We start from the raw sequence: 72089 nt of genomic DNA, 5'->3' as shown, positions 1-72089 counted from the left end.
GAAAATTACAAACTGCTTGAAATTAAGGTTCCCATCATTGTAGTTGAATGAAATGTCAGGTGAAATTAATTTAAGTAATATGATAAAACGGATAATATTTTATTTCTAGCATACCTGAATTTGTGGTTAGATAGCCATTTTTACTGCAGATACAGCCAAACACAGTGACTAGGAAAGTACTTGTGCATAGAATTGTGGATGGGTGGCATTAGGTGTCATCTTTCAATAAATATATCCATTTTTATTTTAATCTTTGCTATACTAGTTAGAAATATGTTTTGAGTCCCTTTCCACAAGTATTAATTTGAATATACAATTTTACATAGGTCAGAGATGGGGTTTGGATCCTGAGTTCTTCTCTTTCATAAAATTCAAAGCCTTAAAAACATGTCTTTTAAACCAAATAGTCCCAATCAGTGATCACCTGTAGAAAAGGACAATGTGGGCTTTTGAAGGGAATTTATTGAATAAAAGGGTTGGGTCTAGGCATCTTATGTGATCTTACCACAAATGCCAGTGTTATGGGAGGAACATATATGTACTATGTATACTTATTCTGAAGTTGCTCGTACCTCCTTAGCATTCATATTAATGCTAAAGTTTGCATTGAGGAAAAAATGCCTGTGGTTTGGTACAGAAATGAAAATTTTCTTCTTCTGCAGCCACCAAAGAGAATTGGAAATTTTCCATTGATAGCCACCTCTTTCTTTCTCTAATAAAGAAACGAGTCTTTCCAGCTGGTAAAGAGACTGAGCTAATTTTCATAAGAAAGTACAGAGACAAAAGTCTGGTGAGAAGGAAAACAAACTGTACAATTCAGTTGCTGGATACAAAATTCTTAAAGAGGTTTTGAGGAAGGATATATTAGAATAGCTGTAGAGAGAGAAGGAAATATATAGAAGAAGCAAGAACATTTTCATGAATGACAATGTGGATTCTTTATTTGGATACCTTTAATATTCTTTGTTTGAAACTGCATTTCAGTATTTATTTGGGTTATTGAATGCAATTCCCCTATGAGATAGAAATGTATGGATCTGAGGTGTATACTATTTATAGCTGCATACACCTGAATTCAGATTTGTAACATTTTAAGCCAGGGAAATTTGCTATGAGATTGGTATTACATGAAATAGCCTTCCTTTCTTCCTTGGTGGTCCACCAGTAATAGCAGCAGTGACAGTGGTGCTTCATCACCAAAAACAAGGTGCCGGTGGTAAAAGCAATCAAGGCCAGTAGAGAAGCTGTCAGTTAGAGGGTCTGGCTTTGAAGTGAGACCCTTTGTTCTTTCAGTGCCTTGGTAGTATCAGTGAATGATTCATGGACATGTATAAATGCCCAGGGGAATCCCAGTATTTGTAAGGAAACCTAAAAAATTGGAAATTATGCTTTCCAATGTGAGAAGAATTTTCAAAGTTATTGTAAATTGGGTATAAATATAAATGGGACCTTACCTGTAGATATAAGCCAGTGCCATGATCTGTTAGTGATGCCTTCTCTGGTTGCCAATGTTTATTCAGGTTTATTTCATATAAATTAGGTTTAAACCAAGATTGTAGAATATCTAGAGAACAAAATGCTCTGTCTTATAACATTTAAGCAAGTAAAATGTTGGAGGTTTGCTACTAACAATAACAATTTGACATTTGTAACAGTTTGTCTGGAGCCATTTCTTGGGGTAGCAATTAATTGTATAGCAGGGCTAGGCTAATGACATTACTATTTTATGACAATGAAATCATGTTTAGCTTTCTGTTTACTACAGCAAATGGAAACAGGACATTCACCCAACTCATATCCAAAATGATATCAAATATAAAGTTAAAAAGAATGAGGTAAAAATCTAGCCTTACTTTATTCCTCTGAAAACCACCACTAAACTTAGCAAATCCCCAGCTTCTCTGGCAAGTGTATTGGGTGATTAACCTGTGAATGGCTTGGGACACCACTGAGTTAGAAAATAGCTTCCTACTTAAAGATTGTGGAGATAAGATGGAATATTGAAGTGAAACATTGCAGGAACCTCTGGTGCAAAGTCATGCAGATCCAAAGTAGAATACCTGCTGTCTCTATTTATCTTTCTGAAACTGAAAAGCACCAAGTGTAATAATGGCAACCTGCCTGAATATAGTCTGAAGCTTGTTCATAATCATCAGTTAGGATCTGATTATGTGCTGCTCCCGCTAAAAGAAGGAGGATCAAGTCAGAATTCCATCTGGGTCTCTCCCAATTTTTTTTTCTCATCTGTTCAAGCCAAGTATCCAAGAAATTTGTCACCACTTGTAATTAGATGGTAACTTGACCATCAGTGGAGACTTCTTCCTATACCAACATTTTCTTACTCCTCCACGCTCCAAAGGCATAAACACGTAACATAAAAACTACTATTATTTTCACCATGGAAAAAATGTAGGGTGATATTTGTGACTTTGAACCATGAAGAAGATTCTTTAGGGAAAAAATATTCTTATCATGTTTCTTTTAACTTTAGGACTTACAAGTACGGCAGTGAGTGAATGAATTACAATGTTTTAAAAAGAGTACAGACTCCTTTGGGAAGAGGATGAAAGCACTAGAGCTGTCTCCAACCTGGCCCGGGGGGGGGGGGGGCATAAAAAGACTTCTTCTGCATTACATTTTGGGGATGTCATGGATTCCGTGAAACTGAGTTAAATATCTGAGTTTAGCAAGAATCCAAGCTTTAGGGGTTGATGAGAGAAGATTAGTTCATGAATGATTGCAAAAGTTATGGAGAAGAAAGCTTCTAAATGACCTTTCTTATATCAATATGTATTATGTGTGTGTATTGAGAATATATTGCATTTTGGCTCATTGATGAAACTCTTGTGTAGAGCAAAGGTGATGTCATTTAATTCTTACTTTTTGGAGCTCTGTATGACAGAATCTTGAAGAATGCATAATTAAGAGTCTAAGAGACTGCTCCGACTTTCTCTCTCAGATATCAAATGCCTTAAGCCAGACTTTGATAAGTGTCAGACAGCAATTGATTCACAGCTGATCAAAGAGGGCTTCATTGTCTTTAGATAAAAGAGCAGTAGATTGACTTGAGACTGAGTCACCAGCAAACGCTTGTTTCCTCATATCCCTTATGCACCCTTTTAATTACAAAGATGAATTCATATCATACTCCATGAGACGATGTTCACTCTACTTTTATTTCCTAGTGGCTCTGTCATATACCCGAGTAAGGTTTATACTAGAAGCCGTAGTACAGAACATTCTTGGTGGGATACTCAGTACCTGACCAATATTTAACCAACAGGAATGTCTTAATTTGAGTTGATAATTGATTACATAGTGGCCCTCTCTCTGATAACAGGACACTCCTCTCTTTGTTTCAACTCTTGCCTTATCCTTTTGATAATTTGGGGATCATTTTCTGATCAACTATTCCACCTCACAGTATTCAAAAGACAAATGAATTTTCCCAGTAATTTGGGAGCCGGAAAGAACAACTGTATCTTCTTTCCTCCTGTGTTGCTGATGTCCACTATCTAGGAGAGGCTCAATAAATATTTGTTATAATTGAATTTTACATGCAAAGAAATTGGAGAGAAGGCAGTTTGAATTCTTCAAGGTAATTTATCAAATTAGTAATAGATTGAAGATTATAAATTTGTCTATTGTCTTTAAAATAATCCCTTTTGATTATAGGTAACATTCCAAGGTATTTTGTGTGACCACCTGAAATCTACAGTACAGTTAGAAGCCTAGGAAACCTTCCCATAGAGAATTTCAAAGTCTCTGATTTTGCTGAAGTTCCTTCAGCAACCTGTACTATTATAACAGAAGGAAGCCTTAATAAAATCATCTTACTGATATTCATGGGCATACCTTTGACCAAGTTCAGGTGATGGGATGCTAAGATAAACCATTTTCCATTTTTATTGTCATTAACATCCAGGAATTTATCAAACTATACAAGCAGAAGCTGGCATTATCTTGATTTTTGGAAAAATAGCTTTGTCCGCTCTCTTCATCTCGTTATTTTGTCATTTGCTACATTAAAGAAAATTGCTTCATTGCTCCTTCATGGTAATATTTTCATTGTCAGTTTCATGCACCATACATCCACAAACCCTTCATTAATAAATCCAGCACATATACCATGCACCCCATTTAGCATGAAATAAGAGTGCTTTAAGAACCTGGGTAAAAATTAACATATAATTAATTTGACTATTATTTTATTGTTTTCACTTGTGAAAGGCAAAAACTCATTGTTTTATTCTATAAAAATTTCTTATATATATAAAAAATAAAATTATTTATCCACGTCATGAAATGTTTTCTTACCTATGGTCATTAATTATTATTAGTGATAATGGGTATTGTATGCATGGTGAGTCACATTTTTTGGTTGTGTTTCTCCTTTTCTTTTCTTCTTTAAAAGTCTTATTGATATAAATTTGAGGAAATTTCCTACTAATGAAACATATAATGGAAACAAATGACTCCTTTTTTGTTGAGCTACCAGAAGAAATAACACTTATTGTGAGAACAATATGTAACTCTGATAGGAAGATGAGCAATGGTAGTTACTCTGTGAGCTGTCACTTCATCAGAGAATACTTTTGGTTACAGGATGGAGCAGATGCTCAGTCTACATTTGTGTACTTCAAACACACTGAAAGCATAAAGGCAGGCTAAGAGCACTTGTCGATGAAAGAAAGAAGCAAGTATAGATGAAAAGGCTGTAAATACAGGAGGAACTACAGTGCAGTAGGTTCCAGAAAACATTTTGTTGGAATATATTTAAAGGATCCAAGTGGAAGTAGCAACAATGTCTTGCACAATATCCAGCACCGGGAAAGCAAGGAACTTCAAAACATGCTATGCAGTATCAACCATGATAACAAAAGTCATTTTGGAACTAAGTCCTTAGAGTAAAAGAAACTAAGGTGAAATTCACTGTGGTTTTAACCCCTTTATTTTATGGCATGATTTGCCTTGACTACAATAACATATTTCTGGACAAAATTTTAGGTGAAACTTTGTTATCATTGCCTCATAAATCTATTCTTGCCTTCATGCATAATGAACTAATTTTAAACTGACATCACATTACAACCTTTTACTCCCAGAGGAAGAATGTACTTCCTTTTGTTTGGTAGGTGACTAAAACAACCTTCAAAAAAATACACCTCATTCTAGATGAGGGTTTCGATACCTCAGCACTACTGCTATTTAGGCTGGATAATTCCATGGGGGGGAGGGGCTGTTCTGTACAATGTAAAATATTTAATGACGTATCAGTCTCTACCCAATAAATTCCAGTAGCATCTCTGCCACCCAGTTGTGACAATGAAATTGTCTCCAGATATTGCCAAATATCCTCTAAGGGGCAAAATTACCCTTAGTTGAGAATCACTGCTCTAGATTCCGGTCCTTTGACATTCTTCTGAAATCCTACCAGCATTAAAAGAGTGCTATTTATTGGTGAAATGCAGATTTCAATTAACCCAATTGCTCCAACCCTCAAAAATTTAGAAAGAAAAGATTTTTTTAAAAAATTAAAATGCACAACTTTATTGGCCATCAAGAATGGGAAAAATGCTTCCATCTGAATGACTTAATCTTGAGGCATGTGGTGTTCAACATGAATAATAGCTATAATCATAAAATCCATTAGCATGTTGCCTTCAATGCTTGGCGGTCATCTTTTATTCATTGGATAATTACCACTTGGCATGTTTTACCTGGTGCTTCTAAGGGGTAATGTGCTACAAAAGGCTTTCATATGTGTAACATAGTTTTTACTTTCTTTTTCACACAAAGGACCTGCATGAATCCTGAGATGTAAGAATTAACTTCCCTTTTCACACAGTAAATGTACTAACACCCCCTGTTGGTACAAATAAGCCTAGTTGGAATGAAACATAATTTGGCATCCTGGTAAGCACTACCAGTTCTAGGACAGGACAAATCCTAAATTTAGAAGGGCTTCAATCTCAGTGAGAAAGTGGCACAGATGTTTACCTTGTAGAAGGTATTTTCCCACATTCGTTGATTCAGGATTTACTGGTACTAGGCTCTGTAGTGCATATAGCGTCAACATACTACCTACCCTCAAATTATTTATATCAGACTAGAGAAATGACTTAATTTTGTGAGAAGGTAAATTAAAACCAGAGCATTGATATGAGAACTGCTGAGAAGTTACATGCAATATTTTTTAATAAAGCACTCTTTGGAGCAAATGATAAAATCCAGATGAAAGAGAGAACATTCCAGGATCTTTAAATAACTATGTCAGTTTTGATCTAGGTCATCTTGAAAGATGAAGAGGAAAAGGGAAGTCTTTTCAAAAGTGTGCAATGGTAGAGCAAAGCACAAAAGAGGCAGTTCAAATTGGGAGGACCATTCTGGTTTGAGTAGATGTTTTGTGCATGGAGAGAGATTAGTTGGAATCACGCTGGAGAAGGTTTTAGAGGCTGTATTTTATTTATTCTTCAGGGGAAGGGGAGTCGCTCTTGATGCTTTTAGAAGAGGATAACAAGTATGACCATGTTTGAGTAAGATGAATGTGACAGTAGTACACAGTGAGGAAATGAAAGGATGAAGCCATGGTAAAGATGGCATGAAACACAAAAGAGAAACTTGCAGGAATTAAATTAATTATCTAACATTTTCCCCCAAATTATCACAAGTGAGAAGTGAAAACAGGAGGACTTGGTCTTATAATTACTTTTCTTGAATTCTACCCTTTGGTGCTGGCTGAAATGAATGCTATATGGCACTGCCCAGAGTCCTCAGCTACAGGACATGCTGCTAACTGCCAGCTATCCTCAGCTGCCAGTTTTCTCTGGGAATTGCCCTCTGCTGAAGAAAACTACCTTGACTAAGGTTCCAAAAATTTCTAGAGGAAGTTGATGTGGGGTCTAACCACCCACCTGCTTATCCCAAATTGGGACAATTCCGAAGGGGTATCTCTGCTCCAGCACTGCCTAGGGAGATGGCTAGGTCCCAGTCGTGAGAGCACTGCTGCCCCACTTCATCCTCTGCCAAGTCCTACATTCGCTCCTTCTGCCAAAGTTGTTGATCCCAAAATACTCCCTATCAAATTTCTTGCACGCATCCTCATATCAGAGTCTGCTCACTGGGGAACCCAGCCTGCAGTGGTTGGTGCCAGGAGTGGTCTAAGAAAGCAGACACTGATAAGATCGAGGAGCTGTAATACCGTTGTCTCAGTGTTAATGAGGACCCTATTGTATTAGTAGTTGGGGACAGTTGTGGACCACAGACGACATCCTTGGCACAAGGAAACAGGGAAATTGTTAAAATTTTCACTGTTGGTAAACCAGGATGATGTATCAGCAGAACAAAACGTGTTAGGAAATGATTTAGCAAGATATGTATGTGTATATGCAAAATATACATGGGAGAAAGAACAAATATAAGGACAATGAAATTTGATGATGTTTGCTAGGGACAATTCGTATTTTGTAAACAGACAATGAAAAGCTGAGGACAATTAAATATCAGTTAAAAGCTTACTATGGAAGTCAGGAGGCCTCGTTGGCAGCACAGAAAGAGCAGTCAGAGGATTGAGAAAGCTGGAGACTAGGCACAGGACTTAATAAAAATATATCATAGTTCTGCATTAGATTAAATTTCCTAGACAAGGTCTTAGTAAGAATGGGAGAAAGATTGGGATCTGAGCAAAGGATGGGGATATATGAACATCTTATACCCCCTGCTTCCTCCGAACCTTTGAACTTGCAGATGCAGCCCACTCCTTTTTGTTATGAGCAACTGCTTTGCTTCCCCAGCCTTCCTTGAAGATAAGGCAGAAGGCAATTCTCCAAAGTTATTTTGTGCCATTTTAAGGATCTCCCCTACTTATCTTCTTGGCCACCAGGACAAATCACCACGGCTGAGTCACAATATCACCTGAGTGACAAAATGTTGGGTTTGCTGGGAGAGGAAAGGAACTATACTCCAGAGGAGCTTCAGACCCATTCATTACGTATTGGCAGGAAGCAGGAGAGTAAATTTGGGACTAGACTCTGGAGTGTTTAACCAAGGTGAGTGGAACATAAAGTTGCACAAGGAAAAGTTTATCAATAGAGGAACACTTTCTGGGACATAGGACTCAACAACCTGGGCAAGAGATGGCTCAACCATGCTTCTAGAATAGATCTTAGAAGCTTGCAAAAAGTGTTAGCTCATGCCAAATAAAGTAAAAATATGAGAATGACCATGGTAGACAGAAAATGGAGAGAATAAAAACCATCAGAAGACAGGCAAGAGCAATTCTTTTTTTTTTTTTTTTTCCTTTTTTGTGACCGCACTCAGCCAGTGAGCAAACTGGCCATCCCTATATAGGATCCGAACCCGCTGCGGGAGTGCCGCTGCGCTCCCAGCGCCGCACTCTCCCGAGTCAGCCACGGGGTCGGCCTGGCAAGAGCAATTCTGAGTAATGAGTGGTGAGATGTCAGTGGTGACCAGGAAGCCTGACCCACAGAGAGCCCTGGATGTAATTAGTAGTACCTGGCACTTCTAGGTATGCCGTTATAGATAGATATGCCAGAGAGATTATCCATCAGTCAACAAGGGTATTATTAAAACTATATGACCAGAAAAAATTGATGATGGATAATTAAGAGGTTGAGTGTAGGCATTCCAGTAAAAAATCATGATTCATTGCTCAATTTCTGAACCTGAGTCATTTTTCATACCCCAAACTTACTTGCTTCCTCCCAAATTTCTGTGAGGAAGAACTCACAACACCAGAACAAGTATACAAAGTAATGATTCCTCTCATCTTCCCCAAAGGGATGTCCATCCATTTACCTTCGAGGTCATATATTGGAGAAAAGGGAATACCTTAACATTGCTAGTATTACTGGCTAAAGGGTCTGAATTCCACTGATATCCAGAGACCAGAATTGTCATTTTGGGCTCTTTCTTATAGTGGGACCATATGAGGTTCTGCTTACGGTGGATTCACTGTTGCTTTATCCGTGGATCCATTTAGTGGTCATTTCCCCAGTTTCAAATTGTGTAATTGGAATGGGCATGTTTTGGAGCTGGCATAATGTCCTTACCATTGATTCCTTCATCGGAAATATAAGAGCATTTGTGTTAAAATATTCATTGAAGTTTCTAAAATTACCACATTCCCCTCGCCACCCCATACACATACAGCTAAGTCAGCATATCGAGACCAATGTCACATTCAGAGGGCAATGGCAGACATTAGTACCTTGAAGACCCAAAGGATGCAGGCGAGGTAGCCCCGTCATATCTTTAATTAATTCACTGGATTCTGGAAAGTGACACTGAGGTATTGCAAGCAAGTGATTATCCCACTCAGAGCTGCTGTGCCTGATGTGGTAATTTTGCTAGAGCTAATTAACACAGCCTAACACATGTCATATGCAGCCTTTGGTTGAGGGAATGCAGGGGTCCAGTGTCAGTTATATGCAGGGACTTTTTTCCAAAGCAGAAACAAGTTATTGCACTTTGCGCCTCTCATCATAATGAAGTAAAGTATCTAGTAGGCCACTTTGGGTTCTGGAAGTAGCATGTTCCACACCTAGGAGTATTGCTTCAACTCATACCAGGTGGCATGGAAGGCTGCCAACTTTGAGTGAGACTAGGGGAGGAAAGTGCTGTGCAATAAGTTCAGGCTACAATGTCAGTGGACCTACTGTTTGGATTATGCAACCTGGAAGAATTGGAGATGAATTGATAAATGTGTGACCGAAAGATCTACAGGTTCTATCACATATTACACCACCTAGAACCTTCTGGTAAAACAGAGCAATGGAATGGTCAATGGGAGGTGCAATGGAGGCCTGAGCTCCAATATGATGCACTGCAAGGATAAAGTGCCGTCCTCCAGGATGCAGTATTCACACTAAATCAAGGAATATTACATGGTGCTATGTCTTCCATAGGTAGAACACGTGGGTATGGGAACTAAGGGGTAAAAGTAGGCATTGGCCACTAATCATCATTTGTACTTTCTGTCTCCACAATCTTGGCTTCTGCAGAGTTAGAGTTCCTGGTTCTCAGAGAGGAAAACGATTCAATAAGGATTACATGAAAGTTTTCCAACTTTGAGTGGGATCCAGAGGAAGATAGATCCCATCAAACATTGACCTTTGGCTTCTACCTGGTTCCTTTGGGCTCTTATTGCCATAAAACCAGCAGGTGTGAATAGCAATCAGCATCCTGGCAGGGATAATGAACCCAGATTACCAAGAGGAAATGGTAGTGTCATTTCATAGTGGGGACAAGAAGAAATTTCTTTTGCACCCAGTTATCCATCTGAGTGTCCCTTGGTAATTCCTTGCCCAATTTTTATGGTCCATAGGTAGGTGAAATAGCCATTACCAGAGAAAGGATTGATGGCCAGAGGCTGAAAGGCCTCACAGATGAGGATCTGGATCATGCCCATCAGATCAAACACCTAGTCCACCAGTGGCAGCTAAAGGTGAGCTGGATCTAGACTGGATAGCCGGGGAAGGACACAATGAATATTAGTGTGGAGAGCAGCTGCAGCAGCGTGAGCCATGACTCATCCCGCAAACTCTTCCTTTCTACGTTTCTCCTTTAAAAAGAGGACTATCAGCTCCCGGAGGAGCTGTTTCTGGACTTATGTGAAGTGGATCTGAGTGGCTGAAGGACAGACAGTATTGGGTGCTGTGCGGCCCCATCCAGTTCCCATTTCAGAACTGAAGGACTCTCTCTGCTGCTAGGAATCATGCCTGCTGAGAATGCGCAATTCTTTGCCCTCTCCTGTCAACTTGCCACAGTAACTCCTTGCCTGGGGTAGCCAGCATCCAGCCTGTGGTGGATGTGGTGGTGGGGGCTGGGGAGTGGGTTATAAAAGCTTGTTGTTTTTGTTCAATTCAGGAAATCTCTGAGGGGCTTCCCAGTTTTTAACTTCAGGGTGTCCCTAGTTATGGATGCACTTTACCAGAGCTTCTCCCTCTGCAAATACTGTTTTCTTCACTTCCTTCCCCATCCCAAGAGTTGATGCTGAGAAACGTCGTAAGTTGTAATTCACTTGAACACTACTCTGTGTCTGAGAGTTTGCTTCCAGGGAACCGACCTGCCACGGTTGTGCATTGCTTCTCTACAACTTTATTTGCCTTTATTACAACCTGCATAAAACTTCACAACATCCTTTCATTTTCCCCTCCTACCCCCTCCATTTAGGTTTTAAAATAGGCTACATATCAAATAATGTCATACTGCTATCATGTTACATTCTTCCAATGACAGTCTCCTAGAAAACTGGAAAAAATTTCACTTTATACATTTAACTATGAAATCAAGTGATGATTTACATAACAGTAGGTTTTCCACTTTTAGAAACTTTGAAATTGCTTAGATAGTAATTTATCACTCAAGTTTTATCACAAGTTGTTATTAGTGACTAATGAAATAAAAACGTAGACCACTCCTTCACTGTTTTCTTTCTTTTATAATATTTGTTATTAAATTTCCCCTTAATTGTTGATCTAGAATTATATTCCCTCCCACAAACAAATCTATGTCCCCAAATTGCATAGGCTTATGTTTCTCCTCTCCTGAATTCCAAAGTAGCTATGTTTGAAAAAAGTCAGGATAATAAAAGGATTATTGAAGGCCTCAGCCATGCCCCCCCACCCCATGACTGCATCCGGCCCAGCAACAACCAAGCTGGCTGCTGGAAACCCTCTGGGCTCCCAAGCCAGAGTCAGGGGGTACCTGCAGGCCTCAGCCACACCCCACCACCCTCCTCAAGCAGATCAGCAAAGGAACTGGCTGTGGGCCACCCCGCCTCCCCACACCCCCAACTCCATCTCCCTCTTTCATCCTCCCCCCCCACTGCTCAGCAACAACATCTTAGAATATATATATTCATATAAAATCAATTAATTAATTAAAGAAAAATGTATTGTACTTAATATGTGCTGTGTGTGAACTCACAGTAACTGATGGAATACATAAAGAGAAAAGCATCCCAATAGTTTTCTTCCCAATGCAATTAATAATACAAATTAGGAAAAAAATGAGTTTTTTTATCATTTCTGTCTCATACTCTCATAGCCACAAAAAATTACACTGTAATTTTTGTAAATAAATATATTTTCTTAATTGCATTACTTTAAAAGCCCATTTTTCTAAAAAAATCTACTAGTTTGAAAGATCATAAGATACATTGGACTTTGTTTTATTTTCTCACTTCATCTTAAGCCATCTTCCGACGTGTCAGTTTGAATTTCTTATTTTAAGTGCACTCAGAAACAAGCTGAAGCTAATAACCTCATCTCAAAGCAAACAAACAGTCAAGATGAAATGTCTATGGCCAAAAGAACAAGAAATGTAAAATTAAATAGATGTTTAAAGTTTTTAGTAGTAATATTATATTTGGAGAAGTTGGAGGGGAGGTGGGGCATCTTATAATTGAAAAAAAAACCCTTATTTATCATATTAGAATGCTAATGTACAAAACTGAAAGTTTATTATCAAGAAATAGGGAGACTAGCTCAGAATTTTGGAGATGACCACTAGAAAAACTTAAACAGAAATGGCTAAAAGTACTTGCACATGGGGTGCAGGGTGGTAGTAGAGAGGTGTGGGAAGAGTGACTCTTCCTTTGTAATATTTAGTGTTTTGAAATATTTGCTTATATTGCATTGATTTAAAAAACTGAATTCAGGTTTTACATGCAAAAGTCATAAAATAGTTCTATATCTGTAGATTAGAATGCAGTTTAGTGACTTCTGTTAAGCATACTTTGTAGAGATCTGGAAAAACCTATAAATAATCTATATGTTTGTGTCTTCTTACCCTGTTTTTTATACCAGCAATCCCCATTGTTTTATACTTTATGTATGTCCTCTTCATTAAACATAAGATACAGAGGACTTTATCCCTAACACCTTAGATTTATATTCAGGTCCAGTTTATGTGGGAATCAAAACATCTCTTCTTCTCGGTCTTCTCCCCAGTTTAATGTCTTCTGATTCACAGTCCTCCACATGGAGAGATGAAGACTTAGAATTTACAACTCAGAAAAAAAAAAAAAAAAAAAAAAAAAAAAAAAAAAAAAAGAATTTACAACTCAGAAAACAAATGCTGGATTTGAATTGTAGAATTAGCAACTGCAAAGATTTATTCCTCTGAGATGTGGGTAGAATACAATTCTTGCCCCACACAGGTGTGATATACAGCAAGCTAGGTATATTCAATGGCTAAAATAACTATGTCACTGACAGCATCATTAACATAACTCAGTAATGTGGTCAGGAGGGTCTCCCAGGAAGCAGAGCATTTACAGAAAGACATGATGTGGATGTGGATGTGGTGGAAGAAGATGAGGGTGGTGCTAATGAGGTGAGCAGCACAGCCACAGGAATGTGAGAAATTATGGAGACAGGACTTATTATGATATATTCCTGTATGCCCAGCATGGTGGAGTGGATTCGGTGGGAAGTAGAAATAAAGTAGAGTTTGCAACCACTCAACGTTGAAAAGTGCTGGCAATATGAATTGAGATTATATACGATTTTGCATGTTAGAATAAAGAATATGGATTTTTCTCTGTGGGAAATTAGGAATTCATAAAAGTTTCGAATTAGAGGAGTCATATATATATGTATATATACGTATATATATATATATATAATTTTAACTTCTCAGTATACATCGTAGTTGATTTTTATGACCCTTTACAAATTTCCCATCCCCCCCCCTTCCCCACCACAACATCATATCTGTTCACTTGTCTTAACAAGTTCCAGGAATTGTTGTGATTATTGTGTCTTCTTCTCCCCTCACCCTTTATTTGTTTGTGTGTTTATTTTTTATTTATTTTAAGCTCCCACAAATAAGTGAGAACATGAGTTATTTCCTTTTCTGTACATGACTTGTTTCACTTAATATAATTTTCTCTAAGTCCATCCATGTTGTTGCGAATGGTAGTATTTCACTCTTTTTTTATAGCAGAGTAGTATTCCATTGTGTAGATATACCACAGTTTCCTTAACCACTCATCTGATGATGGACATTTGGGCTGGTTCTAACTCTTGGCTATTGTAAATAGTGCTGCAATAAACAGTGGAGCACAGGTACCCCTTCTGCATGATGATTTCCATTCCTCTGGGTATATTCCCAGCAGTGGAATAGCTGGTTCATATGGGAGATCTATCTGTAATTGTTTGAGGAACCTATTAGAGGAATAATATATTAAAATTAAAGTTTTTGGAAACCTGGTAGTGGTTCCAAAATGGATGAATTGACTGCACGAGTTATATCTAGGTCTTTACTTCTCAAGTTTTAGAACTACTTTTTTTAATGTTCCTTAGGCAGTTATTATGCCCTCACAGATCTTCAAATATTCTATTTTTCTGATATAAAAACAATTTTTATTTCCTTAAAATTATTTTTCTTTTTTAGTTAAAAATACCATATAGTTATTCTTGAAGATAACTATCTGCATTTCTTCCTCTTCCTGTTCCCATATTCCATTTAAATAAACATATGGGTCCATATTACTTATATGGACTAATTTTTAGTAATTTTTACAACATTGGCCAAGAGCAGTTTTATAAAAGTAAATATCTTACTATAATATATATAACATTTTATTAGCAGTGACATATTTTTAAAATATTGTTACACCTTTTACAACTTATATTTTAAAAAAATATTCTTATTCAAGTGAATTTAATTATTTGCCTTATAAAGCATCTTAAGAATTTTGAATTAATATTACTAGAATTCCCTAATTATTTGGGTGAATGTAATCAGCCATCAGTTGGCAGAAGAATATGTGGAAAATACTTTTTATTATAATGCTTCCTTATCATAATAACTTTACTGTTTATTTTCTATTAAGTTTTGTTAAGGTAAATAAAACCATCTGTTAATAATTTTGGTTTGCAGCATCATTATGAACTAAAGAAAATGTCTTAAGTATATAAGTAATATATATATAATTCAGCCTGTGATCATCCATTTATCCCAGTATGGAAAATGTGTAGGTGTAAAATAGAGAGTTAGAGTCTAGTTCCAAAATTCATGTTATAAAATGTTTAGGTGTCTAATTAAAAGCACTAGCTCTTTGAGCTTTCATTTGTGTTTTTCCCTATTGAAGGAGGTGAATTGGCCTAAATGCTTGGTAATGTCTGACTTGATTTAAAAACAGTTTTTAGTGTTATATTAAAGTTCTATGGAATCAAAGATCTATATTTGTAATATTATTATTTCTTTTTGATTTTGTACTTCTATAGATTTTTCACTGTGCTTTCATTCTTTGTATTGACATAGGAATCTACAAGTGAAAAAAAAGTGACTTTAGGAATGGACCCAGTTAGAGCAACATGGCTCTGTGTGATACCATACTCCTCTCCCGGATCCATGTCAATTTCATTCTTTCTCCCTATGTTCAGATGTTCCCTACCAACACTTAGGCGAAACTGTTTCTATCATCTACTTTATATTGATAACAGAATTCCTGTTGGTGGGTTTGCTCTTTCCATTCCTCTTAGACAACAGTGAACTCTAGTGACTAATTTCCAGAAAATAATGCAATCTACCCTCCTCTTTTCTAGTCCATAGAGTACAAACTCACATGTCAATCAAATTGTCAGAAGTTTTTCTTTTCATTGATTTATCTTTCACTGTCAATTCTGAGTCACACTTTTATATCTAGACTACAGGAAACAGAAACGTAAGCATTTTCTAGTGAAAATGGCAAAGCTTTTAGTAACCAATCAATTACTTTGCTGTTGTGATTTGTAGAATCGGCTTTCCTGATAATCTCCTAGTGAAATGAAATAAATGACCTTTTAAGTCCTGCTCAATGCCAGCTGCTGGGATTCTACTTGTATACCCCAAAAAGGTAAAATGGAAAACAATTTGTTCTCTCTTTTTTTTTTAATTTAAAGAAAAAATTTAAAATATCTGTGCCAGTTTTCAGTTCCAGAAAATTACCAGTATGCTACTATTTATGGCTAAAGAAGTCAAGTAGGTGGATATGAAACATTATTCCAAATAAAATGTTCTGTCTTAGTAATGTAAATGACTCTTTGCTGTACAGGGAAGGAAAAAAAAAAGAAATACATAGATCATGATGTATGACAGTTCAAAGAGCAAAGCTAAAGAGAGGAATAATATAATAAGTTATGTAGGGAATCTAAAAATCCTAAAACAACAACAGCAACAACAACAACAATAAAACCCCAAAACATCTCGAAGGCAAAAACTAAAAAGCTTCTGGTTGTTGCTTTGGATCTGGAACAGCAGAACAGGAGTAAATTACCCATTAAGTATATGAGTATAGTGCAAAAAGAATAGAAAAAAAGTTGATGAAAAGTAAGTGCTGCCATCACAAAATACTTCAGAAAGAGAGGATTTCATTTTCTCTTAAAGATACCTCAGAAACACATAAGCAATTTAAGAAAAAGAACACCTCATATCAGCTTGTCTATTTTTTCTAATACAGTTCTTGGCATGTCACATAATTATTATTTACCTGACTTTCTTCTCTGCTTCATGCATATTCTTTATGCTTGGTATAATAAGTATTAAAGAAATATTTTGGAATGAATGCCTTAGTAAGTGAATGATTAAGGAAAATAAATATGCTACATCACTGACAGTTTAGTTTCCTCAGTCTTCAATGAGCTCCAGAGAACTCTGATTTTCTTGCCCACTAAAAAACTGTGCGAGTTTAACTTAGCAACTGCATGTTGGAAAACTAGGTTATTGCCTAGGAGGCATTTAGCTACTGAAGAACTTTCTGTCATAATGTTCAAAGCATAAATCAGTAAGAAAATCCCCTCTGGCATCAACATATTATTTTCAGATGCCATAGAGAGAAGTATCTGTCTGATCTCCCTCCCTGGGATGGAGAAAGAGTGGAGGAAGAAAGTTGGCATATGAGGAGCTTATGCAGTATGTGGAGCTTGGAGGCAATTTTAGAAGTAGCAACTTATAGATTGCTAGGTTAGAACCAAGATCAACATTCCAAAAAGCATTCCTGATCCAAATGAGGCAATGTTAAAAAAAAAGAAGCCAGATGTGAGGTCACAGAGCTTGGGAACTGAAGGAAAGAGTGCTTGCACAAACACTGAAGGAAGGCAAGTTTAGAGAAATTCCCAAAAAAGGTCCCACGAGAGGTTTTTCACGGAGTGCCATGGACTCTGGAATTGTACTGGAACAGATAAAGGGCCGTGGATGAGAGGGCGCTTCTTATCTTGGCATCAATTTTGACTGAAGTATTAGGTGGTAAAAATACAGATTGCTATGCCCCATCTCGGACCCACTAAAATCAAAGTCTCTGGGGATAAGCGCCCAGGGGTATGTATGTGTGTCTTTCACAAGTTCCACACGTGAGGCCTATTCTTTCTAAAGTTACAAAATCAGGGATTTCAATGATAGAAACTGTTTATTTCACCATATACTCTTAGGATTATTCTTTTAATTTCAGCCTTCGAAGTTAAACATACACAAACATCAACACTTCGGAGTTGAACAAATAAGCAGTAAGCAGTCTCAGAGGGCCTACAGTTTTGAATTTTAACCTTGTGAATAAACAAATCAGTAGGTTTCACCTTCATAAACCATAAAAACTAAGGCACATGAAAAATATCATGCTCTATATTTTTCTAAAATTTATTTAATTTCTCTTTTGTTCTCCCATTCAATCTGAAGGCAGCTTCCTGGAAAACACTATTGTTTCAGGTTTAAACGTGTTTAATTCAGGGTGTACCCCTCAGGCTTCTCTTTGGTGGACCACTTGAGTTCTGGGAATAGGGGGCTTAACTGGCTTCTTAGCATGGGGTGAGGTGAGTCCTTGGTCAGAACTGTCCATTCTGGCCTCCCCTGAAAGGGACAATACGATTGCTGCCTCGTAGTTACTTTCCACACTGTTAATTGCCTAGGCCTTCTTGTTCCTGGCTTCTCTGGCTGTGTGATCTTCCGGAGCACAGGAAGGTCCAGCTGCTTTTCCAATAGGTCATGATCAGGTGACGAGTCCCTGCGGGGCTTCTCTTTCCTAGCGTTCCAGACAAAAACTTGAGTATAGATCTCCACTTCAGGAAACTCGAAAATCAAATAAGAGCTTCTTTTATGTCTCCTTCTTCAGAGCTTAACTTTCTACGGTAGGAGGTAGGGCATGGGGCAATTCTTAGAGTTTCCAGCATTTTGCATTTTGTTTTCTCTCCAACTCTCCTTTCCTCCTTTCTTAACCCCTGATATTTTTATACTTTTCGGGCATCCAGGAAAAACTCTGATTTATCATTTTTCTCTCATACCTTCTGATTAAGAACGAATCTTCGCTCTTGACACTCAAGAGATGCTGGTCCCTGCAAAATGCATCCAAATATTGTGTATCATAGCCACATTTATTTCCTGGTCATTTAAAATAAATGTTTCTTTTCTAAAACCCTATTTCCTTTTCATTTTTTAAAAATTATTATGGCTATATTCTTTTTATAAAAAGAAGATTCATCCACAACAACATAAAAGCAACATTTTGTATAAAAATGTATGAATAAAATAAATAAAAATAACAAAATAAAACACTAAATATTAAATAAGATCACCAACTGAGGTGTTAGACATATGAGAAAAGCCACCCTGGACATTTCAACTGCAGTCTAACTACATACTGAATGTAGTTCATGAATATCCCCATCCTACACCATGTACAGCAGAAAATTCCCTAAGTGGGCTTAGACACACAAAAGTGAAAACTATTTTTTGTTTTACACCTCTAAATTGGAGGTGGCTTGTTACACAGCAAGAGATAACTTACAATGTAGTAACAATGTATACAATTTTTCATAGGACTTGAGTTCTTAGTGCCTCCTATTATCCACACTCATATAATACACTCCCCTTCCTTTGAATATGGGTAGGATCTGGGACTTACTTCTAACCAATAGAATATGGCAAAAATAGTGGGATACCACATCTGTGATTACCTAAGATTGTAGCTTTTGTCTTGCTAGAGACTCTTCTTCCCTGATGGCTTTAAAGAAGTAAGTGACTACACTGGGTGACCCATGTTGCAAGATGAGTGTGGCCTCTACAAAATGAGGGAAGCCTTCTGTCAACAGCCAGCAAAAGCTGAGCCTCATTTACCTATTCCTTTTTATTTTTTATTACTATGGCTATATTTTTTTCTCAAGGAAGCAGGTTATACCAGCAATTTGGGTAAACTTGAAAGTGTAGTCTTCCCCATTTGAGTCTCCAGATGAGAACAGAGTGTCTGACTGAAACCTTGATTGCAGCCATAGGGAACCCTAAGCTCTGTTCACGTTCCTGACCTATAGAAACTGTGAGGTAATAAGTGTGTGCTGTGGTAAGCCACTGAGATTGTGGTAATCTGTTGTGCAGCAATAAATAACTAACAGGCTAATATTAAAATTTTTCAGTATGAACTCTGTTATCTATATGGGCTGCTATAACAAAAATTGGGTGGCTTATAAACAATAGAGATTTTTTTTTTCCTCATTATTCTGGAGGTTGGGAAGTCTAAGATCAAAGTTCCAGGAGATTTGGCGTCTTCTGAGAGTTCATTCCTCATAGGTGACACCTTCTTGCTGCATCCTCACATGGTGAAAGGGGTAAGGCAGCTCTCTGGGCCTTCTTTTAAAAGGACACTAATCCCATTAATGAGGGTGCTGCCCTCCTGACGTAATCACCTCCCAAAGGCCCTACTACTTAATACAATCACGTTGGGGGTTAGGTTTCAACATATGAATTGGGAGGGGGGACACAGACATTCAGAACATAGCAAACTCTCAATATTTATGTACTTACTGAATTTATAAATTATACATACACAATTCTTTAATAAAGTATATACATTACAACACATAAAATTTAAAATTATGAGAGAAAAATAAATACCTTTTAAACATCTTTGTGTTTTCATAAGCATAAAGCACTTTGCAATAAAATAATTATTAATACTTTTTAGTGAAAATGTGATTTATTTTTTTATTTTTAGAAATTATAATGTGGAAAATACAGCCAGTAATTCATCTTTTCCTTTTGGATCTGTGAATCCTTTTGAGATGTATTTTCAGCCATGAGAGCCATTAAACCCAGTATCTGCATAAACTAACCTTAGAAACTGACTTGCATATCACATATCACAAAATATTAAATCAATATTTTTAAAAAAGGAAGCATATTCAACCACATTGTCATCATCAAACACAGTAATAGCATAATGAATGTTAAATGTTTTATACAATTCATAATTAAAATTTAAAAGTATTAATCACTCACCTTAATTGAAGTCTTCTAAAATGTACATTTATGTAAGATTTATAATGTGTATAATATTGTGAATAGCACATAATGTATACCATTTATCCATAAATAAATATCAGAATTATATGCCATAATTTTTTTTTTTAACTCGTGGAATACAAATTACATCTTTTAATCTAAAAAAACCAAAAAGAGATACAGTGGGAAAGAATGTTTTCTTTAGCTTTTTACACACACGAACACAGTCTTTTGGATCCTGGTCGTCTTTCAGCTTTAAGACTTTAAATCTGGGGAATTTTGCTTTTAACCTGAGCTATTCTGTTGAGCCTCCAAAAATAGGCATTGTGAGGTTATTCCTGAATTTTGACATGACCTAGAACTGCCAACTACCAGTGAGAACATAGCAGAATGGCTCTCGTAACTGAATTCTATGCTTTATGTGGAAAGTGCTGCTTACACACCAATTGCTGCACATGTCATTACACAACTCTGCCACAAATTCAGCTTTTTTGGGGGGGAGGGGATATAACTTTATGGGAAGAAAGAAGCTGATTAGAGTTATCTTACCTAAATAATATAACATGACATATTACACTGAGTATTTGTATTATGAAGGATGGGTAAAAATTCTAAAATTTCTTGTCCACTTATGTGTCTACTTTTAACAATTACTCAGTTACTTATGATAGCTCAGTAGAGTCAGGATCACCCTAAGAGAACATACAAGGGAACTTCAAAAAGTTCATGGGAAAATAGAATTAAAAGATAATACAAATCTTTCAATGAGCTTTTTGAAATACCCTCTTAGTTTAGATTATCTAAGTAGCAAAAACATTTTTTAAAAAATCAAAAAATAATATGGAAACTCATATATTAGGATTTTTGCATGTGCAAGCAGCCTCATCCCTTACCTTCCATTTTCCATGATTCCTTTTTCATTTGATTCACAACCCTTTCTGGATCTTTCAGGATCTCCTTGGTGCTGTTCACAACCCTCGAAGGTGAAGATCCATGATGAAGAGGTGAGTTGTGCACTTCACTGCAGTCTCTAGCATCTGGAGCTCTATCCTATGGTTTTAGTTTTGCTCGCATTGATTCTCTTGGTCTCACGATCTTTGATAGTGTGCTGAAGCACATATTGATTTCCATTCTTAATTATATGACAGAGTATGGTGAATTTTATATCATACGTTCTGGCATTCAGTCATTCCAGTTTGTTGAGAAAGCAAAAAATTAGTACCAGAAGTATACTTCTACATACAACATCCGACAGATTTGATTTTATAAGAAAACAGTACAGTTTATGCAATTCTCCATCCCTATTGTTTCATCTTTCGTAGTATATTTGTAACAGATTTCCCTGATTAAAACTAGATTGTGAAATATCATATCGATTGTATTTTTTATTCAAAGGATGATTTTTTTGTCTCTATCAAAAATTACATTTCTATGCAACTAATCACACAAACCAAAAAAATATTCATTAAATACTACACAAAATAAAGATTGTCACAGAATAAAATATTCTACTAAATGAAATTTAAGTTCATTTCCTTTTTAAGAACAGTGAATACAATCAGTTGAAATGTATTATATCCTTTGTATGTGGCAGGTATAGAAAAATGATTTATTAAGTTGAGTGAAATTTAATAACACAGCTTCATGAAGCACCTGAACCCACTGTTAACTAAATCTACATGTTAGAGATACAGAGAGTATAACATGGTTTCTTAAACTTTGGTTCCAGCAGCAGACTGTCTGGCTTCGGATTTCAGGTGTGATGTGAGGTAATTTACTTAACTTCCCACTGCCGATTTCCTCATTACAGTGTCAAGCACAAAGTGCTGCTGTAAAGATTTAATGAGGTAGTGTAGAGAATGTAACTGGCACTTAGAAATACGCATTAAGTTAAAGCTATTATTATTATTTTTGGTGTTGGTATTGGTCGACAGTTCTCATCAAAAGCTGCCTACCTGCATTTTCCATCTTTCGTTCTTTGTTGATCCTTCTGTTGAGAGCCTATATAATGGGATTTCAGAGCCTTTCCAGGGAATTATCTCCTCCCCTCTCTCATTCTAATCTACCTCCTTTCCAGTCCTGCAGTAGGGTTTTCAATGCTTAGAGTTTATTTTCCTGAGATATATTACCTTCTATTAATGGCAAATGCACCTCAGAGACTTAACACAGTAAGTGCCCATAAGTCATTAATATCTCAGTGTTAGTTGATCTAATGACTTTTTACCAACAATAGGTCCCAGGACAGTAAGAGAAAAGGGTAAATCCATAGTTCGGGGCATCAACCCTGAAGGGCAGCCCTTCAGGTAACTAGATGTAGTCTCCAGGGTTTCATGTTTAGCCTAAGCCCCAGACGGCTGTCCCACTGCGCTTTTGATCTTGGCAGCATCTGGATAGGAGGGAGTTGGGCTGCGTAGTCAAATATTATATTGTTAATTCTTTTTCAACTTTGACAGGCTCTCAAATCCAATCATTAAAAGAATGTGTGGGATTACAATACCAGCCCTTTCTCCACTGCTATATTTATAGCAAAATTGGGGGGATGGGTTGGAGTTTAAAATTGTTAGGCTAAACAATTTGGTTTTGTATATGGGGATCTTTCAGATCTGTTTCTTCACCCCATGCTATCATCTGAGGCAAGACTGCCTCTTTATTCCCCTAAAGTCTCCACCTATGATAGCTCTGCTGTTCTGTTTATACTCAGAGAAGGTGGCTGCCTGGAGGAATGGACACTGCTGCAGCCCTGTACTCATCTTTGAGAGACTTAATTCTTTTAAAAAATTTGTTTTTTAAGTGTCCTGTATCCATTGCTTTTTATTTTGTCCAGCTTTCTCAGATTGTTGTCTTTTTACATTCTAACTGGAAGCAGAATCTCTTTCATACATGGAAACAATTTATCAGAGAAGTGGTATTATAGCTCTACTTTTTGTCCACTACATGCTGATGAGAAAGAAATAGTAAATCAGAATTGAATTCTCATTGAAAAAATATTAAGGCTCAATCAAATAATGTTTCTCCTCATTTAAACCAAGTTGCAAAGGTGACTTTGCAAACCCACTGATCTTTTCCCAAATATAAAAAGAATCATTAGGCACTAAAAATAGTCTAAAAATGACCTCATGCTTTCAGGTGGGCATGCATATTAGTCCGTTTCTGCAGCTTATGACAAAGTACCTGAAACTGGGTGATTTATAAGGAAACAAAAGTTATTTTCTTACAGTTTTTGAGGTTGAGAAGTCCAAAGTCCATCTGGTGGTGGCAACAGTGACCAAGGGGTCTCATACTGCAAGATGGTGGAAGCAGAGAGAGCAGAGAGGGAGAGACAGACTCTCCTTTTAAAGCCCTTAGAACCATGTCCCTGACCATCATTTTTAATCCATTCACTATTGCATGTTCCTACAATCCAGTCACCAATTCAAGACTCCACCTTTCAATTACCATAATAGGATTTCCCACCCTCTTAACAGTCATAGTGGGGGCTAAATTTCTAATACATAAAACTTGGGGACACAATTCAAGCTTCAACAAGTTTTGAAGAGATGTAATTCAATCTACTACATTCCACTCCTGGCCCCCCAAAACTCATGTCTTTTACATGCAGATACATTCATTTCATCCCCAGTTTTAACTTGTTTCAACTCAAAAGTCCAAAATTAAAAGTCTCATCTGTAAAATCAATCTAAGTTATCTACTTCCAAGATACAATGGTTGGACAAACATAGGGTACATATTATCATTCAAAAAGGGAGAAATAGACAAAAAGAAAGGTATAACACGTCCCAAACAAGTCCAAAACCCAGCAGGGCAGGCATTAAATCTCAAAGTTGGTGAATCATGTACCTTGGGTCCATGTTCCACATCCTCTGCATGCTGGTGTGGGGTTTGGGTCCCCAAGTCCTCAATCCTATGGCTTTCCTGGTCCAATCCTATGGCTTTTCTTGTCTCAGTTGATGGTTTGGCTCCCATAGGCTGGTGTTCCATTCCAGTAGCTCCACAAATCTGGGGTCTCTGTGGTGGTCCCTCTCTCATGGCTCCACTAGGCATGGTGCTGTTGGGGTTTCAATGTTGCAACTCCAATCCCACATTTCTACTTGCCATTACTCTAGCAAAGACTCTATGTGGTGACTCCACCCCCATGACAAATCTATTTCTGGGCCCCCAGGCTTTTCCATACATCCTTTGAAATTGGCATGGAGGCTCCCAAGGCTTCCCAGCCCTGGCATTCTGCCATCCTGCAGACCTAATGCCATATGGACATTGCCAAGGCTTCTGGCTTGTATTTTCTAAAGGTGCCACACCTGGGCCAATTTAGCCATGGCTGGAGCACCCAAAACAGCAGGGGTGCTGGTTCTGGAAACAGCTTCTGGAGGTGGCTCTGGGCAGCGAGCCTATGAAGGGCACCTCAGGCCTATTCTCTAAGACCATTTTATCTCCCTAGGCCTCTGGGCCTGAAATGGAAGGGTTGGCACCAGAGGCTTCTGCAATGCCTTCAGAGCCCTTTTCCCCTTCTCTTGATAAGCCCTTTCCTTTGTACTAATCTTCCTAGCACCATTGGATTTTTCTTCTGAAAATGCTCTCTGCTTCTTTACCACATGGCCAGGCTGCAAATTTTCCAAATCTTTATGCTCTGCTTCCCCTTTAAATTCTGGCTTTACATCATGCCTTTTCCACCATAACTAAGCATAGGCTATTGCAAAGTAGCTGTGCAGCTTCCTTAATGCCATGATGTAATCAGTCTCTAAGACAGCCCAAGCTTTCCCTTGTCTTTTTGTCTTCTTCTGAGTCTTCCAAACTCCTCCAACCCTTTGCCTGACACCCAGTTCCAAAGCCATTTCCACATTTTCAAGTATTTGTTATAAGCAACACCCCACTTCTCTGGTGCCAGTTTTCTGTATTGGTCCATTTCTGTTGCTTATAACAAAATACATGGAACTGGGTAATTTGTAAGAAAGTAAAATTTATTGCTTACAGTTTCAGAGGCTAGGAAGTCCAAAGTCTAAGGAAGGCTTTCTTTGGTGATGATTTCTGTGATGGCAGAGTATCACATTGCAAAGTGGTGGAGCAGAGAGAGCAGAGAGAGAGAGAGAGACTCTCCTCTCCTTTTAAAGTCTTCAGAACCATGCCCCTGACCACCATTTTTAATGCACCACCATTTTTAATGCATTCACTACTGCACGGTCCTACAATCTAATCACCTCTTTAAGCTCCACTTTTCCATTACCGTAATAGGGTTTCCCACTTTCTTAACAGTCACAGTGGGGGCTAAATTTCTAATACATAAATCTTGGGGGACACAATTCAAGCTTCATTGAGTTTTGGGGGGACATAATTCAATCCACTACAGCATGTGAGATTTCATTGAACCTTTGGTTGTTGGTTTTGTTCTTCTTCATTGATGCTTTTAATGAGATGGCTGTTAGGTTGAATGTGTTCACATCATGATTGGACAAAGTAAAACCTGGGATTCTTCTTTGAATTTTTTATAGCAACCTTCATTATCATTTGATTGTTTTAGAAGTACAAATGCTTACTGAGACAGTTTTTTATACTGTTGATTTTTGGTTCATTTTCTGGAAGAAATTCTCCTGTATATTGGTCTTGACTCTGAGGAAAGTTAGTTAACATTTGAATTACCTAAACTGCCTTAATCAGAGACAATTTAGAGGAGGCTGTAGCCTTTGAGACACTAAACTGAAGCCCTCACTCCCAAGGCTTTTATCTAACTACTTGTAATTAACCCCAGTTGGTTTGTTAATTAGCACAGTAAATGTTTAAGATGATTGTCTTAGTTCATTCTGGGCCACTATAACAACATACCTTAAACTGTGTGTCTTATAAACAACAGAAATTGATTTCTCACCGTTCTGAAGGCTCAGAAGTCCAAGATCAAACTGCAGGCAGGTTCGGTGTTTGATGTGAGCCTGCTTCCTGGTTCAGAGAGGGGTGTTTTCTTTCTTTGTCCTCACATGGCAGAAAGGAGGAACACTGCTATCTTCAGACTTTTATACCAGCAGTAGTCCCATTCATGAGGGCTCTACTCTCACAACCTAATTCCCCCCTAAAGCCTTTTCCTCCTAATACTATCACATTGGAGATTTGGTTTCAACACATAAATTATAGGGAAGACACAAATATTCAGTCTATAGCAATAAGTTTTACTGATAACATGAAAAGTGTTCAATTTATGTGTAATTAATGTCTAGAATTATTGTATAGCCACTTTCATGCTTTCATGAACATGGAATAAGAATCTAGAGAGTCAAATAGCCTACAACTTTCTGAATAGCCTGGTAAAATTGTGGATGACATGTGGTTTTATGGAAGTTTCTACCACTCGGTTCCATCAGGAAGGTTAACTGAATTTTTTCATTATAGTATTATTGTATCTGCCTGGTTATATTCATTGCTGCTGGGTTGACAAATAAAATCTTAAAGGTTAATGCCAAAGAATATTTGTACACAATATTTTTTCCTAGTTATAGGAGCATGGTAGGGAAGGAGAGGTAGTAACTATGTAGAGTGTTGTATTTGACATGGGAAAAAATTTGTAGGATAAATGGATATAAACGGAATAAAAGGAAGTGTGCTCATTTCTGAATGACTGCTAAAGCAATAATAAAGGACTTCATAGAGAAGCTGCAGCTTGAATTAAGCTTTAAAGAAGATTATGTATTCAATGAGCGGACAACAGTTCAGAGTTGTCTATGGCAACAGCACAACAGAGAGGGCTTAGCATGTTATTTTCACAGAACTGGGGGTAATGCAGTGTGACTGAAGAATAGGTTGTCTTCACATGAAGTACCTTGTTCATCTTGCTAAGAAGTTTAGTTTTATTTTCAATCATTTTAAAGTAATAAAACCATTTTAATCAGGGGAATAACATGATCAAATTTATGCTTTAGACAGATTATTTTGACAGTGGTGGCCATTCTTGCTAGCAAAGAGGTCAGCTAGAAGAGTAAGGCAGAGACTGTTAGCCGTTCACCAAACCCATTCTCTCTTTCTCTTTAGCACAGACTAGATTATATTCCAGCCTCTCCTAAGATGGGTAAAGCCATTTGATTCAGTTTTGGCTAAAGAAAAGTGGGTAGAAGTGATGATTGTCAAGTCCAGGCATGCCACAGAAAACTCATCCACCTGCGGTCCATCATATTCTTTACCTGAGGAAGCGATACATGAAGACAGCAGAGCCATTAGACAGAAGTTGCCTGGTTCTCAAAGTTGTTATTTAAACAATGACCCTTGAGATAGAATACTCATTTGGACACTTTGGGGGCGAAAAATAATTTTGTGTTGTGTTAAGCCACTGAACTTTTGAGGGTAATCTGTTACAACAGATTCTTTTAAATAAAACAGATTATTCTAGTTTGGTGAGGGACGATAAGATCCTGAAATGGTATAGTGGTTATGGGGGCAAAAAAGAAATGGACTTTTACAATAACAGAAATCATTCCCCATGAGTTCTGTTTCTTTCTACCACGAGGATACAATAACCCAGGATTCACTTCTTCAGTCATCCCACGATGGTTCATACCTCAACATATCTGGAGCAGAGCCACAGCTGACCCACAGAGCCCATGAACAAGAAATAAATGTCAGTGCTTGTAAGTCACATGAGTTATTCAGTGTTATCACTGGGAAAAAAAAAATGACCCATTTGGAGATAGTTGAATCTCCTAGTAGAGAATTGGGAATAATGTTCTGGAGAAGAATAAACTGTAGATAGAGATTTTGGAATTGTGGTGATTTTAGTTACTGCGGGTAAGATCATCAGGGTAAACCCTAGAAGAGAGCTCCAAGGATGGAAGGAACCCTGGGGCAGCAACAATTAAAGCCTGGATTCAGATTGGAGAATGACTTCGACAAGCCTGCTGGTTAAACTCTCCGTTGTGTTTTTTATTTCGCTGAATAACTTCTTCAGTTCAGCAAGTTCTGCTACATTTTTTTTCAGGACATTGATTTCCTTGTATATTTCCTCTTTCAGATCCTGTATACTTTTCCTCATTTCATCATGATGTCTAGCTGAGTTTTCTTGTATCTCATTCAGTTTCCTTAGAATTATCACTCGAAATTCCTTGTCAGTTATTTCAAGGGCTTCTTGTTCTATAGGATCTAGAGTATGAGATTTATTAACTTTTGGTGGTGTACTTTCTTGATTTTTTGTATTTCTGGTGTCTTTTTTTTGGTGTTTATTCATTGTGGCAGGGGGTTTCACAGTCCACCGGTTTGAGACTAATGACTAACTAGGATGTTGCTGTGGTTGCCAATTTGGTATGGCTCCCTCCGTGACTGCTCAGTTGGCCTCTAGTGTCTTGTGTGTGTGGTTGCCTCGGGTCTTGGGCTTCTCCGGGGATCCACCTTTCTGGTCAGCTTGTACTCTGCTGGGCTGGTGGATCACGTACCACAGGGTGTGTGATCTCTGTTGAGCTTTCACTTTCTGTACAGGACTTCTCCCCGTTCCGTGTGCTCTGGCCCAGGCTTTTAGATCGTGCAGTGGCGACCCTACCGGGTGTGTGGTTTCTGTCGAGTCTCCGCCTCCCTGGCCGTACGTCTCCCCCCTCTGTGCACACTGTGCTGGGCTGGGGTGTGTCTTCTGCACCCCTCGTCTATCAGCTGGGCCTTCAAGACCCTGCTCAGCACCGCCTCGCCCAGGAAGTCTACCAGGTTTCTGCTAGGCACAGACGACCGGTCTCTCTGGGTGCCTTTGTAGCATTGTGTAGATCTTTCTCGGTTCTTGTTCACCTTTGTATCCCCCCGGTATAAACCGAGTCTAGTGCCCGCCTGCAGCCTGCTCTCCGGCAGGTTCAAGCGGACCTGGGAACTCTCCTACCACACTATTCCCAACCAGAAATTCGTTAGGCTTTTTTCCAAACTGGTGGTCGCAGAGATGGTATCTGCCTCCCAGTAACAGGAAGTTTACCGGGGCCGGAGTCCAGGGTGTGGTGGAGTGACAGTCGGCCCGCCCGTACTTCCTAGCCCTCCCTAACAACCACAATTATTTGAAGTTGATACAACAAGCAAACAGAAAGGACATTGTTGGGGGGGAGCGGGGGAGGGAGAAGGGAGGGAGGTTTTGGTGATGGGGAGCAATAATCAGCTACAATGTATATCGACATAATAAAATTTAAAAAATAAATAAATAAATAAATAAATAAATAAATAAAAATGATACCAAAGATTGATGTAAAAAAAAAAATAAAATAAAATAATCTTTCTTTTCATCACTATAAAAAAAAAAAAAAAAAAAAAAACAGATTGGAGAATGACAATGAACAGTCAGAGTTTTGGAAAAGAACCAAGCAAACGAAATGTAATGAAAGTGAAGAGATAACAGCGTCTCAAGGAGGGCGTGGTGATCAATATCAAACATCATAGAAAGTTCAGGTGAAAACATGCTGAAAATAATTCTTTAAATATAGAAAAAATTGGAAGATATTGATAGAAGTCACCCTCTGTTACAAGATTTCCAGTGGACTTCATGCAGTCTGTACACTTAATTACTCTTTGTTTAATTAGTGTTTGTTGAACAAATGCCTTTCATCCACTGCACTTATACAAAAGACAATCCTGGCAATTACTCAGCATTTTTAAAATTAAATTTCTATATTATGAAGTCCAAAACACTATTGTGTATCTCAAAAAAACTACTGTTACATTTTTGATTGTGTAAAAAATGATTTATGAAAATGATACAGTAGAAATTGAACTCAATAAATTTTAAGGAAATGTAATGCTTAAAGGAGAAAATACATCTTTTAGATTTTACTTGAATTCAAAACTGGCTTTTTTTTTTTTTGTCTTTTTCGTGACCGGCACTCAGCAAGTGAGTGCACCGGCCATTCCTATACAGGATCCGAACCCACGGCGGGAGCGCCGCACTCTCCGGAGTGTGCCACGGGCTCGGCCCCAAAATTGGCTTTAAGTTGACCAATTTCACCCACATAGACAAATATTTTAGAAGGTAATTTAAAAATAGACTAGTTGAGGCTTCCGATCAGGATGGTGGAATAGATGGTCCCCAGTGTCACCCTCTCCCATAAGCAACCAATTTACAACTATTAAAGAGCAATGACAGCCAAGCTGGGGCTTCTAGAGCTCAGGAGAAGAGGAAGAGAGACCTATGGAGTTTATGAAGACAGGAGAAGCCACGATGAGAGAAAGAAAGGACCGCTCTGACTGTTTTGAGCCCTGACCAATTCAAAGCTGGCCCTGGTGAGCACATGGAGCAAGAGCTTCAAAAGCTGCTGCTGAGCCCGTCATATGAAGTTGCTTGGAGGCAGCAGGGGAGAAGAAGGCCTTGGTGGCCCTCAGGCCAGCAAAACCACTGACAGTGTTCCCATGGACCCACATATAAGCAAGGGGACCCACAGACAACTGAAAAAAGGAGCCACTCAGAGGCCTGTGAGTCATCACAAAGGACTGGCGCGTGCTCCATCCCATGGGAAATGTTTGGAGTGCAGGAAGTGGGGGAGAAGCGTCCACCAAAGGAACATTGGGGCACAGCATGGACAGTTAATCTGCCCTACAATCAGCACAGGCCCAGTCAGTGGGGACTGGTCGTGGATATAGAGCTGCAGGGGATGCAGTTTGCTGAAAAGACTCAGGCCCAGACCAGAGTTTCCACACAACCCAGATGTACCAGACCTCACAAGGCCTGAAAGTGCTTACAAGGTCAACTATTAAAACCTGAGCTGCACAAATGCCTTCCCCAGACAATCAACAGAAAAGCAGCAAATTAGCTCAACCACAGGGCTCAAGTGCTGGTCCCCACAGGAAGTTCTTCCATTTTATAAGTAACCAAAAGACAACAGGTTAGTTCCACTGCAGAATTTAAGTAGTGAGAGTAGCAAATAATACAATACAGAACTGAAAGAAAAACAAAAAACCCACAGATCAGAGACAAAATTTTGATGTTAACCAGTAAATGTCTAACACCACCCATGAACATCTATAAAATCTGGAAGGACTGGAAGCCCCCCAACTCCCAAGCCAGGGAGCAGAAGAGCTGAGGGCCTCAGCCATGCCCCACCGATGTCTGCACCCAGCCCAGTGACAACCACCAAGCTGCCACCAAAGTGCCCCAGGCTCTTGGGGTGGTGAGGGCCAAGGGCCTCAGCCACACACCCCCAAAGTTCGCATCCAGCCCAACCACGACTGAGCCACCGCAAGAAGCTTTCTATGCTCCCCTGTTGGAATGAAGTTGATGCCGCAAGCCTAGACCATGACCCCCCTCCGTCTTCCTCCTCCCACCCTATGCTCCTCTCCTTTTGCTTCTCTCTCCCCCTCCACAGCTCCACGACATCATCTTAGAATGTAAAAAATAATAATAAATACATAAATTTAAAAAAATAAAAATAAATCATTTAAAAATATGGTTGACGGAGTTACAAATTATGTTTATGGACTCTTTTAATTTATTGGAAAATAAAAACAATTAAACATAAGCTCTTTCAGAGCACTAAAGAAGAACTAGAACAAACAATGTGCTTGACTAATTGTCTTTTAGAAAATAGAGATTCATGACCTTTTATGAACTATGTTATAGAAGAAACATTATTTCCATTAGGAAACTTTTATAATGATGGTTAGATTCCTTAAGAAATTTCCTACATGATATAATGACTAATATTTTGTTTCACAATTTGCTACCTAAAAGCTTCTGAAATGTGAAATTTTTGTCATGTCGAAAAGCTTTCAGAATGCATGGTGAAAAAGATTATTGGTATCTAATTCACTGAAATGGAAAACACAGGAACAGCTTTTATGATCCAGAAAGATAATGTGAACAATATCTTTACAAATATTTTATATTTATATTGCTATTCTGGTATTCCCCCAAACAGTGAATATCTCTTAATATAGGCACAACAGTGTTATCTCTGTGGGCTCAGTATGACCACAATAACTATGACATGAACATTTTTTTAGAGAACAAACGTTAAGAGATAAACTGTGCAAGCTCCCCCAAGCATATTTTTGAGGCATCCAGAAAGTTATTTTGGTAGGCTGAAGGTTTTAGACTAAATAAAAAAAAAATATATATTTTTTTCTTTCAGGGATATCAGAGCTCCTTTAAGTTGACTCTAACTCAGGAAAGCTGAAATAGTTCTGAATTGACCTTTATTGAAGACTTGGCTGCAGACCACTGAGTTGCCCTATTGAACTAATTACTTTGTGGTATCTTTCATTGTACGTCTTGAGTTGAGTCATTCCTTTGGACTAATTGATGTTTTCCTTTCCCTTTGTATAATACTGATATCCATAACTTATGTAATACTTGCCACTTGCAATTTCTTCATACCCATATACTTCTCCTACCAGTCTTACTATGAGTCAGCTATGTTAGCAATTAAACCTGTTTATGCCAGTTGAATTGCTTTCTTAATTATGTAATTTAGATGTTACAAAAATGGTAAAATATGAATTAGAAAAAAGTTGTGGTACTCATGAAAATTAAGTTTAATACTTTGGAAAACTTACTAAATACTTTCAAATTAGGTGTGTGCTGGGCAATTCTAAAATAATGGAAGAAAAATCATGAAAAGTCTAAAATCCAGAGGGATTCTGCAGTCAGGTTGCCTTTAAGGATCTTTATGTTCTTGCCCCACTTTTAGGAACCACAAACTAGAAATTTTAAATAATACATTAGGGTGTGGATTATACAGGAAAGACATCTCAAGTTTGAACACGGATATTTACCCAAACAAAAGTCTTTGGCTTGACCATCTGAAGATTGCAAATAAATGTAAATAAATAGTTGTGAAGAAAGAAAAGGCATATACATATCTCTCTTTTGTGAGTGCTTATTTTAAGTAACTTCAAAAAAATGTATTTTTTAATTGACACATATTGATTGTACGTATTTCGGGGGTAAAGAGTTGCATCTCAGTACATGTATACAATGTGTGATGATTATATGAGGGTAATTAGCATATTCATCATCACAAAAATTTATCATTTCTTTGTGATGAGAGCATTTGAATTCCTCTCCTCTAGCCCCATGAGAACATATAATAAATTATTGTTCATTGTATATGCCTAGCACTGCTGTAGATCAATAGAACTTATTTTTCCTATCTAGCTGTAATTTTGTATTCGCTACTTAATCTCTTCCTGTCCCCACTTTCCCCTCCCCTTCCCAGCCTCTAGTAACCACAGTCTACTCTCTACTTAAGTAACATTTGACTGATCAATCCACATTATGTTTCTGTCTCATTGGGTAAGAAACCTTTATGGTGTTGCCCAGATCTGCTGAAGCTTCCCCTGCCAGCCTGCCAAGACTCTCACCTTAGATTCTTGACTCCATAATCATTTGTTCCATTAAGACTTGATGCTTCTTTTGGACCAGCTTCTCTACTGATAATTTGGGCTAATGTGATCATGCCTAGGTGTGTCCCCACAGGTGTCACAGCAGACAAAACAGACTTAAGACCTGAGGAGGGTTGTGTCCTCTAAGGGAGGGTAGAAATCTCCTAGCACCTCACATATGGCAGTGGTCAAAATGTTGGTTGAAATAAATGTCCCTAAATGTCCCAGCTGGACAGTGACTCTACTCATAATTTCTTTCTCTCTTTCTTTTTTTTTGTAATACAATTGCTTCTGTAATTGTCTTTCAAATCTTACATTGTTGTGTGAATGAGTGGTTTTCTTTGTTTGTTTTTGTTTTTCCTTTTTATCCCTCTCCTGTTACAGATCAGACAAACACTGGCAAATACCAAGGATTGTCTCTACATACGAATTGCCTTAATGACTTATATATAACTATAAATTGACATTATTATTAATCTTATGATTCTAATTATACAGCAAGTAATACGTATTCTACCCAATGACAGCACCAGACTTAAAATCAGAAAAACAGGTTCAAGTGCAAAGCATGTCATTCTCCAGCAGCATGACTTCAGTGAACTAATTTAATCTCTTTTTCTGAGCTTCACTTTCCTCATCTGTAAAATGTTACTGAACTTATGTTAGTAGGTTATTCATTTTTGTAAGTTTTAACACACTAGGGTGACATACAGTCATTCCAGATATTACTCATTGCTGCTTTGACTAAGATTTCTATTATGATTTAAAAAAAGAACTTCATCGTATCCTATTGAAGCTAATGTTTACATCATGTTATAACACTCTTCTATAGAAGAAATGCATATCTTTACTTTTTGATTATAGCATAACTTGAATGTGAGTCAAGTTTTTTAAACTGTAGATTAACACAGGGGCAATTGTCCTATTTCAACTGCACAGTCCCCATAAGAGTATTTCTTTCCTAGAACTTTATTTAATAATTCATACTTTCAGCATGAATTGGAGTACCGGATAGAGGATCATGAGACAGATTTCTATTTTTGACACTGTATCTAGCTTGCTATTCTTTTGGGACAAGACATTTAACCTCTTTTTATTTCAGCTTTACCAGCTGTAAATTGGTATAAATATGGCTTCTTGAGTAGAATGTCTGCAAAGTTACTTTTATTAAGCCAAATATTTTTAAAAAATTATAAATAAGAAAAAGAAGGTACTTTTTTATAAATTGTTATACATACATGTTGGGTACAATGTTGATTTTCGATAATTGTGCAGAATGTGTGGTCATTAGATCAGTATAGTTAGCTTATTCATCATTACGATACACAGTCACACTTCGTATCTGTTAGCCGTTTCCTCATCAGCCTCCCTTTCCCCAACCCTCCCCTTTCTCATCTCTAGTAACCGTGGTTCTTTTCTCTATTTCTAAAAGTTCAGTATATGTCCAGAAGATTGGAAGGCATCAGGTCAAAGGGATACCTGCATGCCCATGTTTGTTGCAGCTCTATTTACAATAGCCAAACTATGGAAGCAAGCTAAATATACATCGATGGATGACCAGATAAGGAAATTGTGGTATATATACACAATGGAATACTACTCAGCCAGAAAAAAGAATGAAATGCTACCATTTGCAGCAACATGGATGAGCTGGGAAAAAGTTATCCTAAGTGAAACAACCCAGGTACAGAAAGAGAAATAGTGCGTGTACCCACTCATAACTGAGAACTGAATCCATAAATAAACAAATAAACAATAAAGAGTGACAGAGAAAGAAAGAAACACCAATCACAGTAATAAGCAGGTAGATTTTATTGTAAGTATATGGATAGGTGGCATAAACCTCATGAATCACAATCTTATGCAAAAATATCTCATATAGATAGAACCAATATTAATTATAAATTTCCCTTTTTCTTCAAAAGAAATACATGAGGTGATTACTTGGCTTTCTTTTAAGGATATTTTAAAAACAAAAAAGGCCAAGAGGCATAGTGGGCATAGTATATTTTTATTTTTTTTATTTGCAAAGACCAAACTCCTTGGGGAATAGTGAGAATCAAATGCTTGACCACCAACTACTCTAGCAGTGTGTGGCCAATGGTGTCTAGTCCTTTCTTGTTAAAATTGGCCAGAGTGGAAATTAGGATGCGGGATGTCTAAGTCAATTTCCTCGAACTTTTGAAAACTTAACATATCCTCACTATTATTGTTTCTGATGCTTTTTATTTGCTTATCTCTAGAATTAAAGTAACCCTCAAGATGAGACTCTTGTGTGCAACGGAGACAAAATGAGACATTTCTGAAAGCAAGAGTTAATAAATCAGACGTGCTGGTACTTTCTATAAACATTGATCACATTTTGATTTTTACAGTTGCTAACTCACTCACGAAATGAGACATTGTTTACAGCCCCCATTACTAAAATTGCTAACTTAGCCCTAAATAATTTATATCATGTTTCATTTCCTATTTTTAACTGCCCGGAAAATATTGTTGTCAAATCTCAGCCTGTTGGAAATAACCCTGTGAGAGTTTCAAAAGTTCATTTTCAGCATAGGCAGTGACATAGTGCTTTCCTTTTTTCCCTAACCATTTTTAGTTCCTACTGCCTGGGAAACCGATGTAGCCAAGTTTTATGAAAGAGATGAAGAGATTACCAAGTTAGTTCTGAGTCTCCAGAAGGCACTTGCAAGACTTGTTATTAGTAGTAAACGTTTATTATCAAGCGATCATCTAAAGTTTAGTACTCTACATTTTAAAAATCAATAAAAAAGAATTCCTTTTTTTCCCCTAGAGATACCCCACTATCTACCAAAAAGAGAGGGAAAGAAGGAAAAAAGAAAATATAATATCTAGTGCGGAGGAATGAGGTGTGAAGAGTTTGTTGACTAAAGTGAAATATAAGCTAAGAGATTAGATGAAATAAGAGAGGATTGATTCCTCTTACACTTGCCTACTCTGAATGTCTGTCCCTCCTGTATGGACTAAGAGCATTGACGATTATTTACTCTCTGATTGAATCACTGATGTTTTCATTCAATAGGCACCAAAATTCATTAGGATCATCTCTCTACAAGTAGCAAGAATTCTGCACTAGGGAGTTTCTGATGAACCCAGAAAAAAGATCAAGATTTTTTTTTTCATATTGATGAATAGAATCGTGTTTTTCTCTACTAAGTTGAACTACCAGCATTTCTATTCAAATCTCATCTACAAAGACTTTCAGATAAAAGCATATGTTCCTCTCCAAGTAGGTTAGGGTGGAACAATAGAAGTCATGCTGATTACTTAGTTATGTAACTTGAAAGAAACTCGGTGGTGATAGTGGAATATTTCGGGAAGGGCCTGACTAGAATAGCACAGTATTTTTTGACATATCAAATTAACATTAAGTTTATTACCAGATGGGTTGACAATCTCAAGATATTGTCTCCTCCCTAGTAAATCCAGGACACTAATTCACACCTAATTCATACACATGCACACACACTCACACACACATACACACATACATTTCTAAAACATTGTTCATCTCTTGACCTAAATAAATAGTGGCAAGTGATCAAAACAATTAGCATGAAAAGGAAGATTTAGTGCTTTAGGTCTGCTAATATAAATAATTATTTCTTGTAAAAGAGGACTTGGAAAAAAATGGAAGAGGTATAAAATGAAATATCTTTCAGCAAATGTGGGTTATATTTGTGCATTCTAACCCTCAGAAATATGTAATAAGTTTTAAGGCGCAACCAAAAATGTGAAATAAGTTCTCCAAAAGAACTAGTCAGAATTCCATTTTTAGAGAAAATGCAGAAGAGAGCATGAGAGAGGTTTTTTGCTTCTATAAAGTTTAGCTTATTTATACCATTGCAAACTGAAAGTAAAAAACAAGAGTAATAAAATCAAATTTTCCTATCTGGAGGCTAAGTTGTTATTGAGTTGTAAATTAACTAATTTTCTATTTAACTCTTTTGCTTCACTAGAATTCTGGTATTAACTTCTTCATTGAGCAATGATGTAAATAGTGTAATAGAGGACTAAAATAACTTGATGAATTTTCATCTCATTTTGAAGCCATCTTCAAAGCTTGGACAATTTTGTACAAGTCCTACCTCTATATCTTTCCAATATCTGTTCTAGAGTATTTTCTTACACAAACAAAGGAAGACCATGATAAAAAAGTGTATGTGTGTGTGTGTGGTGGGGTGGGGGGGAGGATTGTGTGTTTGTGTTATTTAACCTCCTTGTGTTTCAGTTTCCATAGTTACATAATGGGAATAATAATACAATTTACCTCATATGATACCTTTGAGACTTAAACAAGATAGTGATTCTGAAACACCTCAGCTGTAATTAAGTATACAAGGAATTTAGGTATTTTAATAAATGTTACAATTAGAAGTGTTTCTTAATATTCACATATTTGAGTACCTACTTTGTAGCAGATACTGGAATTCTCATAAATTATAATTGATATATAATGTATAATTTGCATGCTAAACAACAATAAATTCTGCATATTAGAATATCTAATGCAGGCAAATCATTCTGGGGAAGTCATGTAGGACTATAGAAGCAAAGTTAATAATATTTATCTTAGCTAGAGTAAGAAAATCTTGGCTTGAACAGAGAACTCTCAAGAAAAAACATTGCTATTCGAGAGAAGTTCATGGTTCTATAGTTGCTCCACAGTGTATTATCTATTAAAAAAGATAGGCTTTGTACCATTTGCCAGTAAAATGACTATGTTTGTTATGCAGTTTTCTTCTCCTATATCCTTGAGTAGAAGTATAAGACCTTTGAGTTTTTTGTCTAAAAATAAAATAAAAAAATCAAACAATTGCCTTTATTTACATGAGAGCTCATATTTCCTTTGGGTTGCAGATAAGCATTTCTAACTTTGTTGGGGTCTAACAAACAGACAGACAAATAAAATAGTTTTGCTTAAGAGACACTGTATTTATTTTCTTTTCAGTAGAGATGGGGCCATCGTTTCTATCCTGTTTAGAGCATGTTTCAAATAAGACACACTCCAAAATGGAAGATCCCAGGCATGGAGTTGACGTCATGGTGAACACCTGACAGTAGCGAACATAGGGGAAACTTGTTTTATCACAGCAGCTACCTTTAACTGTCTCATAACCACTGTCAAAGGAAATGAAAATATTTTTCTTCTGTATTTATTTTGTTTTTTCCTTCTCTGTCACTATTCCATTTCTATTCTTTTTTGCTTTAATCCTGTTCCATTTCTTTTCTTTATTTCTCTCTCCCTTCCTCTTTTCCTTTCTTCACATAATGGCTATTATTGTTTAAAGACAGACATGCCACTTTATTTCACCTGTATGTTGCAGAATTAGAATTTGTGAACACAACTTATTTTCTTACACAGTTGTCTGGCAGTGAAACTAAACATACCTTAGTCTCTCATAAAGAGGTGGTTTAAAAGAGAAACTAGCCATGGACAGATTTGATTTTTGTTGTTTAAATATTTGTGTTTTATCTACAGAGTTCCCCCCCCCCCCCAGCTTAATTCAAGCACTCTGGAATATATTCACTGAAGATTTTGTAGAAGTACTTTTTTTTGCTCCACAGGACAGGGAATGCCATGTTGGACCTACTTCTGAAAGTACTGAACAATTCTATTATAGGTTTGAGATCTTACCATTTTTTTTTCATACATCAGATATCTTAATTACTAAAATAAGTGATACACTTTAGAATAGTTATATAAAGATTGGGACTTATCTGGGCCATAATTATAACTGGTGGAACCAAAGGGTGAGGTGAATTGAGAGCTATCCTATAGTGTATATCAGTTTCCTGTATATTAGAGCTAAATAATCTTTTCTGGTCTGGAAATATAATAAATTACTACTAGATTGTGAGGCACTATATTTGGAAATTAAATGACTTTGACCACAATATAGTCATATACTATTACTGAATTACTGACAAATTGAACCAGTAGGTGAGTTTGGTTAGTAAAATAGAGATCACTCAAGGTATTTCAACTGGGAATAAATTTAATATAAGGAATTGGATACTTATAGAATCTTTGGAAGGACAGGGGAAGTGGAGGTTAGATAAAATGACCACTAATATTCAAAGATCAGGAAACTGATCTTTCCTATGCATAGTGCATAGGAAACCACTGCCTGTGATCTCAACTGTCTGCAGAACTGAAAAGGGAGAATGCCCAGAATGTGACGCTGTCCTACACCTCCCATTTATCCATGCCACTGTTTGTCACTGCTGGAAGAGCATAATGGTGTTATCCTCTCTTCTGTTTTCCAAATCTTTTGCCATTGCTTCTTACTTGCAGATCATAAACTGAGACTCTGTTAGCAAGAGATTCTGCCAGCAGAATCTTCCCCCGGGATGCAGGTGAGAGGTTGGAGATGGTGAAAGACATTGCTGATTTGACACTGGATGACCTTATTAGTGTAATCTACAAGTTATTGGGGTAAAGTATCTATGTCTGGATGTCTTGGACTTTCCTCACCATTTGTCTGATATCACTGTCTACTAGACCTGTAAGATTAACTGACTCACATGGCCATTGGTCCCCCTTCCTTTATTTTGTGTTGGATGATGGTGAAATACAAAGATCTATGATGCCTTAAACATAATTGTATCCATGTTAACAACATGTTGGAGTAATTGAAGATAGAATGAGCCAGGAATATTTATGCAATGCTGCAGAAGTAGATCAGGGTGTATATATTTTTCAGCAACCTTTTTATTTTAGAAGAGTTCTACATTTACATAAAAATTGTGAAGATAGTACAGAGAGTTTCCATATACACCCACACTCTGTTCTCAGTTTCCTTCATTATAATATATTAAATGTGTACAGTGCATTTATTAAAATTTACATATCAACCAATATCAATACATTTTGTTAATTTATGTCTTGCTATGGTTTGAACGTTCCCTCCAAAACTCATGTTGAAACTTAATTCTGATTGTAACAGTATTAAGAGGGTGGGAAATCTGACTATGGTATTCCAAAGGTGGGGTCTTTAAGAAGTGATTGGATCATGAAGACTATGCCCTCATGAATGTATTGATCCATTCATGGATTAATTAATTAATGGGTTAGTGGATTAATAACTTGTCACAGAAGTGGCAATAAAGAGGAGAAAGAGACCTGAACAAGCATGTGAATACACTTTTGCTCTCTCACTGTGTGATGGATGCCCTGCACCACCTCAGGACCCTATAGAGAGTCCCCACAAAAAAGAAGGTCCTCACCAGATATGGCCCCTCAATCTTGGACTTTCCACCTCCCAAACTGTAGGAAATAAATTCCATTTCTTTATAAATTATTACCAAGTTTCAAGTACTCGGTTATAAGTGACAAAAAAATGGACTAAGACAAGTCCATACTTTTTTTTTTAGATATCCTTAGTTTTTAGCTAGCATTTTTTTTCTTTCCAGGAATTCCATCCAGGATGCTGTTACATTTAACTGTTATGTCTATTTAGGCTTCTCTTGGCTGTGACTGTTTCTCAGACTGTTTTTGATGATCTTGGCAGTTCTGAGGAGCACTGGTTAGTATTTTGTACACTGTCCCTTGACTGAGATTTTCCTGATGTTTTTCCCATGATTAGATTGGAGTTGTGGGTTTTTAGGTTTTTCGGAGGAAGATCACAGATGTAAAAGGCCATTTCCATCACATAATATAAAAGGTGTCCTTGTATACTGTCATCATAATTTCTCACCATTGATGTTGACTATGATTACGTGGCTTAAGTAGTTCATCAGTTTTCTCCACTTAAAACCGCTCTTTTTTCCCTCTTCCATACTGTATTTCTTGGAAAGAAGTCACTGTGTACAATCCATCCTTTAAAATGGGAAGTTATACTCCTCTTCATTAAAGGTAGAGTACCTACATAACTTGTTTGAAATTCTTCTGCATGAGAAATTTGTCTCTTATTCCCCATGTATTTATTCATTCATTCATTTATTTTTTATTATTATTTGTCATGGATATTTATTTTATACTTTGGGTTATAATCTAGTTCTATTTTATATGTTTTCTTGCTCAAAATGAGCCAGCATTTGCCATTGGGAGCCCTTTCATTTGGCTCTTGTGTCCCTTTGTCAAACTACCACCATTATGGGTTTTTACTTTTTTGAGTTTTTTGGGTTTTTACTTTTTTGGGGTTTTGGGTTTTGTTTTTGTTTTTCACATCACTTTTACTTTTTTGAGCACTTCCTTCCTTTCTTGCACTACAAGACTTTTGAGATTCATCTTGTATATTTCCTATCCTAGTTCTAAGATAATTCATTTATCTAAGGAGCCCTGGCTTCTTTTATCATAGGATGGTATTAGAAACTGAGATCTAGGGGGCTGGCCAGGTATCTCAGTTGGTTAGAGAGTGTTGCTGATAACACCAAAGTCCAGCGTTCAACCCGTGTACCAGCCAGCTGCCAAAATAAATAAAATAACAATTAAAAAATTAAATGTAATAATAATAAAACAAGAAACCAATACCTAGTCATTAGGTGTGCTCATTACTACTGGGGAGTCATTGCGTCTAGGACATCTCAGCTGACACAGCAAGAAAATCTATGTGTGCATACTAACCTATCTATATACATATATCTATAAACATTTTTATATGTAACTATCTGTGTCTATGTTAAGCTAAAGGTGAATTTATACTGACGTTTGAAACTAATCCATTACCGCATGGATTGTTTATCCTACTCCCCTTGCTTATTGGTAAACTGCCATTCAGAAAGTGAGAAACACAGCTTTCACCAATCACAATCCATTTTCTTAATTTTTCAATTCCAATATACATAATATAGGGTTATCAGAGTTGTTAACCTAGACCTTTATAAGAAAAGCCTTTATTAACTAAAGGACAGCAATCAAGTGCAGTTACTTACCTTTAGTCTTAAGAAAAAAATAAATAAATGGACTGTATCAAACAAACAAGCTTCTGCATAGCAAAGGAAACAATCAACAGAGTGAGATGACAACTTACAGTGTAAGAGAAAATTTTTGCAAACTATACATCCGACAAGGGATTAATATCCAGAATACACAGGAACTCAAGCAATTACACAGTTAAAAAACAACCCAACTAAAAAATAGGCAAAGGAGCTGCATAGACATTTCTCTAAGGAAGACATACGTATGGCCAACAGGTACATGAAAAAATGTTCAACAAACATCACTAATCATCAGGAAAATGCAAATTACAACCACATTGAGATATCACCTCACCCCAGCTAGACTGGCTATAATCAAAAAGACGGAGAATAACAAATGCTGGTGAGGGTGTGGAGAGAAGGTAACGCTCCTACACTGTTGGTGGGACTGTGAATTAATACAACCACTGTGGGAAACAGAATGGAGGTTTCTCAAACAACTACAGATAGATCTACTGTACTATTCAGTAATCCCTCTTCTGGGTATATACCCAAAGGAATGGAAATCACCATGTCGAAGGGATACCTGCACTCCCATGTTCATCGCAGCTCTGTCTACAATAGCCAAGACATGGAACCAACCTAAATGTCCGTGGACAGATGACTGGATAAGCAAAATATGGTATATATACACCGTGGAATACTACTCTGCCATAAAAAAAGAATGAAATACTCCCATTTGCAACAACATGAATGAGCTTAGAGAAACTATATATTGAGTGAAATAAGCAAAGCGCAGAGGGATAATTACAACATGTCCTTACTCATAAGTGGGAGCTAAGAGAGAAAGAAGGAAGGAAAGAAAGACCACAGTGGTGTGTTGGACTTGCAGAGGAAGAGAGCATACTTAGGGTTGCAAAGTGGGGTGGGAGAAAGGGGGAGGGTGAGGGAGGTCAGGGCTTAATTGGGTTGGGGACACAGGGTGTAATTGCAATTTGTGTTAATGTGCATGCTGTCAATATTGGTCAGGCCATCACATCTTGGGCACAAGTGGTGACAGTCAGCTTTGTACCCCATGAATATTTATAAACAATAAAAAAAGTGACGTGGGTCAGCACCTTTATCTCCCTCCTGCATGACAAATGCACACTAGCCATATATGCACAGTTCTGCATCTGTGAAAATAAGAAATTAAAAGAATTGTCAGTAGTAGAGCATCGTATAGCAAGAAAGGTGCTTATCTTATCCCTTTAAGATAATTTATTTACGTTAAAATAACCAAAGATTAGCACAAAAGCATGGGATCCTGCTTAATATTTTATATTCTTATTTGTCATGTGACTATTTGCATGCTTGCTACATTATCTCTTTTATAGAATAGAGGAAGCAAAAGGTTTGATTATATCATGACTGTCAACCATATTGGACAAAAAAAAAATAGAGGGAGAGAGGTTAACTTGAAGGGTAGTAGCTGTGACCAGGATTTTTCTATGCTGTTTAATGATGCTCAGAACTCTTTTTGCCTGCCCCAGGGGAAGAGTTCCTAAATATCTACTCAGATCTTCAAAACATTTTACCATTAAATGAGATAACTCATTTCAAAGGCCTGAGAAAAAAGGGAGACGATACCTGATTATCACCTATTGGTTATCTTAAGTAGAAAATAAAGATATGTTGCTTAAGGAGCCCTTCTTACTAAATTATTTTCTCAGAGTTTTCAACCTTTTATATATTACTTGAAAAATAGTCATTTTTTGCCCAGAGAAGAAAGAGATTGTCTTAATTTTTTGATTAAAAATCCTCCTGCAACACTTCTCCACCCACTGTGTTAAAAACTCTGCTAGGGGTATGAAGAATATTAAGACAAAGAGATCTCAGTGTACCATGTAAGTGAAATTAATATATAATGATGGAATAGAGGAGGGAGAAAGTGTGGAGTGTGTTGGAGCAAGAGTGAAGAGTTTTGGAGTGTGTGCTATCATAAGAAATATTGTGAGATAAAATTACAAATGTGAGTGCAAACTACAGTTCAGGGGACCCTGAATGCGGGACTGAGTCTTCTTTTTCTTTTCTTTCTTTAAGGAATTTATTCACTTATTTTTTATTGACACATATAATACTTGTAACATTTTAATGGGGTACAGTGTGACATTTCAAGACATACATACAATGTGCAATAATCAAATGAAGGTAATTGGCATATCCATCATCTCAACGATGAAGGAAATTATCATTCCTTTGTGGTGAGAACATTCAAAATCCTCTCTTCTTGCTATTGTGAAATACACAATATATTGCTGTTAAGTATAGTCACTCTACTGTGTATTGGAACACTAAAATTTATTCCTCCTCTCTAAAAACTAACTGTAGCTTTGTACCCACTGACCAACCTCTCCCCATACTCCCTGCTTCCTCTCATCCTTTCCAGCTTCTGGTAACCACTATTCCAGTCTCTGCTTCTATGAGATAAACTTTTTTAGATTTCAAAAATGAGTTAGGTCATGTGGTATTTGTCTTTCTGTGCCTGACTTATTTCATTTAACATAATAACCTCCAAATTCATCCACGTTTTTGCAAATGACAGGATTTTCTTTTTTTTCCCCCTCTTTTTTAAATTTACCACTGAATAGTATTTAATTGTGTAAAAATATCACATTGACTTTATTCACATTGAGGAAAGGAGAGTCTCTTCAATAAAAGGTTTCAGGTCTTACCTTCATGGTAAGCAGCGGGTAGCTCCCCTTTTTTCCCCCCTACATAATTTTGCCTTTTTTCCCTACTACATAATTTTTCCCTACTACATAATTTATGCATTAAATGAGGATGGGGGTTGAAACTGGCTTCTCAGTGAAGGTAATCTGCCACCTGCTTCTACCTGAGACAGATCCTTATTTAAATCTGAGAGCAATGAGAAGAAAAAGAAAACCGACTCTCATTATCTGTCTTTATGCCCAGTCCACTCTTCATTCTTCCTGTTTGTTACCCGTTGAATTGTGTATCTGCCCTCAAACGATTGTTGAAGTCCTAACCCGCAGTACCTCAGAATATGACCTTATTTGAAAATAAGGTCTTTAGAGAAGTATCAAGTTAAATGAAGTTATTAGGGCAGTTCCTAATCCAATGTGACTGGTGCCCTTATAAAAAAAGAAATATTTAGACACAGGGACAGACACACACAAAGGGAAGACCACGTGAAGACATGGGAGAAGACAGCCATGTGATGGAGTGATACATCTATAAGTCAAGTGTTGTTAGCAAGCACCAGAAGCCACAGGAGGCAAGGAAAGATATTCCCCTGGAGCCTTCAGAGGGCATGGCTCTGCTGGCACTTTGATTTCAGTCTTCCAGCTTCCAGAAGTGTGATACTATAAATTTCTGTTGTTTTAACCTGCTCACAGCAACTCCAGGGAACTAGTGCATTGCTCTAAATTCTCTAAGTCAGTATATGCAGGAGCATTCTGACACTGTCTTTCACTTAGTCACATCATAAACTACATGGTCTTAGAAAGGAAAGAAAAAAACCAAAAAGAACATACAGTCTACCACTGCTGGGGCAGTGCATGAAGAAGCTTTTTTAGACAGAGGGAGCTTCAAAGAGAGGTCGACATCCAATAGAACCTCTGGACACAGAGCTTGACTAAGTGCACACATATAAAAGACTTGAGTGTTCTGAAGATATTTTTCATTAGTTTAAGTTATGTATTGTTTGAAAGAAATGATATTGAGACCTTCCTAGGAGAACACAGTCTGGGATGTGCTGTCTGCAGACATCAGAAGTGCATTAAACACTGCTACCTCTCATAGCCACAAGCTGCAGAGGAGTGTGGGTACGGCAGGTAGCAAAACTGTGTGCAGCCAGACAGTTAGAAAAGGAGCCTGAGGAAGGGAAGCTAATGTTTTTATATTAGGTTTAGTTTTCTAAATTGAAAAGCAGAAAGAAAAAAAAATCCAAAAACAATCACAGGAAAATTGGGCTGAGTTGTTGCCACATTTATGCCCTTGAGTTCAAGTTGTGGCTGAACACTGCAGAAAGGAGTTGGAATGAAATCTTGTTTTATGTACTCTAATGACATAAACATTCATTAAATACAGAAATAGGGCTTAAATGCTATCAGTGAAAACATTAAGCCATAAAATGCCTAAGTCTAAGACACAGTCTAGTGGCAGTTTCTAGGGCTAATTTAGAAAAATGAGCTTCAGCTGGGGAGTGACTGAAAAAAAGCTGTGCTGTCACCTTTACTAAGTCATCACAGAGAGCTGTTCCTTTAAACAGAAAGCAAAGCTGTTTCTTGAATTGGGTTAGGCCTTTAAAATTAGGAGTGGAGTTTGGAATGGAGGGTCCCTTCTTAGCCTGCTGCAAGATGTTTTGGAGATAGAGAAGTGAAAGCTCCAAATTTTGCTTAAAAAAAAAAAAAAGAAAGAAAAAAGAAGCTAATATATCCATAGCTCTCACCCATCCCTTTAATTAATTAATTAACTTATACAACAAATACTTACAGTGTCTACTATTTGCTAGTGTGTGGTAGGTCATGAATATAGTGATGAAGAAGACAGAAAACATCTCCTCAGTTGAGCTTACGTTCTAGCAGGTCATAAAAAAAAAAATCAGCTTATCCTTCAGCCCTTCTCCTGTCCCTCAAATATGCTCATGTTTAGGTGACATTAGGAAAGCTGAAGAAAACTGTGGCCTAAGAATTGAAAGGACCTTACACATTTTTATTCTTAGAGGCACACAGCATCACAGTGAGGCAATTAGGAGTCACAGTTATAAACAGGAAACTCTACCCAATAGAAGAGACATTTCTAAATACTGTCCCCACCTCTCTTTTTCCTTTTTGTGGCATTTACCCCATTTAATGGCTTTTTTATGGCGTTAAAACTATAGAAGCTTTTCCAGCATATTACAATATTCAAAAGACAGCCCTCACAGATAACTGAATTTTCAGAGTTGGTTGGAATTTGTGATATATTCCATTTAACCCCTAAATCACCTCTTTAACATAAATAAAAGCTATTAAAACCTATGCCATTTTGTATTTGCTGTCATAAGATTATAGGAGGTCTGGTCAGCTAGGTCAGTTGGTTAAAGCATGGTGTTGATAACAACAAGATCTGGGGTTTGATCCCTTTACCAGCCAGTTGCAAAAAAAAAAAAAGACTGTCAAAGTCATTATTTATTAAAGGTATGGACAGCTTCTACATGTCTGGTTGATACATTGTCACTGTAGCCACATTACTTGAGAAGTTGTTTGTGTTTTATATGACATTTCTTTTCTTTTTTTAATCTTAATTTTGTAAGTGGCCAGGAAACTGTCATATCATGAATCATTTGAAGAGCACTGACAGGACCCTTGAGGTTCAGAAGGCGAAGTTGCACCATGGAGGCTTGTGGAATCTTCTCCTCAGGAATGCAGGAGCATAGTTTTTGTAGGCATAGTATATGGAATGAATCAGCCCCTAGAAAACCAACACCCACCTCTCTTCATAAATTCAGGCCTATGTGACCCACTGAATTTTGAGGCTTACATTCTATTCTGCTGCACTAATTTTAAATTTAGATATTTATTGAGTTTAGGAACTTAGAACATCCTCTTCTTTCAACAAAGTGAACCTTTGGACATGAGTAGCATTTTTTAAAGTCTCTGATGTTGTTCAAGCTGACTTGTATGCCAAAATAAATTGGTTCTTTTATGAGCTATGTAGAAGGATGTGTCTCGTGACAGTGCAAGTGTCAAGGTCCAGAGTTCTGCTCCCTTTAAAATCCTCTTCCCCCACCCACAGAGTCTGCAGAGCCTGGAGGTAGAGGCCAGCTCCCAGGTGTGGGCAATGCTCGTCTCAACACACACACACCCCTTGTGCTCTAGGTGATAGGGAAGAGCTTTCCAGTCTCAAGAAGCCACGGGGTTTGACCAGTGTGGTCTAATGAGTCAGAGTGACGCTTGCTTCGTAAGATACTGAAGAAAGAGCAGGATCCCAATAAAAACTGAGCACAAATTTATTACTCATTTGGCAGGAAAGGGGATCAGAACTCATTAAAATTTATTTAGGGAAATCAAAGAAATGAGACATTTCTTGTTTCTGAACATTGTGGCTAGTAGTAAATTCATAGCTAATATGAATTAATTATAATAAAGTTATAGAACTAATGACAGAAATTCCAGATAGGAAATGTTTTCACAGAAGGATTAAAGACTTCCTGTTATTTTATATTATGGGGAAGATGATTAAACAGATTACTTATATTTTTCCTTTAAAATTAATCTTAAAATCAAAATTGCAGAAATCAAGATTTATTTAAACAAAAGTTTTTGATATAATGACTAGTTCTCTTCCATTTATTATTCATATTTAGATCCTGACATATTTAAAAAATAGTCTGTCTTTAACATGGCTAGTAAATGCTTAAGTAGAAATTATGGTTTCCATATTCTTTTTAAATATTAATGATCACATTTACTTTTCAATAACTCAATTTCATATGCTTTTTATACAAAGAGAAAAGTCAGTAAGTTGGAAAAGAATAAGAATAAAAGTGAAAGGAATGAAGAAGTAGTAAAAATTAAAAAGGCAAAAATATAAACTTATTATATTATGATAAATTTAAGTAATTTTTAAAAATCCAATTACCTACAGTTCCTCAAGTCACAGTCTTGAACCTTCTCTCTAAATTTACTCCAATGAAATTAAGTAGGAAGTCTTTAGTGACGTGTTGCTTCGAGTGCTTATTTGGGGTTCTCAACCCATCTTCTTTGACTTTTCACTCCAGCATGTCTGTGTATGTGTGTAATAGCAGAGAATGTTGCTGGATCAATGTCCATTTTTATACCTGTGTTAAGCTCTGCCCATTCCTCAGGCCACCCTCCTTGCCTAAACCACAAATGAAGACAAGCGATTATCACCTGCAGGCTTAGCTGCCTCCCAGTATCTGAGACCAGTTCTGAGTTCAGACTAGAAGAGAATCTCTTGCTCAACCTTCCGAGACTCACAATCAAACCACTCTGATTGCTATTTATACAATGACTGTCAGATAATTGTAATTATGAGTTCATTTCATTCTCTACATCTTGTCCCTAGCTCTGGCTTTCTTCCCTGATTGTTTGTTGCTTTGTCTTAGCTTAGTAGACTTCCAAGTACATTTGGAGATACCCTTCCGAGCGCTGTAAAACTCCAGTCCTGACTGTATTATTGATTTAAGCCACATCTTCTTGCTTTTCTTTCAGTCCTTTACCTCTCAAGATGGCCACTTTATCCATTCAGTGGTGCAAGCTAAAAATGTTTGTCTTTTGAATTTTTACTTTTCCTCATATTTAGGCAACACATAAATCTAGTTTGCCTGGGACAAACAATTCCAGATTATGTCTGTTTTCTCAGCATAAATTTTAATAGAGTCCTTATGTATTCTCAAGGTGTTCTGGTTTGGTTAATAAATTACATGTTCATCCAATTCTTATTCCATGGAAAGTTTTATAAAATGGATCAAAAGTCCTCTTGGCATTACCTTCAAAATATATCCAGCATCCACTCATTGTTCCCCATTTCCGACAAACCATCATGGTCCGTGCTGTTATTCTCTCTCACTTGGACCATGGAAAGAACATTCCTGCTGGTCTTTCTGCTTCTACAATTGCTCCACTATAGTCTATTCTCTACCCAGGAGTAACTTTATGTCACCCCCTTGCTACAACATTCAATAGCTTCCTGACTGAGAAGAAATCTTATCATTTTGCCATGCCCTATAAGGCCAGAAGTGATCCTACCTTGTTTCTCTCTCCATAATTATATGCTAACCTTATTCCTCTTCAGTTTTTTTTCCCAGCTGTATTAGACTTCTTGCTGTTTTGCCAATACATCGAGCTCACTCCCTTCTTGAAGATTTAATTCTCTGCCTAGAGCTCTCTGCCCCTGGCCCTTATATGAGGAAAGCCTTGGCTATATTCAGGTATCTCTCCTCCCAAGGGTAAACTCATCTGTGAGGTTTCTTGACCACCCTCTTTTGAACAACTGCTCTAATTCAATGCAGGAAACAGACATAACTATAGGTATTACAAGCAGAAAGGAATTTAATTTAAAAATTAGGAGCATATACAATCATTAGAAGGAAGAAAAATCAGGGGATCACTCTGGTTTTGGGTTATGCCACCATAGAGTTCAGAAAGCTACTGGTGCTACTGTTACCTCCATGGCTGCTGCCATGGCCACCTCACACCCATGGCACAGGTTTTAGATGGTGGATACAGCTTTATTTTATTGCTGAAATCTGTCAGTTGGTTGCCACCAGTGCAGGCAGGAAAATGGCCTCTACCTTCCTGGATCTTTCACATTCTATGAAGGATATCTCACTTGTAGAACCTAAACCATGCCTAGTGAGCTAGCTGAAAGGGAGTCTGGGAAATATATTCTTTATTCTTTTAATCCTAGTAAAATTAGAGGACAGAGAAGGGAGGAACTGGGTGCAGAGTGCCAACAGACTGCACATGATTCCCTGGGCCTTGTCACACTTTCTTTTTCACTCTGCTCTATTTTTCTCTAAAGCACTTATTGTTACCTAAAATATTTACTCATTTGCTTATTTTCTGTCTTTACTAGTAGAATCTAAACTCTAAGACAGGGACTAGAAAAATGACTTAGCTCAGAGTATAGCAATTGAGAAATGTGCACTAAATGTATGAATGAATGAAAGAATCTTTGACATGTATCTATCTTAGATGAATGGTCATATTTAAAATGTTGTAATAATAAATACCATGCTCCATGTTGTGTAGGAAGTACTATTAAAGGATGATTTCATTGGATAGGAAAAGGGGAAGCCATTGGGAGTTAAATTAGTAAATTTAGGAGAAATTCAATTTTAGGTCAGCAAGATTTTGTGGAAATAAAAACAATCAATTAATTGTACTTTTGCAATTATAACTGAAAATTATATTTACTTCTCTTGGAGAAGAAAAACAAACAGATATATGAGACTTGGAAGCAGCAATAACTTTCCATTATTTTTTCCACCTCTCAATATTCTCCATGGGAGACTGATCTAATTGATGAGATTGTGAAAACTGTGTTTGCTGGCTTAGCTTTTCTTCCCTTGCTCACAGGACCTGACTGTTGTCAGACCAAATGCTAGAAGCCACCTGGGCTAAGCTTTGCCCCCACAGGGAATAAACTGCAATTGGCCAGTTGCTCTGCTTATGACTGAGGAGTTAAGTTCAACTCACGTGCAGAGAAATAGAAGATTATTTTGACCTCATGAGTGAAACTATGTTGTTCAATAAGAAAGCAGGTTATTTTTTATCCTTAGTTGCCTGCTGTGCTTAGTATAGTACTTCTCAAACTCAGATACACATTGGAATCAGAGTTTCCAGATATACTGATTCTTGGTTCCCAGCTCTGCAGATTCCGATTTAATTCTGTGGTGCAGGCCTAAGAATTGGGATGTTTAAAAGTCCCCAAGGTGATTCTAATAATCAGCCAAGGTTGCCTATGCAGAATGTTAATTAGTATCTTTAAAACCCACACAACAGATTGAAATTAGTAGTAGTTTATTGATTACCATATGTTATGCATTGAATTGTGTTCCCTTAAAAGATATCCTGAAGTTCTAATCCCTGGTACCTCTGAATGTGACTTTATTTGGAAATAAAGTTTTTGCAGATGTAATCAAGTTAAAATGAGGCCATCTGAGTAGGAAATTCAACATGATGGAGAGGGATAGGGAGAGGGAAGAAGAGATGTCCGTGTGGAGACAGAGGCTGATATTGAATGATACTGGAGTTATATCACCACAGTCCCATGAATGCCTGGCACTATTGGAAGTTGGATCCTGAAAGAAGCAAGGAGGTATCTTCCTCTAGAGTCTTTGGAGGAAGCGTGAGCCTGCCAACACCTTGATTTCAGACTTCTAGCTTCCAGAACTGTGAGAGAATAAATTTCTGTGGTTTTCAGCCACCGAGTTTGTGGTACTTTGTTACAGCAGCCTTAAGAAACTAATACATGCAACTTGAAAATGCTTTTTAATAGTTAATTTCAAAGACTAGCACATGCTTAGAGATCTCATATTTCAAGTACAGACAGGTTGTGGGATGTTGCTAAATTCTTCATTAGCCAGAACCCTCTTGTCTTAGACTCTAATACAGTCATTATTCAGAGATTGTAGTGGCAGAATCCTCTGAGCTGTCACCTAAGGAATTTATCATGTTGCATCTTCTAGCAAGAAGAATTGACTTTTAATGGAATCTTACAGAAAAAGACTTATTAAATAATGTACACTCAAATGTATACCAATTCACTTTTCCCAGGACATCTACCAAGCGTCTATCAAAACTTCTAAATTCCTAAGAATGATGACCCCTGAAAATCTAGAGAGTTATTTTGTATTGAGACTTGTGCCCAAATACAGTATTGCTTTTAAAAAAAAAAATAAGCCCCTCTTGCAATCTGTACTGTCAAGGCATATATTGTATGTTTCTGCGCTTCCATTTGGAATAAGATTTTTTCATTCCTAGACTGTACATACAGCCTTCCAGCTTTAAAATATTTATCAGTTTTGCTTTTTGTATTTAATATTTTACTATTTTTGTTATGTGTTTAATATTTCAATTTGTTTGTAAATAGTATAATGTTGATGTTTAATTATGTTCATCTCTACATGGTTGGATAGCCATTTGCATTAACATTATTTAATAAATAATTTGTTATTTCCCACTGGTTTGATTTACCTACTTTGTGAAATGTTAAATTCTCATGTAACATGGTTTTTATTTCTTGATTTTTTATTCTGTATCACTGGTCTATTTGTCTAATGCATACCAGCACAAATTAAGTGCAGTGGCCGGTGTTTTATATCCTCAATAAACTTATATAGTTTTCCTGACATATGTCTTAAATTTATTTCAAAGTATATTTTCGGTATTGTTACTACTCTGAAAAAATTCCTGCTTTTCCCTTTGTGGGTGTTTATGCTAGTCCAGAATAAAGCTACTGGTTTTGTAAATCTGTCTTCTACTCAGTCCCATAACAAATCATTTTACTAATAATAACATTTGAAAAACTATACTTCTTGGAAATTTAAAAATATATAATCTTACTATCAATAATAGAGATAGCTTGTTATTTTTCAAAACTGATATTTTTGACTTCTTACATTCTCTATAATCTCCAGACAGTGTTAAATAGTTATGGAGGTCTAATTCTGGATTTCATAAGGAAAAAAATTGGGGGGGGGGATATGTATATATATATGGGCTTTGCCATTCCGGTTAATGTAAGCTGTTTAATTTTACCTAAAAAGTCCTTTCTATATTTATATTATACCGTCTTCTCATTTTAGAGTTTGGCTTTTTTCAGAAAAGAAATGGCTTGCTGAATTTTACCAAGTGCCTTTTCAACATCTATAGACATGATCATATAGTTTTTTTCTATAAATTCATGATCATATAGTTTTTTCTATAAATTCATTTGTGTAACTGATTGTATCAAAAGCTTTCTTGATATAAAACCACCTTTGGAATCTGAATAAACTGAACTTAGAAAATGGGAAATTATTCTTTTGATATCCCTATTTCTAATATTATATCAAGAAGTTTGCATTTACATTCATGAGTGGATCTGTGTGTAGTTTTCATCTATCATACTAAATTTATTAGATTTTGATGTTAATGTAATGATGGCTTTGTAAAATGAATAGGAGCTTTTCATGATTTTCTATCTTTATATAGTTTTAAAAACACTGTAATCATCCATTTTTTAAAGATTAGTTAAAGCTTGGCTATTAACCCACTAGATTCTTGTGACTATTTCTACAGATCTTCTATGCTAGCAGATGGATACTATTTTTAATTCTTTCTCTGGGTCAATTCTTATCATGTATAGTTCATTAGGAAATCAACTATTTCCTCTAGATTTTCAAGTTGTTGATCTGTAGTTTCATTCCTTAACTTGTTTTATTTTATTCTGTCTCAATTTTCCACCACTAGCTTATGAGGAGTACATCTATATTATTGGTGTATTTTTTCTATTTTGTTTTAGCTTAACTATCCATAATATCTATTTAACTTTTTGGCTTTGATTTATTTTTTTGCCTAATATATTAGCTAAGATAATAAGATAAGATAGTAAGATAAATAATGATTTTTTTTCTCTTCTGTCTTTAATATTAAAAGTATAAAGGCTACAATTTTATAACTAGACTCAGCTTTTTCTATTTTTCAACAGTTGTGTCCTTCCCATTTTCCTACTTTGTGATCTCTTTTCAGGTCTAAGCATTATTTTAGGATCATATTTCTTAAGTTCCAAATATTTAAAGTAGTAATTTTTAAATTATTGATTTCTAATCCATCTAGCTCAATAGCTTAGAATATCTCCTTGAAGTATCCATGTTTTGATTTTGTTAAGGATTCTTTGTTGTCAGGTCCATAATAAGACTGTGTATAATAGAATAAGCAAAAGGACAAAATGCATGCTTTCTCTGTGTTTATTAAATCTGGCTAATTGATCAACTCCTATTTTGTTTCTCTTTTTCCTTAGTTTTTATTTAAGTCTGACCAAGGCTCCACATATTGTTTTCATCATGCTGTTTCCTTTTAATAATTTTGCATTGTGCATCTAGATAAAAAGTTTTAGTGTGTATAGGTTTATAACTGTTAAAACCTCTTAATTCATTTCCCTTTTGTGTTTACAAAATTCTCTTTTTATTTCTTTCAGCATTTTAGAATAAATTGTACTTGATCTGATATTAATATCGACACCTCCTGCTTCCTTTTTTTGTTGTTGTTTTTATTTGCCTGATTCTACTTGACCATTGTTTATTTTTGACCTTTCTCTAATATTGTGTTTTTAGAGTTTCTTTACAACAGTGTGTTGCTAGGTTTTCTTTTTAGTGTCCCTGTCAAAACTTTCATTTATATTAATGCTGCCTTCTCATCCATCTTACTGTCCTGTCCTGGTCTGTCACTCATGACCTACATATTCTCAGGGAGTCTTCATCTGGCTCCTGTTTTTGTGTTCTGTATAGGTTAGACCCTATACCCTGAACCACTTGACCACCTTACTTCTGCTTTAAGCCTGGTAAACCCAATAATGTAACCCCTATGTTCCTAAGCTTAGCTTCCAGCTCCCTTCAAATGAACAAATCCAACCCTGTGCAGAAAACCCATGTAGGTAATGGCATGCACCCCAGTAAATGTGTGCTCTCTCTCTCTTTCTTGCTTCTCACCCACTGGTTGAAGGCTTGTGTCCCAGATTCCTCTCCCCCCTGCAAGAAGTGCCGTTCTCTTCTCTCTGGGATCTGTGAGTGAAAACTTAACTTTCTCACCATTCTACTCTGAGTGTCCCTCACTATGTTCCATCTGACTACACTGAACCCAACTTAAATACTGCACTTAACAAATCACAACAGTTTTCTTTAAACAGTGTATTGTTTTTCTGTCTCATTGTGTTTTACCACAATAATTTGTATTCTAATTTTTATTCCAACTTACTTATGCTTAGTTTTAATTTTAGATTTTTCCCTCTTCCCCCTCTTTTTTTTTTTTTTTTGCCAATATAACCGAGTTTCTATTTACTTAATTATCTTTCCTTGTTAATTTAGAAATTTAATTGTATGGTTCAATTCCATAAATGGTTAAAATTTCTTTTCCTATTATCATAATTAGAAATATATTTAAATACTATTATTTGGCAACAAGACAATGTCTTTTCATTCACAAAGATGTACTTTTGACCTCCCCCAAGACGATCTACTAATCCCTTACTTACCCTTCTTTTGGCTTTAGATTGTTTTTTCAGTCTGGAACTTTGTAATTCTTTCTCTGTCTTAGTGTTCGGGCATTTTAGTTACGTATGAGAAAATAAGTGTTTTCTCCTATCAGTCCAGGCTAGAGCTGGGTGAGAAATTTCAATCAGTTTTCTTTCTTTATATTAAAAAAAACATTAATTATAGTCATCCCTCTATCCACCAGGGATTGGCTCCAGGGCCTTTTCCGCTTACCAAAATCTGGGAATGCTCAAGTCCCTCATGTAAAATGGCACTATATTTGCATATAACCTACACCCATCCTCCGTTACATTTTAAATCATCTCTAGATGACTTATAATACCTAATATAATGTAAATGTTGTGTAAATAGTTGTTATACTATATTACATTTTATTGTTATTTTTGGGGGGGGTTCTGAATATTTTGGACCCACAATTAGTTGAATCTGTAGATATGGAACCCACAAATAAGAAAGGCCAACTGCATTCTTTTCTCCTCTATCTATTCCTTTTTATCTTCCTAGAACTTCCTTCTACTACTCACATACTATGCTTCCTGGATCTAACATCCTTACCATTCACCTTTTCCATGATGATTTCCATCTCTTTATACAAAGGTTCATGAAAATTTTTATTATCTTTTAATTATATTTTTACACAAACTTTTTGAAGTATTCATATTTTTGCACAATGCTTTGAAGAAAGATAAATTTAATCTTCTGAATCACTTCCTCAGATCTCACCCCCCCCCATCTTCAATTTGTCTACTAAATTGTTTACTTGGAAAATTATGCTTTATTTTAAATTTCCAATATGTTTCATTTGTGTTGAATCTCCTTAAGTGTGCTTTTATATATTGGTTATGAATATTCATGAGATACAAAGCTGATTGTCACCCTTCGTGCCCATGATGTGAGGGCCAGATTCATACTGGCAGCATGCCCATTACCACAATTTGCATTTATACCCTGTGTCCCCTCCCCAGTTATTCCCAACCTCCCTCCCCTACCTCCCTTCCCCCCACTCCACTTTGTAGCCCAAGGAATGTTCTCTTCCTCTACAAGTCCAATGCACCACTTTCCTTCATTCTTTCTCTCTTAGCTCCCATATATGAGTGAGCACATGTGGTATTTATCCCTCTGTGCTTTGCTTATTTCACTCAACATAAGTTTCTCCAGGCTCATCCATGTTGTTGCAAATGGGAGAATTTCTTTTTTTTAATGGCAGAACAGAATTCTATGGTGTATATATACCACAGTTTCCCTATCCGATCATCCATCGATGGACATTCAGGTTGGTTCTATGTCTCAGCTATTGTAAACAAAGCTGCCATGAACATGGGAGTGCAGGTATCCCTTCGACTTGATGATTTCCATTCCTCTGGGTATATACCCAGAAGTGGGATTGCTGGATCATATGGAAGATCTATCTGTAGTTGTTGAGAAGCCTACATACTGTTTTCCATAGTTGTACTAATTTACAGTCCGACCGCCAGCATAGGAGAGTTCCTTTCTCTCCACACCCTTGCCAGCATTTGTTATTCACCGTCTTTTTGATTATAACCAGTCTCACTGGAGTGAGGTGGTATATCAATGTAGTTTTAATTTGCATTTTTCTGATGACTAGTGATGATGAGCATTTTTTTCATGTACCTATTGGCCATTTGCATGTCTTCCTTTGAAAAATGTCCATTCAGCTCCTTTGCCCATTTTTTAATTGTGTTATTTGTTTTTTTACTGTATAATTGCTTGAGTTCCTTGTATATTCTGGATATTAATCCCTTGTCAGATGCATAGTTAGCAAATATTTTCTCCCACTCTGTAGGTTATTGTTTCACTCTGTTGATTGTTTCCTTTGCTGTGCAGAAGCTTTTTAGTTTGATATAGTCCCACTTGTTTACTTTTTCTTTTACTGCTTGTGCTTTCAGACTCATGTTCATAAAGTCTGTGCCCAGACCTAGTTGGTGAAGTGTTTCACCTATATTTTCCCTTTGTAATGTTACAGTTTCAGGTCTTATCCTTAAGTCTTTAATACATTTTGAGTTGATTTTAGTGTATGGTGAGAGGTGTGTATCTAGTTTCATTCTTCTGCATATGGATATCCAGTTTTCCCAGCACCACTTGTTGAAGAGTCAGTCTTTTCCCCAATGCAGATTTTTGTTGCCTTTGTCCAACATCAGATGGCTATAAGCTTGAGGAGTGATTTCTGGGTTCTCAATTCTATTCCACTGTTCTGAATGTAATAACCACCCTAGATGTGAATGGATTAAACTCTCCATTCAAAAGTACTCTTATTATTTTCACTGAAATTATGTTTTTACAGTAGCTCTAATTTCCTGGGCATGTATTTTGTGTTTGTTTGTTGATACTTCTCTCTGTGGCTTCTGGGTCCCCTTTTATAGGCTGACATATTTTTCTGTTGGCTCACTGGGGTCAAGTCTGGTTGCTGGAGGACCCTAGATGACAGCAGTCACACGAACAGTACAAGATGGTGTAGTCTCTTTCCCTTGACCTGACAGTGTAGAAGCAGAGGTCAGGTAGAAGGTTTGCATCTGAAGGAAGTCTGCCTTCATCCTTGATTCCCTAGCTCAGGGGGAGAGATGGCTCAGTCTATCTGTTTAGCTCCTCCTTTTCCTTTAAGGAATAAAAATATCAGTCACACTCATACTCTAAGGGATGTCTGTATTTCTTCAGGCCAAACTCTTCCCAGGATCCTCACTGTCTACTTTCTTACCCTGAGGCTTCTGATCCTGGAATGAGGAGGTAGCCCAGGCCATGAGTGAGAGAGCTCTACTCACTCATCTCTGCCGTCCTTCCCGTCAAATTCAAACCTGCACTCACACCCAGCTGCCCATAGTCACCAGTAACTAGCTCAGGAAAAGAGCAAGTTGGAGTTGAGAGTAGAGGGAAAGGAGCCCTGTTCATGTCACTGTGAGCTCAGAATTGTCTTCTCCACAATCAGTTGTAACCTGAAGCAATATAGTGAGCATGTGTTATCAGTTAAATATACAATTTATTTACTTATCTTTATTTATTTTTGAGTCATTCCTTTCTCTTGGCTTAGAAAAAATGAAAACAGTACCTAACTCTCAGAGAGCAGTTAACATATTTCAGACATTATTCTAAGAGCTTTACACATCCCTGTATAACCTTCACAAAAACTTATGAAGTAGGTTCCATCACTACCCCAGTTTTATAGATAAGGAAATGGAAGTTAGGTTATTAGTAAAAGGTCACAGATGTGGTAAATGACAGAGCAGGACTCAAATGTGGGCTTCAGAAAGAACATTCTTAACCACTTCTCCATACTGCTCTCAGACTGTGTCCTGTCTAGAAGAAGGGGAAAAATGGACTGTAGTCATCCTTTGTAAAGTGACAGGTTTCTTTTCTTTTTTTTTTTCTTTTCCCAAACTGAATTATGATTGAAGAAGAAATGAGGACAAAGTAATATCTAGTATTTCATTTCAAGTTTGATGGCAGAGCTAGCCCTTGGTAACATTAAGGGAAACCTCAGGGAAAGTTTATATTCTGCATTGTCCTATTTTCCTGGGATGTCACTTACTCCATTATTCTGGGACAGAAATGACAGGAATCCACCCATTTGGGACCTCTAGGCTAGGAGCTGGTAAGCTACGGCCCACCAGCCAACTCGACTCAGGCTATTTTTGTAAATCCAATTTTATTGGAACATAGCCCCATCCATTTGCTTATGTGCTGTCTATGACTGCTTTTGCCCTATAATGTCAGACACAAGTTCTTGAAATAGAGACTGAATGGCCTGCAAAGCTTAAATTATATACCATCCAATCCTTTACAGAAAAAAAGTTTGCTGAACCTTGCTCTTAAAGTTAAAATAGTCTTCTGAAGAAATATTCTGGCCCTTTCCTTTCCTTAGCATTACAACTCACTCAATATGAGTTCCATTCCATTGGGCTTTTGTTCTCTGCTTTCCAGTGAGAGAGCTAGCTATCTAAAACCTAATTTATGCTAAGATATTGAAGATGGATGCTGGTTTTTATGTGTTTCTCTCAGGTGGCATTTGCTCTGTAATGGAAGACTTCTGAAGAGAAATGATGTAGAACAAAAAAATCAATATCTCATTTTACAATCTCAGAGTCTGCAGAAAATTAGAAAAGATCTTTCTAGTGCCCCTCTAATTATGTTACCTACTGCACTTCTGATCTTATTTACCATGCCTGTGCTCTGTTTTCTTTGTCAGATATTTCTCTCTGTGGCAGCTGGACACTTAGAAGAGTTATTATCTTTTCTATTGGCTCATTGGCTCAAATCTAGTTGCTGGAGGTCAGTACCTGGCTGTGGTCACAAAATGATGGAAAAGGAGGTGGTCTCTACCTCTGTGACTGACAGTATAGAAATCACTGACTGACAATCTGTTCATTCCCGAAGAAAGAGTTCATGCAATAGTTCTATTTACAACTAAAAATAAACAAAGAGAGACTGGGAGAAAAATATTACTTGGCAAAGAGGAGAAGGAAAAGACATCATATTGATGACAGCAGGCTTGCGATAGTAAATATTTATATAGGTTTTTGAGGTTTACAAAGCACTTTCCAAAGCTCATTTAATCTTTTCTACATCTTGTGAATAACATTATTTGTATTCCCACTTCACAAATGAGATAACAGGCTCAGATTAAACAGCTCATAAAGGACAGAAACAGAACAGATATATGTCTTTAGGAACATACTAGGTTTTTCAAGTGTCTGTATTTTTTTTATTGGAAAGGATGTAGAGAAGTGAGCTGGAGAGGAGTTAAGAGACTCTGCAGGGACAAAGTTAGGGCAGGGAAAAGCGATTTTCGTCCCCACAGAGAAAAGCAATTTTCTTCACTATAAGGAAGGAAAATTTAGAGAAATTCTTCAGAAGTTTGGCATCTCATGTATCTGCTCATTTATTTAGCAAACATTTATTAAGAGCCTATTATGTGTCAGGCATTGTTCTAGGAGCTGGAGATACAGTAGACAGCAAAAGATCCCTGTCCTCGTGGAGCGTATATGTGGGGCAGACAGGCCATAAAAAAAAGATAAGCAAAATACATAGTATATTAATCATTGATGGGTACCTAAGAGAATATAAAACAGAGGAGGGGACATAAAGTGCCAGGATATCAGGTTAAAATTTCAGAAAAAGTGATCAGGAAAGGTCCCCCTGAGAGAGCAACTGAGAAGTTGCTAAATCTACCAATAATGTTATTTTGGCTAACGTAACGCTATAGTTTATTTTTCTGTTTTCTCTTAGGAAACACCTAACACCCATTCTATTCTTACCAAAAGTAAATCAGTTAATTCATTATTGTTTCTAATTAATTATATCTACTAAGTTTTTAATGATTTTCCAGTCCATTATTATAGTAGAAGATGACAAACTTGGTAAAGCTTGTCACACTGTACGACATTACTTCATAAATGTTTCAAGTATATAAAGTTTTGTTTTTTTTATGACTTTCTGCTTAAAGAGTCTTGATGTGAAAAACTGTAGCTTCCAGTATTGTCAGAATGTTAACTTGGATAAAATGAATCACCATTTTGTGCAGTGGTTCTAGTGACGCTAAGCTAGGAATACAGAAATGCTAGAAATACAAGAGCTAAGTTTAATGCTTTCTGCTATATGAGAAAATGAGATAAAAACAGGTAACACTCTGTTACTCATCTCATAATCAGTGGACACGCACATTTACCCTCTGAGACATTCAGACAGTCTATAGGTAAGAAATATCTACTGTTGTCCTGAGGTTATTAAAGTAATTTATAAAAAGAGGCAACCCTTGTTGAAATTTAAGGGGCCTCACTAAGTAAATAACAACCCTTTTTTCCTAGCATGTAAATCTGGAACCAAATGACCCAGAAGTAAACAAAATATCAGCTTCATTACCGAGGAAACCTGTTTGGAGAATGTAACCTAGATCTGCAGGCAAGTCAGAAGTTTACTGTTCCTCTCTACAATTAAGTGTATCCCTTCAAGCTACAGAACTAGCTGCCCTGCTGAGTTTACCACATGGCTGAGAGCAAATTAAAAAAAAATTCTTTATGCAGACAATTGGATCCCTTGGAGAAAAGGGCCACCAAATAGACTACAGTGTGAATGGTACTCCCATGGAGTTGTGAAAACAGCAGTCCTGGCCGGAGTCAATCATTACCTTATATTCCTCTGGGGAAGTGTGAGGTTTGAGTGAATACCAGAGAAAGAAGTCCAAGTGTTACTTTAATGGAGTTCCCTCCATATGGTAACATCGGTAGAGGGAAGATTAAAGTCCTTTCTAAAGATTTCATTTGATCTAGTAACATTCTCTCATATTACCATTAGTGGGGAGAAAGAGACTTATTATTTACTCCTAAAATTAATTTGATCTTAGTTTGAACATCATTCACTCAATTCAAAAAGAAAGAAGACTTGTAAAGGAGCTTGGCAAAAAATTCATTATATTAAAATCAACCCCAGCAAGTGTTTACTGAGGGCCAAAAATATGCCCAGAAATGTAAGTGGCCTATTTTCTAGGGATACCTTAGCATCGAACATAACTTTTACCTTAGATAAATTTATAATTAAGCAGTTTAGACAATAATAATACACATGGAAAAATAATAAGTAATACAGCACAGAATATTAATTGTTACTTAGCGTGACAAACTAAATATACCATAGGGATGGAAGGAAACATGGCCTATTGTAAAAAGCCCTGGCCTGGGAGGCAAGAGACCTGGGTTCCTGTTTTGCCCAAATCTGCATAATTCTAGGAAAGTCTTACTTCATCTCATCAGGTTTTAATTTCCTTTTCTGTAAAATAAAGAGTTCAACTAGAATCTAGTCTAAACTAAAAATTGAATTTTCCTAATATAATACATACAAAAATAACCTTTGCATGTTTAAAGTTACAATGAAGTAAGGCAATGTTTCACATATTTTGTTTTTCATATTAACAGCTGCAAGAGAACAATGAAAATAAAATGTAAATTGATAGAAAAGGTAATCATAAAATATGCAAATAAAGAAGAATAATCAAAGGAACTAAGGAAGAAATCCTATCATAAATATCTCAAAAGCCCAAACATTTGTTAAGAGGATGGTGAGGAGGAGTCAGTACTTGGTGTTTCAGCCTTTCCACTTACGAAGGGAAATGCATTGACTGCTCTGCAAAACCCTGTGCAGGACCCTTTCCTAGAATGTAATTTTAAATAACCTAGAAATAGGAGGTAGAATTTAACATACATTTTTTTTGGTCCTAGCTTTGAATGCTGCTGCTTCCAACAGATTGAAGTGTCATCCTCACTATGCGCACTCCAACAAGAAGTGATAGAAAGGACAGAAAGAAACCCTCCGTTCTTTACTCCCTTGTCTCTAGCACTACTATATATTTTGTGAAATAAAAACTTATTTTTGAGGAATTCTTTTTTTTTTTTTTTTTTGCTGTAAAAGAAAAATAAAGCAGTTTCTTTAAAGGAAAAAAAGGTTATGTTTGGGAGAATTATTCAAAAAGGGTTGGCTGGTTTTCCCTTAAGCTGCTAACAGAGGATGCAAGGACTGTCCAAGACCCGTATTGATTTTGGGAGGAATCCCGTACTGATTTTGCATACCACTTCACTGGCATACCCTACAGTGACCTCCAAGTGGGAAAGACATGCATTTGGGAATACTCTGGAAAAAGCAGGCAGAAGTCCTCTCTCTATATAAACCTCGTCTTTTTGTTGTAACTCCACTTCAAAAAAACAATTTCTTTCTTTTTTCTTTTTCTTTTTTTTTTTTGGTAGTTGGCTGTTATGGGATTTGAACTCTTAACCTTTGTGTTATTAACACTATGCTCTAACCAGCCAGGCCCTGCACTTCAAAAATACTTTTGCAATTGGATTCTTCTGGACAATCTTTATGAAGTTGAGGGCTGAATATCCCTAATTTAATTTTGTGTAAAATTGTAAGAAATGCTGGGGCTCAGAAAATGATAGCCCAATATGACGCTTTTACACACTGCACTAAAGCAGCAGCTTCAAGGTCTCTGTCTGACTTTTCCTGACCTCACTGTCTCTCTGATCCTTTCTTTCTGAAAGAAGAGGGAGGCATTTACTCTGGAATTTCATTATCTAACTAAGAAAACTTCTTTTTCAAAAGAAATGCAATCGTTTTAAGACCCCATCCCTAGAAATCTTATCAAATAACCAGGAAAGATTAACCCCAGAAGAGACTGGGAATAGTCACCATGCACAGACAGACTTTGCATCTGTTCTGCCGAGGGCAGCTCCAGAGGTCACCTGGGAGATTTAAAACAACCTTTGTTAACAGTGAAGTTTCACCTCTCACCTTTCTGCCACCTTCCCCAGAGTTCAGAGGAACATTATGTCAGGCCATTATTCTTTGAGTTTATTCCTTTTCTCTAAAAATCATTTAATCCTACACCCTCTTCTGATTGGTTGAATCATGAGAGACAAAGGGACAGCTCCACGTCTCTGATCGTCAGTCATCTGGCTCCAATAAGTCTGGGGTCCTTGCAGTCAGCATTTGGTCAACAGTTTCCAGCTGGCAGATGCAAAAGGGGATATGAGCATCTTGATGTCATTGGGTTACTGAGCAATCACACTCCTGTGATTTTTTTCCCGTGCACATTAAAGAGATCTTGTATCCATTTTTCTACCGTTAATCTTCCTTTTTTCAGTTTATTTTCAGTGAACTTTCAGTGGGCAGAAAGGAAGCTCGCCCTCCACCCCTACAGAAATAATGGAATAATGAACCATAATTCAGATTTTTCTCAGCACATGAGGAGCGTCAACTTACCAAAACTTCCTTTATGTTTTCAGACTATTTGTGGAATAGGATTTTACTGTTCATGGATTTCATCTTGTGTTAAAGAAAAATGTTAGTTTCAATTTTCTGTTAGTGTTGTGTGTTTTAAGTTGAAGGCCACAGGTGACAGGTCATTTGTTTAGGGAAACATTTCAGTGACCCTTTGGATACGGAAGACAAGGAACTTGAGAGCACTAACTTCCTCTGCTTAATTGCTTGATAAAAAAACAGCAATTTTTAGTTTTGAGCTCTTTGCTGGACAACGCGAAGGGGAGGAAAGGAGGCCACCATGTGAAAAAGATGTGATGGGGAGAGTTATGGTTAGGGAAGATGAAAGCACAAGAATTAACAAAGGAACAAACACGCTCTGAAGAAGGGCACCTGGTAGGAAGTTCTCTGTGGTCGTGATGCCTAATGGCATTAACGAACTGATACCCAGTGATAAATTTAATATTGTGTTCTTTTACGTACTGTGTTAAAGTTTTCCTTCTTTATGCCAAAGCCTTGAATAAAAGTTTGTTACCCAAAAAAGAATTCTAATGGAGGTTTAAGAGAAGGGACAAAGGATGAGGTCCATCTGCAGAGCGATGCGACAGAAAGAAAAGAAAGAAGCTGTTGTGGGTGAGATGACAAGCAGGAATCAAACCATTCAGTAATAATTGGAATTTAAATCCAGATGTAAAGGTGACAAAAGGAAACTAAGCACCACCTTCCAAGAACTTCCTAGAGTAGTTGGTATAAAAGAGGGTTATACTACTTTATTTTAAAAGAAAGAAGGAACTGAGGAGGTTAGAGAGCTTCAGGTCATTTGGGTAATATCTCTCTCTAGTGCCTATAGTACATAGGATTTCTCAGACTCAGGTCTCATTTCTGAGAGAGGGTTATTCGTTAGGCTTACATAAGCAAACACACTGCAAATATTGTCAAGAAAATGTACTTAAGTAAATGTAATGTATTCAAAATGGCATCTTTAATTTGAGTAATGATTTTGCTCTTCTTGAAGTTACATAAATCTTATCTTGTATCCAGTGAATCATCGAGCATTACTGCTAATAGTTCACATATTAGAATTTAAATTTTATAGCTTGAAATAATTGTGGTGTTCTTCCTGTGTACGTGCAGGCAGGAGTACATGTGTGTGTATCAAAGAGTGTGTGCACTTTGCTCAGAAGGAGGAAGGTAAATTAGTGCACTGAACTAGAAAATGAGGCTTCCTCTCTCCTCTCATAATGGATGAAATGTCAACCCAAAGCCAGGGAATGAAGATCTCTAAGTGAACCTGTTTGTAGCTTATGCATTATTCATGATGAATTCTGTAATTTCAGTGCTTGGCACTGCTGTCAGAAGAAAGTGAAAGACATAGATCAATGTTGGCACTAACTTTTTTGTATTTATAAAGTTGATCCCTTTTCAATTATTTAAAATTTTATTATCAAGCTATGTGTCTATCATGAACTTTCCTCAAAAGTAATATTCTGGGGGGAAAAGCTATTCATTTTTTGGAAGTATTTGATAACAGCATTCACAGATTTTGGTTTATTCTTCATATTGCTATGCCATTTCAAATGGCTTTGTTTTTAAGAAATGCCAGTAAGTAAGATGCTATCCAGATAATACAAAATCTATTAAACCGGTTTTATTTTAATGTATTCTTATCTAATAACACTTATTTAAATTATATCAGTATTGTAGTATGCTGACTTTGAATACAATACTCTAATTTTAACTTACTCTTTTAAAAAATTTATTAACATCTCTTTTATTTACTTACTGTTTTCAGACCTAAATATGGGGTACTATGGTCTGAATATATGCCCCAAAAGTTCATGTGTTGGAAACTTAATTCTCATTGTAACAGTACTGGGAGGATGGGAAATTCAACTATGATATTTAAAAGGTAAAGCCATTAAGAGGTGATTGGATTATCAGGACTATACCTTTGTGAATGGATTAATCCATTCCCAGATTAATGAGTTAATGGCTTAATGTGTTATCATAGGAGAGGAACTAGTGGCTTTATACAGAGAACAAGTAAGCAAGTGAACACGCTCTTCCTCAGCCCTTGCCATGTGATACCCTGCCTCACTACTCTACAGAGTCCCCATCACTCTACCGAGTCCCCACCAAGAAGGCCCTCACTGACGCCAAGCAGGTACCTCTTCTCAATAAAACCCTTCAGACTTTAGATGAAAAGGAGCTATGGCCTTGGTTCCTCAAGTGTGAAGTAATTTAGAACCTGGAAACTGAGCTCAACAGCTAGCGATTAAGAAAGACAGTACAAAGAAGTGGCTGAACAAATGGGAGTTAACTTAAGCAATAAAGACAGACATAAATCAGAATCACCAGACTTGAAGGATCAAAGGCCATATCTAGACAGGTATATTTGAGCGGTTTTTACTGGGACTAACACCCCACCAGATGGGAAATGTTGACCAAAAACCGGCTGCAAGGACCCTTGCCAGATGAATGATGACAGACTGGAGCTGTCTATCTCTTGAGATTCAACCAATCAGAAACAGCCATTGGCTACTCACACAGCCCCAAACCCAATTCACGAGTTTTGCCTTTCAAAATCCTTGCTTATAAGCTGTTGGGACTTTGAGCCTATCAGCATTAACTGCCTGTCCTCCATTGCTGGCACTCTGCAATAAATGTCTGTTTTTCATCACTGAAATCTGGTGTCAGTGTTTTGGTTTGGATGTGCCTTGGGTGAGTGGACCCAAGTTTGGTTCAATAACTTCACCAGATGTGCCCCCTGGATCTTGGACTTTCCAGCCTCCCAAACTGAAAGAAATAAAATCACATATTGTACCTAGGTATGGATATTCAACTCTGTACTCACATATGTGTAATCAATTACATTTAAATTTTTTTAAAAAAGAGTAAACCTCTTTTTTATATGAATTACCCAGTTTGGGGGGGTTATTCTATTATAAGCTACAAAAAACTAACACATGGGGCTAGCAAGCTTTTTTAAAATTGCATTGATGAAGCAACACTGATAACTTCAGTTATCTAGAAAAATTGAACATATATATTATTCTCATGCTATTGGATTAATTACATAAGTGTAGGATGTATTCAAAGCTATTGAGTTAGTTGTGAAGAGAAATTGTAAAAAACAGAGAAGCAGAAGTCATAGAATCACATGGCCATTGGCATGCATGAATGGAAAGTTGCCAATTTTTGAATTTCTTTAAGAACATTGGACATTAATGTCATTTTCTCATTTTCTTGGATATTGGTTTGGAAGAAAACTAGCATAATGAATACAGAGCATGGATGTTGAGGTTTTTACAGTTGGGTTCAAGTTCCAGCTCTCAGTTTTACTACCTAGATTACTCTAGACAATTTATTAATCTTTCTGAGCTTTAGTTTCTTTATTTGGAGAATGGAGCAGATACTATTTAAATTATACATTTGTTGTAAGAATTATATAATATTTGATGGAGTTTGGATATATTGTTCTCCCAGAACTCATGGAAATCTAATCTCCAATGCGGAAGTTTGGGACATGGGGGCAGATCCCTCATGAATGGACTAATGCTCTACCTGGGGCGGGGGGATTAAAGAGTGAGTTCTTGCTCTATTAGTTCCCGTGAGAGCTGGTTGTTTATAAAGACCCTGGCATCTCCTTTCTCTCTCTTGCTTCCTCTCTCCATGTGATCTGCTTGTATCCACCGGCTGCCTGCCACTTTCTGCCATGAGAAGCTCCAGCCTGAGGCCCATGCCAGATACAACTGTCCCAGAATCATAAGCCAAATAAACATCCGTTCTTTATAAATTACCCAGTCTCAGGTATTTCTATTATAGCAACACAAAATGGACTAATACAATATTATAAATATAAAAGCTTAATACAATACAGGCACTTAGTAGTTGTTATTCCTGGAGTGATTTGATATTGTTGCTTCAGCTGTTCCTAAAGATCAGCTGCATTTTTTCCCTTTTCTCCACTTGGTCATTCAATTCTTTCTTCTGTTGCATAAGTTACCCATGTGTCTCCATACCCCAGGAGATTCTAGACTGGAGTGCAGGGAACCACAGTTTTATTGTTTATCTCTGAATATCTGGCATTTAGCACAGCATCTATGATATATAATCAATAAAAAACAATAAATATTTATTGAATGAATCCATTCAATAAATTTTTCATTTTTGTTTAAGCCAGTTAAAGTTTCTATATTTTTCAAAGGAAAGAGTCCTGAAAAATGCAGACATTGAATACTTAGAAGTGGGATATTTCAAAGCTTGATCATAAAATATGGAATTGGCTGAGCTAAGGAATGGTGTGAGATGATGAATTTCATCATTCCAATCTAGTAAGTTAGCAATCCCTGATATTTATTAGTGAAGCTGCTGTTTAAACTGTTTGGAGAATTTTAGGAGACATGCTAGAAAAATGTCAGGATATTGGAATATGTTGGCCATTCCTGTGCCTTGAAGTGCTTTCAGAAAGAAATACTTTATTGCAGATTCTAAATAGCTGTATTAAAGCTGATTGGGGAACACAAAGTAAATATATAGGTTTAGTTATAAGAATCTTGTTTTCGCCTTTACCTAGCAATGTGAGACAACAAACTTCAGATGATTATTTGTCTTCCCTCCTTACTTTATACTACATCTTTGGGCAATTTTCTCCATTCATTTGGCTTCAATTAACAACTATATACTATGCACTTCTGTTTTTAGCCTTGATTTACTCCCTGAGCTCCAGATCTATATAGGCAATAAACTATTAACACATTTTTTTTATTTGAACTTCCAAAGGTACCCAAAACTGAACATGTCCAAAATTGAACTCATGATTCTTGCCTCTCACTTGCTACTCCCCAGCCTGTTCCTTTTCCAAGACGTCTGTCAAAAAAATTCCATCAATTTCCATTCAGTTGTATGTGTCACATAACACTTCACCATACGTGTGGCTGGATTCTCTGCTCAGGGTCTAATTGGGCTAAAATCAATCAGATGGGCCTGCAGTTCTCATCTGAGTCTCAGGGTCCTCTTCCAAATTCAGGGTTTTACAGATTTAATTTTTTCCCATACCTTCCATGAGAATTGCCATTATTTGATCTGTCTGGTGGTTCCCTGGAAACCCACTTGCAGAGCTGTTTTTTTCTTTTTTTTTCTTTTTTTTTTTTTACCTGACAAGGACTTGTCTATTGTGAAAAGTCTTTTTCCTGGGGATATTTATTGAATTATTTAGAGGCTTTGCTTCATTCCTTACCTTAGATTATATGAAATACTTAATATCCCTCCGGTAATTCGTAATTTTTACATTAGTTACTTGCAACAATGAGTAACAACATTCATTCTTTCATTCACTTGTTCAACAAACATTTATAAAACTCTTATGTGTGTCAAGTATTTTCCTCTTGCTGGGAACACTGATACTTGCCTTCAGAGTATGAACACTGTGAAAAGAAAATAAAAGTCTCTTTGGAAATAATGTGTGCGAGATATTAATTCATAGACTTCAGAGTGCATGGTCTATATTTACGGCTAATCAGAAATTGAAGGAGAAGCAATACTGTTTTTTTAAAATGTTTTATCTAATTAGAAAATAATTATCCTGATATTGTGGTTTGGCATATAAGAGGAAGGATATATCTAATTTGTATTCCGGAGGCAACAATGAAAAGGATGACCTGGAGCAATAAATCACTAATAACATGCTGCACTTCTCAAATGAAACTGTGCATCACTGAAGAGCAGGTGCTAACTATGAAAGAGAGGTGGGAGAGCTTTAACAGCCTATAAGGAGCAAAACTTCATGTAAAAAAATGGAAGACAAGGCTGGAAAAATAGATATCCTTCTGTACCAGGTTTAATGGGTTTGAATTTTATTATGTAGGTAGTGGAAAACTATATAAATAACTATACAGTAAAAAATATCTAAAGCCAATGAGGTCAGGATTTCTCATATGCAAAATTTGGGAATAAAAATCTGCCTAGGATTTCTATATTTTCTGTGAGTCCTAGTAATGAGACCAATAACTTATACATACTATGTCTGTGTCTTCTAGTCATATTCTCTACGGACTAATTTCACAAAAGGAAGGAGAGCAGGTAATGAATGGGTCCAGCTGTTTAATCAATAGAGCAGTTGCTGTCAAGGCATTATCTTTATCAAACTTCAGGGAGGCTAATACAGTCTCTGAAACAGCTCTAATTAGATGCTAGCATTTATCGTTCAGAGGTTGTGGAGGAAAAGGAACTCTCATACATTGTTGGTGGGACTGTAAAATGGTGCAGCCTCTAAGGAAAATGGTATGGAGGTTCCTCAAACAATTGCAGGTGGATCTACCATCTGACCCAGCTATCCCACTGCTGGGAATATACCCAGAGGAATGGAAATCATCAAGTCAAAAGTATACCTGTTCCCCAATATTCATCGCAGCACTCTTTACAATAGCTAAGAGTTGGAACCAGCCTAAATGTCCATCATCAGATGAGTGGATACGAAAAATGTGGTACATCTACACAATAGAATACTACTCTGCTATAAAAAAGAATGAAAACTACCATTTGCAATGACATGGATGGACCTGGAGAGAATTATATTAAATGAAACAAGTCAGGTACAGAAAGAGAAATATCACATGTTCTCACTGATTGGTGGGAGCTAAAAATAAATAAATAAATACAGACACATACAAAAGAAAAAAACGGGTGGGGGGAAGAAGATGCAGCAATTGCAATTCCTTGAAGTTGATACGAAAAGCACACAGAAAGGACATTGTTGGGAGGGAGAGGGTGAGGGTGGAGGGAGGAAGGGTTCGGTAATGGGCCACAATAATCGCCACATTGTATATCAACAACAACAAAAAATAGATGCTAGCCTTCAAAGTGACCTGCGTCATTTAACTTTATCAATTTTCAGCAGCTGTCTCGTCTAAAAATAGGATAAAAGTTTTAAGCTCATTAAAGAAGGAAAGGAATCTACACAAAACTGGGAGGGAGTAGGGGGGCTAGACCAACACACATTTGTATTCTAGAAGAAAGGTTGAAAGAACAGCAAGAATGAACCAATAGCCAGAAATAAGTCAGACGATGTAAATATAAACACCACTGAAGGATGGAAAACTAC

This window comes from Cynocephalus volans, chromosome 9 (assembly GCF_027409185.1).
Source record: "Cynocephalus volans isolate mCynVol1 chromosome 9, mCynVol1.pri, whole genome shotgun sequence".
In the NCBI taxonomy this organism is placed as follows: Eukaryota; Metazoa; Chordata; class Mammalia; order Dermoptera; family Cynocephalidae; genus Cynocephalus; species Cynocephalus volans.
The sequence above is the reverse complement of the archived record's forward strand: the minus strand, read 5'-3'. Positions refer to the sequence as shown.